At 39.8% G+C, this 72089-nt stretch overlaps 3 protein-coding genes and 1 long non-coding RNA gene across 8 annotated transcripts in view; 1 reads left to right on the top strand and 3 right to left on the bottom strand.

Moving 5' to 3' along the window:
- The first annotated feature begins 2922 nt into the window (after window positions 1-2922).
- On the top strand, window positions 2923-31476 carry dnaaf4 (dynein axonemal assembly factor 4). Of its 2 annotated transcripts, XM_080875158.1 has the most exons (9): window positions 2923-3167; window positions 15019-15166; window positions 17561-17691; window positions 17781-17997; window positions 18572-18717; window positions 21495-21604; window positions 22054-22207; window positions 29526-29631; window positions 29859-31474. In XM_080875158.1, exons 1-9 carry the CDS (start codon window positions 3045-3047, stop codon window positions 29981-29983), a joined length of 1260 nt encoding a protein of 419 aa, XP_080731284.1. In that variant the 5' UTR covers window positions 2923-3044; the 3' UTR covers window positions 29984-31474. The 2 variants fall into 2 exon arrangements, with proteins under 2 accessions (XP_080731284.1, XP_080731285.1); XM_080875159.1 differs by lacking the exons at window positions 17561-17691; window positions 17781-17997 and having other exon boundaries at window positions 29859-31476.
- Window positions 27369-29511, bottom strand: LOC308392218. The gene is made up of 2 exons (XR_013970781.1): window positions 27796-29511; window positions 27369-27552 (listed from the first exon to the last, which is right to left on the bottom strand). It is a non-coding gene; the product is annotated as an uncharacterized lncRNA (long non-coding RNA).
- Window positions 31477-31659: 183 nt separating the features above from the next.
- Window positions 31660-43920, bottom strand: LOC308387337 (homeobox protein DBX1-B-like). 3 transcript variants are annotated; one of them, XM_080867295.1, is made up of 5 exons: window positions 43405-43920; window positions 42779-42862; window positions 38033-38235; window positions 37399-37538; window positions 33354-37257 (listed from the first exon to the last, which is right to left on the bottom strand). In XM_080867295.1, the coding sequence occupies exons 1-5, from the start codon at window positions 43757-43759 to the stop codon at window positions 37227-37229; spliced, it is 813 nt and encodes a 270-aa protein (XP_080723421.1). In that variant the 5' UTR covers window positions 43760-43920; the 3' UTR covers window positions 33354-37226. The 3 variants fall into 3 exon arrangements, with proteins under 3 accessions (XP_080723420.1, XP_080723421.1, XP_080723422.1); XM_080867296.1 differs by having other exon boundaries at window positions 33376-33494; XM_080867294.1 differs by lacking the exon at window positions 37399-37538 and having other exon boundaries at window positions 31660-33494; window positions 43405-43917.
- Window positions 43921-69289: 25369 nt separating this feature from the next.
- ckap5 (cytoskeleton associated protein 5) overlaps window positions 69290-72089 on the bottom strand; it is a 43564-nt gene continuing 40764 nt past the window's right edge. For both annotated transcript variants that reach the window (XM_080875747.1, XM_080875748.1), the window contains exon 44: window positions 69290-71518. In XM_080875747.1, coding sequence (XP_080731873.1) covers window positions 71258-71518 — 261 coding nt within the window. In that variant the 3' untranslated portion in view covers window positions 69290-71257. The remainder of the gene's footprint in view (window positions 71519-72089) is intronic.

The following is a 72089-nucleotide window of genomic DNA, read 5'->3' on the forward strand; positions in this document are numbered from 1 at the left end:
TTCTCTTAAAATGTTTAAGAACCCACCAAAAACTTTAATCCTCCTTTAGTTATGCTGCATTAGGTCTAGGGTGCTGGGTCATTCCCGTAATGCATATTTTTTTTTTTTTCCACTTACCTTGTTTTTCAATCACTGTGTTTATACACAACTTTGCATTTAATTATTAGCTATTATTCAGTTCTGGATCTCTTCCACAACAGTTATAGTATTCTGTAAACATTATTAGCCTGATAAAAGCCCCTTTCTGATAAGCTAGACCACCCCTAGACCACCTTTTTACTGTCATACTTTTAGTTAACATATTTTGTTTTGCACTAAGCATATTTTATATGTCATTACGACATTGTGGAAATTGTAGGAACTATTGTACTGCATGTTGGTTCCCCTGGTGCCCCTGAGTGAGATGCACACCCATGTTGAAGTATGAGGATGGCGAGCTTAATGGCAACCCCAAGTTTGTACAACTCACATTAAAGCACAGGTGAAAGTGGTAGTTGAACTCGGACCTGCATGATTCCCGGCCCCCTGGTGGCAATATTGTGTCACTGCACCAAGGACCAGCCCGCTGCAAATAATAATGGACACACAGGTTCACCAGTTGTTTCTTCATAAAGATATCCTGAAGCCAATCGTTAAAGTTCTGTTTGGAAAAGTGACACAAGGAGAGAGAAACAATAAGAAACTGTGTGAAGCCTGACAACAACAGCACCAAACGGTAACAAGAAGGGAATTAATGCAATCAAGTTCATAATTCATTTCTAAAGTCAAGTTAAAAGGAGATTAAGAAATAAGTGCATAACATTTCAAGAAAAACAAATGTCACAAACAAATGAAACAGAAATTGAAGTTTCCAGTGCAGAACAAGTGGATGAAACCTGTTTAGAGCAAAGAGTGGAAGTAGAGAAGCTGTATATTTACATCCTCTTGCTCTGTTAGTGTCTCAGTTCATAGCCAGTTTAAAGCTAATAGAGTTATCTCTAATGCCTCCTCCACCAAAAGACAAGAAGCTGCAGCGCAGTATGAAGCCACAAAAGCTTTGCTTCAGATTAAGACTGAATAAGAGAAATACAGAGAAAGAGTACAATTGCGTGAAGAAGAAAAGAAACGCTTTACTGCAGGACAAGATGCTGCTGCAATGTCACAATGCCTCCTAGAGGAGAAGGAGGAAACTGAGGCATGTTAAAAGAGAAAAGAAGAAAGCAGCTGTGATAAAGAGACAACAAGAGGGAAGTGCTGCATTAAGAAAGTCATTTGAGGACTTGAAAAGAGAAATTGAAAGATGGAAAATCTGAAAGGATTCAAGGCAGCAAAAGCAAAACTACAAGTTTACGAGGAAGGTTACATTTCAGTGAAGCAAGAAAGAGTCACTCCTGCAACTGCCCCTGCAAATGTACAGGTAACAGAGTTCAACAATGCTACTAATCAACCCTCACAACAACAAACAGAGTTAAACATGACTCATTGGAGCGCAGGTGAGCTTGTAAAGGTTTTGGCAGAAGCAATGTCAGCTAATAGACTACCTATCCCAGAGCCCTCTGTATTTAGTGGGCATTCACTTAAGTCTAAGCATTGGAAAGCATCTTTTCAGACTCCAATGTTGTGAAGGAACATTTCCACTGCAGAAAAGATATTTGTCTTACAGAAGTATGTTGGCAGCTGTGTTAAAGAAGCCTTAGATGGGTATTTTCTGATTGGCTCTGAATATCCATATGAGGCAGCATGAACGTTATGGAGAGCCTTTTGTCAATAGCTAACGCCTTTAGGGACAATTTACACTCTTGGCCAAAGGTCACAGGAAAAGATGTATTGCATGTAATCCCATTACATCATACCAAGCCATAAGACAAAGTGACTTTAACAAATCAAACACAAAACCTCAACCTAGTATCTGTAAAATGCTCATTTCTGCCTCTAAGCATGGGTCAGTTGGTGAGGTATGTTTTATATGTTATATAGATAATTTTATGTCTCTATTTTACCCATTTTACTATTGTTGTTTTATGTTGTTAATTGTATGTTGTGTTTTAGCTCAATCAGTTTGTGATCAAGGTCATGCTTTAACAATATCATCCCCATGATCCTGATCACCAGTGACAAGGTAACTGAAACCAGATAATGTAATGATACCCTCGGTATGTTGAATTTGCTCTGTAGCATACGGCACTAGTCTTTACTCCAGCCACCTTCATTTGCTGTTTGCTACTGCTCTAGACAGCCTTCAGTGACTAACTTGAGTATTTAAGACTATCTTATTAGTTAGCCTAGGGAAACGTTTAGGTTGCATTGGGTCATTATCCATTTGCACCGTCAAGCACCATCTGAATAGTTTTGTAGCATTTAGCTGAATCTGAGAAGACAGGAGCTGATTAACAGTAACAACATTTGAAGTGAGTTATGAGAACCACTGAGTCTGGGTCTGGTAGCTTCTCCTCTTTGAAAGGAGATCTTAGAGTTAAGCTTCAGTGAAAAAACTTTCTATTAAATTAACCTCAAAGATGAGGTTGTTATGAAAGAGCATTAGGGCCACTGGCAAACAAAATTTGTGTGAGTCTTTTGTTTGGGGTTTTTGTTGTTGTTTGTTTGTTTGTTTTCCAGAATTCTAAGGGGGAAAAAGCCTGAATTCTCCGTGTCCAATCCAGTTGAAGAAACAGATTTTTTTTCAGGATTCTGGAAATACAACAACAACAAACAAATAGAAATGATTCCCCCACTTTTTTTGTCAGCACCTTTAATCCTCTTACGTAGGTTGAGTGCACTTCCTGTGAAAGGTTATGGATTTCGGCTTTGTGGATTTTTATAGAAGAATATATAAAAATGTTTAATGCATTGTGGTTATGCGTTACGAATTTCAGTTTAGGTTTTTCCGACAAACTCAAAGTCAGCATTTTGTTTATGGTTACCATAGTAACATGGCGAGGTGCGACGGGACTTCACGTCGGACACGTTTATGAAAGGAAATAGAGCGATTTTTTTTTAATCAAAGCACAACCTTCTGGCTCTTCTAAAATCAGGTGAATCAAACAGTGAGCTCAGTTGTCCCAAAAATGCCTCTGGTCGTGATGGACTACGTCTGGACCCAGACGGAGACGACGCTTTACATTAATGTGCCTCTAAAAGGAACGAATGCCGGGAAGGTAGACATTGTCTGTACGGACGATTACCTCAAGGTAAAGTTCTGAATAAAGGAGTTTTGTATTTTTACTGTTTGTGTATCAAATACTATATCTATGGGACTCGTCTCAGTCAGAGACTAAGCTAGACTGCATAGCATTTTTTTTCTGTGTCACACAGAATTGAGACATATTGAAACGATGTACGGCAGTTTGATCAAGTTTGTGAGCAGCAGCCAACTCAGCTGCCGTATATATTTTCGAGCGCTTTTATCAATGCTTTTGTTGCCATCTACGTGAAAAGGAAAAGAAGGAAAAGAAATATATAAATATAAATTGACATGACCATATTAAGCTTTCTGCATGAGTTTTTCCAAATGCATCATTAAAGCCCCCCCTCCCAACCGGATATTTTTCTACCGTCCCCCTCTGTCTGCATAAAAGCAGTGTCGGAACACACTGTACCATACCCTCGAGAAAAAGGCAAATAACAATGGAAGAGAGACAGACCATCATAACACTTAAAAATGTAGGTCTTTCCTATAGAGAAATTGCAAGAAAGTCAAAGTGTCACTGAGTACAGTTTCCTTCACCATCAAAAGGCATTTAAAAACTGGGGCACACTCTGATAGGAATAGGTCTGGCAGACCCAAAGCCACAACTGAACCAGAGGACAAGTTTCTGAGAGTTAACAGCTTGCGTGATAGGACAACAGCTTCAAGCACAGCTTAATAGTGGTTGTAGTAAACAAGTCTTAGTTTCAACTGAGAAGAGAAGAGTTCAAGCTGCAGGTTTGACGGACGAGTTGCAGCAAGAAAAAGCCATTGCTAAGACATCATAATAATTATATATATATATATATATATATATATACAGGGAGTACAGAATTATTAGGCAAATGAGTATTTTGTCCACATCATCCTCTTCATGCATGTTGTCTTACTCCAAGCTGTATAGGCTCGAAAGCCTACTACCAATTAAGCATATTAGGTGATGTGCATCTCTGTAATGAGAAGGGGTGTGGTCTAATGACATCAACACCCTATATCAGGTGTGCATAATTATTAGGCAACGTCCTTTCCTTTGGCAAAATGGGTCAAAAGAAGGACTTGACAGGCTCAGAAAAGTCAAAAATAGTGAGATATCTTGCAGAGGGATGCAGCAGTCTCAAAATTGCAAAGCTTCTGAAGCGTGATCATCGAACAATCAAACGTTTCATTCAAAATAGTCAACAGGGTCGCAAGAAGCGTGTGGAAAAACCAAGGCGCCAAATAACTGCCCATGAACTGAGAAAAGTCAAGCATGCAGCTGCCAAGATGCCACTTGCCACCAGTTTGGCCATATTTCAGAGCTGCAACATCACTGGAGTGCCCAAAAGCACAAGGTGTGCAATACTCAGAGACATGGCCAAGGTAAGAAAGGCTGAAAGACGACCACCACTGAACAAGACACACAAGCTGAATCGTCAAGACTGGGCCAAGAAATATCTCAAGACTGGTTTTTCTAAGGTTTTATGGACTGATGAAATGAGAGTGAGTCTTGATGGGCCAGATGGATGGGCCCGTGGCTGGATTGGTAAAGGGCAGAGAGCTCCAGTCCGACTCAGACGCCAGCAAGGTGGAGGTGGAGTACTGGTTTGGGCTGGTATCATCAAAGATGAGCTTGTGGGGCCTTTTCGGGTTGAGGATGGAGTCAAGCTCAACTCCCAGTCCTACTGCCAGTTTCTGGAAGACACCTTCTTCAAGCAGTGGTACAGGAAGAAGCCTGCATCCTTCAATAAAAACATGATTTTCATGCAGGACAATGCTCCATCACACGCGTCCAAGTACTCCACAGCGTGGCTGGCAAGAAAGGGTATAAAAGAAGAAAAACTAATGACATGGCCTCCTTGTTCACCTGATCTGAACCCCATTGAGAACCTGTGGGCCATCATCAAATGTGAGATTTACAAGGAGGGAAAACGGTACACCTCTCTGAACAGTGTCTGGGAGGCTGTGGTTGCTGCTGCACGCAATGTTGATGGTGAACAGATCAAAACACTGACAGAATCCATGGATGGCAGGCTTTTGAGTGTCCTTGCAAAGAAAGGTGGCTATATTGGTCGCTGATTTGTTGTTGTTTTGTTTTTGAATGTCAGAAATGTATATTTGTGAATGTGGAGATGTTATATTGGTTTTACTGGTAAAAATAAATAATTGAAATGGGTATATATTTGTTTTTTGTTAAGTTGCCTAATAATTATGCACAGTAATAGTCACCTGCACACACAGATATCCCCCTAAAATAGCTAAAACTAAAAACAAACTAAAAACTACTTCCAAAAACATTCAGCTTTGATATTAATGAGTTTTTTGGATTCATTGAGCACATGGTTGTTGTTCAATAATAAAATTATTCCTCAAAAATACAACTTGCCTAATAATTCTGCACTCCCTGTACAGTGGGGCAAAAAAGTATTTAGTCAGCCACCGATTGTGCAAGTTCCCCCACCTAAAATGATGACAGAGGTCAGTAATTTGCACCAGAGGTACACTTCAACTGTGAGAGACAGAATGTGAAAAAAAAATCCATGAATTCACATGGTAGGATTTGTAAAGAATTTATTCGTAAATCAGGGTGGAAAATAAGTATTTGGTCAATAACAAAAATACAACTCAATACTTTGTAACATAACCTTTGTTGGCAATAACAGAGGTCAAACGTTTACTATAGGTCTTTACCAGGTTTGCACACACAGTAGCTGGTATTTTGGCCCATTCCTCCTATCACTTCTACCTCTTCTTAAAGTCAATAAAGAGTTCTTTTACTGATGGCATGAAGTTGGCTTTAATGTTAGTTGTAAGATCTTGGGGTTGTTACAGCTACACCTTGATCACAAACTACGCCACCGTCGAACTAAAACATAACATAAAATCCAATGAGATAGTAAGACGAGTGAATTAAAGACATAAAATGATCTATATAACATACAAACATACCTCGCTGGCTGACCCATGCTTTGAGGCAGAAATGAGCACTTTACAGATACTTTTAAGAAACAACTTTCTCTGAATTAAATTGGCTTCTCTTGCTTCAACTTGCCATGCTCACACATCAACATGGGCGTGCATCTCCCTCAGGTGCACCAGTGGAACCAAAATGCAGTACAATAGTTCCTACATGAGAATTTTCACAATAAATGACCTAATGGCATATAAAATATGCATAGTGCAAAACAAAATACATTAACTGAAAGTAAGGCAGTAAAACTCCCACCAAATCACAAAACTATTGTGATTTCTACTTAAACATTATAATAGGAACATGTTTACAATTTAGCATTTATTCTGCTTCTAGCAATAACACAGTTTTGTGTACTGGCCTATCAAGGTACACTGGTTTGACAGTCCTTTTGCCATCCTTATCCAAGGTTGAATCACTGAGCAAAAGCTTAACCTTTCTAATTCTTCCATCTGCACTTGGATATATCTCTGTTACTCTTGCCAATTTCCACTTGTTCCTTGGAGAATTGTCCTCTTGGAGAATAACAATGTCATTCACCTTTGCATTCCTTTTATCTCTTTGCCAGATTTGTCTCTGTTGAAGATTGAGAAGGTATTCCTTTTTCCACCTAGTCCAGAATTCATTGGCCAAAAACTGAACTTGGCGCCATCTCCTTCTTAGGTACAGGTCCTGGCTCACAAATTCACCAGGAGGAGGTAGAATAACACTGGACTTCATCATGAGAATATGATTCGGTGTAAGAGGCTCCAAATTTGGATCATTTAGGTTCTCTACTGTTAATGGCCTGCTATTCACAATAGCCATGACTTCATAAAGAAATGTTCTGAGTGAGGAATTGTCAAGTCTCTTAGAAGTGTGATCCAAAATAGAAGTTAAAACACTTCTAATAGTTCTAATTTGCCTCTCCCAAACACCTCCCATGTGACTTGAAGAGGGGGTGTTCAGAACAAACTCACATCCATATTGTTTCAACTGTTCTTTGTCAAAATCCTTTAGTGCATTCAAAAACTCTCCCTTAGCACCAACAAAATTAGTACCTTGGTCACACCTAATTTGTCTTACATGTCCACGAATAGAAATAAAACAACGTAATGCATTCATAAAGGCATCAGTGGTAAGGTCATCCAGCATTTCAATATGTATTGCCCTAGAACACATACATGTAAAAAGAAGACCATACCTTTTAAGTTCTTTTCTACCCTCTTTTACATAAAAAGGTCCAAAACAGTCAATGCCACAGTAGGAGAATGGGGGTGTTGCTTCCATTCTATCCTCTGGCAGATCGGACATCCGTTGATCTTGAGTATGTCTCCTGTACTTTCTGCAGGTTGTGCACTTGTAGATGTGAGAAGCAACTGCATTGCTGCATCCTGTGATCCATAGTCCATTGGAGCGCAGCTCGTTGACAGTTATTCCTCTTCCTTGATGTTGCACCTTTTCGTGGTAGTGTTTAATAAGTAAAGACGACACATGACTTGATTTGGGAATAATGGCAGGATGTTTGATATATGGGTGCAGAGTTGCTCTTGTTAAACGTCCTCCCACCCTGAGCACTCCCTGCTCATCAACAAATGGACTTAGGCTGTACAGCTTGTGTGTCTTATCCTTCAGTTGAATGTCCTTTCCTCTAGTTAAGTCCTTGATTTCTTTGCTGAATGTGTTTTCTTGTGCAAGTTTTATTATGAACAGTTCTGCCCTTTGTCTGTCCTCAACACTTGTGTTTTCACCCTTTGTTTGGGTGAGTCCTTTAAAATCCTTCACAAATTTCTGTAGATGAGCAATAGCTTTAACTGCTCTTCTCCAGTCTGAGAATTTGGTGAGACGGTCTAGTATTGTTCTCCTTTCTTCTACTTTGGTGTTGAACACATGTACTGTTTTTAGCTCTGGATCATTGGGCTTGACTTCCGTAAACTTGCCATTTTCAACAGGTAGCTCGCTTTGCCACAAAAACTCTGGACCTTTAAACCAGTTAGAGTTGAGTAGCTGTTGGACACTGAGTCCTCTTGATGCATGGTCTGCAGGATTACTTTCAGATGGTACATGATGCCACTGTCGTGGGTCTGTGAGTGACCGTATCCTTTGAATCCTATTTGCCACAAACACGTGAAATCTCTTTGCATCATTATTCACGTATCCCAACACTACCTTGGAATCTGTCCAGAAGTGTTCTTCAAGATCACTTATCTCCAGTTCATTTCTTAACATTGCACTTGTTCTTGCGGCAACTACTGCAGCCGTTAATTCAAGTCTAGGGACAGTAGTGACCTTGGTTGGGGCTACACGTGCCTTTCCCAGGACTAGGGCACAATGAACATCACCCTTTGATGTTACTGTTCTTAAATAACTACACTCTCCGTAGCCTGTCACACTAGCGTCTGAAAAATGGTGTAATTCACACTGTGCAATGTCTGTGTTTGCAGGTAAGACATGTCTTTGAACTTTCACCTTTGACAGGGTTTGAAGATCTAGGAGCCAGGATTCCCACTGTGTGCTGAGATCATTTGAGAGTGGCTCGTCCCATCCAACTTTCTCTTGACATAACTGTTGCAGGATTTGCTTTCCTCTTAGGATGAACAGTGCCACAAATCCCAGTGGGTCGTACACTGATGCTATTGTGCGCAGAATTCCTCTTCTTGTCATTGGGTGCTCTTTTACAGTTATTCTGAACTGAAATTCATCAGCAGAAACGCACCACTGAACACCAAGAGCCCTTTCCATTAATGGCTCTCCAAGTGCCAAATCTAAATCCTTAATACTTTCTGCACACTCTTCTCTCGGCAATGACTTTATCACATTTTCACTGTTTGATATGAACTTGTGTAATCTTAGTTTACCTGTGCTACACAGTTCTCTTGCCTCTTGGACTAGTTTTATGGCTTCTGACTCTGACATAACACTAACAAGTCCATCATCTACATAAAAGTTCTTTTGAATGAACCTTACAGTGTTTGGAGTGAACTTTCCCTCACCTTGCGTGGCTAGATGTTTTAACCCAAAGTTGGCACAGCCAGGAGAAGAAGCAGCGCCAAAGAGATGAACCTTCATTCGAAAGACTGAGGGTGGAACGCTTAGGTCACCATGCTCCCACCACAGGAAGCGTAAGTAGTCCTGGTCTTGAGGTGTTACATGAAACTGGTGAAACATGCGTTCCACGTCACACATTACAGCAACGGAGCCCTTCCTGAACCTACAGAGCACTCCCACCAAAGTGTTTGTGAGGTCAGGCCCTGTAAGCAGGTGCATGTTCAGCGAAGTGTCTTGATATTGTGCAGAGCAGTCAAAGACTACACGTATCTTGCCGGGCTTCTGAGGGTGGTATACCCCATGGTGGGGGATATACCAAACAGGTGTATTACAGAGTTCTTTCTCCGGCACTTTCTCTGCGTCACCACATGCTATCATGTTCGCCATAAAATTTGCATAGTCTATGTAGTACCTTTGGTCCCTTTTGAATCTGCGTTCGAGACTACTTAAACGTTGCATTGCACTTGGCATGTTATTGGGAAGATCTGGCCTGTCGCCCTTGAAAGGCAGTGGCATTTCATAGTGTCCATCTAGCTTTTGCTTTATTCCTTCTTGTAGCTTTGTAATAAAGCGGACATCTTCTTGCGAAATGCTTGTCTCTTCCACTGCTCTCTCTGTAAAGTCTGATTCAAGTGCTTTGATTACATCTGGAAATGTTACTTCCTTTACTTGTGTCTTGCAGATGTAATGAACCTTATTCTTTAGTTTTGTGGGTGACTCAGTCTCTGGTATAACTTGTTTTACAATGATGCGGTGACTTACTCCAATTACATCATTACCTGTATCACATGAATCACAGTAGCTGATGATGCTCCAACCCAAATCTGTTCTCTGAGCGTATGGCTGGTTTTCTTCACCACATACGACCTCTCTGGGCATTAAGGCTTGTGTGCAGTTGTACCCTAAAAGGAGTCCTATATCACAGTCCAAAGGGGGTGCAATATGTTCAGTGAGATGCTCCAAATGTGACCATGCCCTTGCAGTGTCTGGAGTAGGAATATGACTACGATTAGCGGGTATAAAGTCTCGTGTGTAAACAACTGGTACAGTGAGTTTCTTCTTGGAAAACAGTCCTCTTATTTGCAGAGCTTCAAGTTTTGTGCATGGTACAGTAGTTTTCTTGGATGACATTGTAGATAGATTGAGCTTAACTTGAGTTTTGGTTGTGTCCAAGTTATTTGCTACTTCATTAAGAATAAATGAAGAATCACTCTGTGTGTCCAGCAGAGCGTAGATCAGTACTTCTTTACTTGGCTCATTTTGTGTGGATACGTAGACTGGGACTATTGCAGATGTCTGTGTGTTTTTACTTTCATGAGTCACTCTATTAGATGTTGTCTCATTGACTATGTCTTGTGACTGTGTTACCTGATGCTGGGTTTCCTTCAGTTCACTTACTTGTTGCTCTTTAGGTGGTTCTTTCCTTGCCTCTTGTCTTTGTCTTTCTTCATGCAGGCATGTAGGATGCCGTTTTGAGCATGTGTTGCATGTCATCTTGTTGCTGCAGTTCTTGGAGAGATGGCCACTATTTAAACAGCCAAAACATAATTTTTCACCTTGAATGAATTTGACTCTCTCAGCGACAGGTTTCTCAGTGAACTTACGACACTTGTGTAAGCCGTGTCCTGCTCTTTTACAAAACACACAAGAGACCATGCTTCTTTCAGTAGAGTTAGTTGTGAAGATTTTCACTGTATCTTGTCTCTTAGGAATGGGTGTAGGTTGAGGTTTTGTCTTTGGTTGGTCAAAGTCACTTTGTCTTATGGCTTGGTATGATGTAATGGGATTACATGCGATACTTGCCTCCATTGACAGGAATGTTACAAAGTAACTGAAACGTGGGAATCTTTTGTGCTCCAGCTGGTACTCTGTAGCCTTTCGGTTCCACCTGTTACTTAACCAATCTGGTAGTTTAGCAGCAAGTCTTTGATTCTCAATGCCATCATTGAGAATGTTCAGATTCTCATTATTAGTCATTGCAGATTGGCAGCTTTGTAAAAAGTCCACAAACTTTCTTAGCTCTGCACTATCCTTTCCTGTGACCTTTGGCCAGGTGTGTAACTTGTCTCTAAAGGCCTTAGCAATGACAAAAGGCTCTCCATAGCGTTCATTGAGCATATTCCATGCTGCCTCATATGAGTCTTCAGAGCCAATCAGAAAATAGCCATCTAAGGCTTCCTTAACACAGCCACCAACATACTTCTGTAGAAAAAATATCTTTTCGGCAGTGGGAATGTTCTTTCTCTCTATTAGAGTCTGAAAGGACGCCTTCCAATGCTTAAACTTAAGTGGATCCCCACTAAATACCGAGGGCTCTGGAATAGGCAGTCTATTAGCTGACATAGCTTCTGCCAAAACCTTTACAAGCTCACCTGTGCTCTCATAAGTGACATTTAACTCTCTTCGTGGTTGTAAGGGTTGATTAGCAGTATTCTTGGACTCTGTTACCTGTAAGTTTGCAGGGTTTAGAGTGACTCTTTCTTGCTTTACTGAAATGTAGTCTTCCTCATAAACTTGTAGTTTTGCCTGTGCTGCCTTGAGTCCTTTCAGATTTTCCAATCTTTCAATTTCTCTTCTTAAGTCCTCAACTGACTTCCTCCTTGCAGCACTTTCCTCTTGTTGTCTCTTTATCACGGCCGCTTTCTCCCTTTCTCTTTGTAACTTGCGCTCAGTTTCCTCCTTTTCCTCTAGGAGACGTTGTGACATTGCAGCAGCTGCTTGCTCTGCGGATATGCGTTTGTCTTCTTCTTCAAGCATTTGCATTCTTTCTCTGTACTTCTCTTGTTCTGTCATTATCTGAAGCACAGCCTTTGTGGCTTCATACTCTGCTGCAGCTTCTTGTCTTTTGGAGGAGGAACCATTAGAAAGAACTGTATTGGCTTTAAATGGACTATGAACTGAGACACTAACAGAGCTAGAGGATGTAAATATAGAGCCTGCATCAGGCCATACAATCTCCTCTTGAGTTTCTCCTTTAATGTGACATTTGATCTTTTGCAAAACTACTGTAGTCACTGATGTGCATTTGTCTAGCTTGGAACGCATATCATGAGGTGGTCCATCCATTGCTCTGTATTCATCATAAATATCATTAAGCTCGGCTGCTTCTCTTTGTACAACGTTCATGTGACCTTCAAGAATGTCAGGTGGATCTCCTTTTATAACAGATTTTTTTGCCACTTTGATTAATGCTTTCCATCTGTCATAAATACTGTCAAAGCGACGTTGCAACCCTTGTAACCTTTGATTATGGAATTCTTTTCCTTTTTCTGTGAGCATGCGAGACCTTTCACTTCTACGTTGCTCTATTTGCACTGTTTGCTCTAAAGAGGTTTCATCCACTTGCCTTGCAGCTTGTTCTGCACTGGGAGCTTCAATTTCTGTCTCATTTGTGTCTGACATTTTGTTTTTCTTGTAATGCACTTATTTGTTGATGCAAAATCTCCCTTTAACTTGACTTGAGTAATGAATTGTGAACTTGGGTGCATTAATTCCCTTCTTGCTAACTTGTGATGCTGTTGTTGTCAGGCTTAACACAGTTCCTTATTGTTTCTCCTTCCTTGTGTCATCTTTCCAAACATAAACTTTAATGTCTGGCTTCTGGACATCTTATGAAGAAGCAACTGTGAACTTGTGTGTCCATTAACATTTGCAGCAGCTTGGTCCTTGGTGCACTGGCACGATGTTGCCACCAGGGGGCCGGGAATCATGCAGGTCCGAGTTCGACTATCACTTCTACCTCTTCTTAAAGTCAATAAAGAGTTCTTTTACTGATGGCATGAAGTTGGCTTTAATGTTAGTTGTAAGATCTTGGGGTTGTTACAGCTTCACCTTGATCACAAACTACGCCACCGTCGAACTAAAACATAACATAAAATCCAATGAGATAGTAAGACGAGTGAATTAAAGACATAAAATGATCTATATAACATACAAACATACCTCGCTGGCTGACCCATGCTTTGAGGCAGAAATGAGCACTTTACAGATACTTTTAAGAAACAACTTTCTCTGAATTAAATTGGCTTCTCTTGCTTCAACTTGCCATGCTCACACATCAACATGGGCGTGCATCTCCCTCAGGTGCACCAGTGGAACCAAAATGCAGTACAATAGTTCCTACATGAGAATTTTCACAATAAATGACCTAATGGCATATAAAATATGCATAGTGCAAAACAAAATACATTAACTGAAAGTAAGGCAGTAAAACCTCCATGCAGATCTTCTCGAGAGCAGTGATGTTTTGGGGCTGTCGCCGAGCAACACGGACTTTCAACTCCCGCCACAGATTTTCTATGGGGTTGAGGTCTGGAGACTGGCTAGGCCACTCCAGGACTTTCAAATGCTTCTTACGGAGCCACTCCTTTGTTGCCCGGGCGGTGTGTTTTGGATCATTGTCATGTTGGAAGACCCAGCCTCGTTTCATCTTCAAAGTTCTCACTGATGGAAGGAGGTTTTGGCTCAAAATCTCACGATACATGGCCCCATTCATTCTGTCCTTAACACGGATCAGTCGTCCTGTCCCCTTGGCAGAAAAACAGCCCCATAGCATGATGTTTCCACCCCCATGCTTCACAGTAGGTATGGTGTTCTTGGGATGCAACTCAGTATTCTTCTTCCTCCAAACACGACGAGTTGAGTTTATACCAAAAAGTTCTACTTTGGTTTCATCTGACCACATGACATTCTCCCAATCCTCTGCTGTATCATCCATGTGCTCTCTGGCAAACTTCAGACGGGCCTGGACATGCACTGGCTTCAGCAGCGGAACACGTCTGGCACTGCGGGATTTGATTCCCTGCCGTTGTAGTGTGTTACTGATGGTGACCTTTGTTACTTTGGTCCCAGCTCTCTGCAGGTCATTCACCAGGTCCCCCCGTGTGGTTCTGGGATCTTTGCTCACCGTTCTCATGATCATTTTGACCCCACGGGATGAGATCTTGCGTGGAGCCCCAGATCGAGGGAGATTATCAGTGGTCTTGTATGTCTTCCATTTTCTGATGATTGCTCCCACAGTTGATTTTTTCACACCAAGCTGCTTGCCTATTGTAGATTCACTCTTCCCAGTCTGGTGCAGGTCTACAATACTTTTCCTGGTGTCCTTCGAAAGCTCTTTGGTCTTGGCCATGGCGGAGTTTGGAGTCTGACTGTTTGAGGCTGTGGACAGGTGTCTTTTATACAGATGATGAGTTCAAACAGGTGCCATTCATACAGGTAACGAGTGGGGGACAGAAAAGCGTCTTACAGAAGACGTTACAGGTCTGTGAGAGCCAGAGATTTTCCTTGTTTGAGGTGACCAAATACTCATTTTCCACCCTGATTTACGAATAAATTCTTTACAAATCCTACCATGCGGATTCATGGATTTTTTTTTCACATTCTGTCTCTCACAGTTGAAGTGTACCTCTGGTGCAAATTACTGACCTCTGTCATCATTTTAAGTGGGGGAACTTGCACAATCGGTGGCTGACTAAATACTTTTTTGCCCCACTGTATGTATGTGTGTGTGTATATATATATATATATATATATGTGTATATATATATATATATATATATATATATATGTATATATATATATATATATATATATATGTATATATATATATATATATATATATATATGTATATATATATATATATATATATATGTGTATATATATATATATATGTATATATATGTATGTATGTATGTATGTGTGTGTGTGTGTGTGTGTGTGTGTGTGTGTGTGTGTGTGTGTGTGTATGTATAAAAAAATATATATCTGTACATATAAATTCAAAATTCAATTCAAATTAATCGCTAAACAAGAACCAGAAGATGGTCTTACATTTCTCTTAACAACAATTCTTACAGTATAATATGTATTCATTCACAGGTGCATTTCCCGCCTTATCTGTTTGAAGCCTTCTTGTTTGAGCCTGTTGATGATGACAGAATCGCAGTAAGGGTTGCAAATGGATGTGCAGTCATCACTTTGCCAAAAAGGACCAACAAAGTGTGGAAGCATCTGATGATAAGTACGGGTAAGAGCTTCAACTTGTGGTCATTTCAGTAAACAACAAGGCTCTGGTCTTCTGAACCCATGATAATGTATCATAATACATTTGTACATGTGACAGTTCAAGAAGAGACAGAGTTGGTCATGCAGCAGTCCTGAAGTTTTTGATGTGGTAAGCTGGATGTTTTCCTGTGAACAGTGTCTCTTGAGGGCTTTTATCTGGCAATTACAAGCTTGTAAAATTATGTAAAATTGACTTGAAACACTTCCTGTATTAAGGCTAATTTACATCATGGAGCCCTGGTTTCATAAACTGACAAGGATATAAAACTTACTGTGTAGCTGGATTTAAAACATAAGTGCTGAAAGTTAAAGTTATCAAAACATGTTTAGCATGACATCATTGGATTCCCAATTATGCCTCGATAAGAAACATAGTTATGTTTGCAGTGTGAGGCACATGTAGTAACCTGATATGTTGTTAACTGTTTGAGTGTTCTTGGGATAGAGAGACTATTTTATTGCATAAAATAGCGCTGATCACATCAGCTGATTGCACCTCTCTGTACATCCAGCCACACAAGGAAAAAACAGTTTCTGACTCCAGCTTGTCCATCCAGCGAACCACCTGTCACCTGACTCAAACAGGCTCCCCTCCACACTGTTCTGATTCATAAAATGGTTTATAAAAACGAAAATTATGGCTAACAGGTGGATTTTTCTGTCTCAGTGCAGCTAGTCCAATGAAGAAACGCTTACTGCTTAAGAGACAGAGTGAAAGTGAACAGTATATTCTTGGTTTCTTAAGATAAACATTGTTGCAGCTCGGGGCAGTACAAAGGTGGCCCCCTAAGGCCCCCTAAGGGGTCACCTTTGTACTGCCTTCCCTTGTCTTCCCTTGAGTTATTGGTTCTGTTAAAATTAGCTAACATAAACTAATGTGAGTGTATTGACTGCAACCAACCAAGAAACCTGATGATGTCATGTTCTGTACTAGCACAAGATGGCAGTAAACATTTTTTAAGAACTTAAACTCTAAGCACGTATTTCTTAAATCTAGCTACACAGGCAGTGTTAAATCTATATCAGTTTTTGAGAGTGGGGTGTAAATTAGCCTTTATACATCTGACGTTGCTATCACTTGGTATAGCTACGTCTGTCATTACGGCCATCTTTCTCTGCTTGTCTATGTCTGGTTGGTTAGCCATCACCAGTTTGTGCATCTGTTATCTCATGAGACAACAAAGATCCATGAGTTGTGGCTTTCCTAGCGGCCTCTTCATGGTTCCCATTTATCTGCGGGATTCCCAGAATCCAACTATACTTCTAGCTGTACATCTGTCGGTGAGTCGATGTCTTTTTCACTCCTGGCATACAGCTTGATGCCATCCATGTAGGGGATATGGCTAACGACTGCTCCATTTCGTAGTCCATGATTGACAAAGTACAAACTGTTAATGTTGAAAACAACATGAAAACAATAGTAGTGTCCATAAAAACAATGACAAAAGCTATTATGGGTGGGGAAATGCATTACTGATTTGAGAGCTGCACTAAGAGTAGTGAGAATGTTTTTCTGCTGTGAAATCAAGAAAAACTGTGATACCAACTGGTAGGCTTATTTTTTCAAACAGTGCTTGTGCATTTTTGCAGGGGTTTTGTTAGGTAAGCCATGTCATTGTTTATCTCATTTTAAGACATGCTAAGTGCCATTTTCTATTATGTCCTGATATGTAAAACCTTAGAATTGAAAAAGAATGTAGCATCTTTTTAACATGACACACATAAATATGTGTCCGTTTATATTTGCACCAGAAAAAGAGCCACACACACTTCATTGGTTAACCAGCTGGTTGATTGGTTATAAGGTTCTTCTCCTCAGATATTTTATTTGCCAGATACTTTGGTAAATATCTCATCCCCGGGATGATCGTTCTTATAGATTAATAAAAAAAATAAAAATAAGAAATGCTAAAATTAATCACCAAATATACCAGGTAAGGTATAGGTGTGGGAGACACTGAACTAGTCACTGGAGCTCATATTAAGCTGCTATTTCTTTACCCTTAGACACTAGAGGGAGAGCATTATCCCGAGCTTTGTTTTGCTCTTCAAAATGCTTCAAATCACATCAGGAGTGTTTTAGAAGTTTGTTCCTTGTTTGTTCCTCTGCTGATGCTCTGTGCACAGCTTCTATCAAAATTGGAAATCACTGCATATTTTTCTACCCTTTCTGTGCCCTGCCTGTTCAGTATTCATAAACGTGTTGGGCACATGAAGTTACTTCAGCTTTAGTATTACTTCAGTTCAGTTGTTGATAGATATTCGCCCAGTTGCCCAACCAACTCTAGCAGGCTTTACTTGGGATTTTAATCTTAGTGAAATTACTCGATTAAATTAAGTTCATAATGTTTTTCAGATAATAAAGAAAAAATGGAGATCAGACAGAGGGCCCTGTTAAAATACCATGAAAAGCTTTCTTCAGAGTCTAGAAACAAGGCAGCAAAACAACAAGAAGAGAACAAATATGCTCTGGAGACAGTGATAAAGGTAATTTTCCACTCTGTTTAATCACCAAATTCTCCTGTTTGATCCTGAAAAGAGCCTCTAGTGTTTTGTTATATTTTCCTTGAGTTCAGCTTGAAAAAGAGGAACGAGACAGTATCCAGAAGATAAAGGACACAGAACAAGAGAAAACCACACAAGAGTTGGCTGCATGGCATTTCAGACAACAACAAAAAGCAGAGCAGGATGTCCAGCTAAAATTGCAAAATCAAAAAGCCAAAGCACGCCAACTAAGAACAGAGACAGAGAGGCAAAAATGTGGACCTCCCAACCAAGAAAAAAAGAAATTGGGTGAGTAAAAAAACCCCACAAATAAACAAAAAAGCAGGAAATGCAACTCTTGAGGTGACATAGGCAGCATTCACCTAGGATGTTTTGCAAGGACAGGAAAAACTATGCAAGCACATGGCGAGCCTGCAGTCCACGGAAAGGGCCTCCAACTGGGTTTGAACCCAGGACCCTCTTGCTCTGAATTAACATTGTTAACCTCAAGCCATCATTACACTTCTTTTAGGTAGCATGGTGTCATGGTTAGAGCTGTTGCCTCATAGCAAGAAGGTTCCTGGTTTGAGTCTCAGCTCCACACAGAAAGACTCCCAGAGTTTTTCTGTGTGGGGTTTGCATCTTATCCTGTGTCTGCCTTCCTCTGAGTACTTCAGCTTTACCACATAGTCCAAAAACATGTATATTAGGTTAATTGGTAATTATAAATTGGCCATGGATGTGAGGTAGGCAAAGTGCTTAAAGTGAAGCTTCATAGAATGACAAATGGTCCAATTTTGTCTTGCAGTCTACATTGTTTTTTCCTGGTGCTTAGATTTGGCGTTATACAGGCTGATATTAATGAACATACTCCTGCTTGCAGATCAAAGAAGCAACAGTAATGCAAAGAGCAAGAAAGCCCAACATGAACTCCCTCCTCCAAGACTCAGTGGAAACATTCAAGTTACATTCACCCCAAGAATCTTTCCAACAGCTCTCAGAGAGTCCAGACTTCCAGAGGAGGAGGAGGTGAGTTCCTGAATGCTGTGAAAACCAATACCACCACCAAAAAGAATTATGGAGTATGGAGTTTAAATAACCACTTTAAGAGAGTATTTGAACAACAATAACATGGACTGTGGCTCCAGTCTAAGAGTTAGGATTTTAATCACACTTAACATACATATGTACAGAGTGTAGCAAATAAATTATTGCATGATCATTTATATAATACAAAATGTGGTTGTTCATTCGGGTATTTGGATAACTGTACACTCCCTTGGTCCCCAAAGATAACATTAATCCACTGGGGGGGAAAAACTGAAATAGAAAAAAAATAATATGGAGTATTTTTGCATCTTAGCTGTACTGACTGTATGACAGATGGATGCCATGGCTTCACTACTTCCCACTGTGCACTTGTGAGGGCTACCATGTGGAATTTTTTAAAGCCAGAATCTGCCCAGTAGGACTGAGATGCTGCGTCACACTCCCATCCACTCACACGCTGGTGACTGCAAAAGTGCCCCCATGCACTTCACACATGGGGTCTTTTAATGCACTGCATTAAAGGTTTGTTGTTGGCTAGTTAGCCATGCTACACACCTTTGTTGCTGTCATTATGTTTGAATAATTCATCACTCCTTAGTTTTTTTTATCCTCGTTTTATAACTGGAGACGACATCAACTGCACACTCCACAGAGGCCCAGAGTTACTGTAAATATCTGAATAATCTGCAAATTAGATGTTGTCTTTTGTGATTTGAACATAAGACTGGGGATGACATAAACAAAGAGAGTCCACAATATTATCAGCAGCTAAATTCACCCTGGGGAAAAACAAGCTGCAGAAACCATTAGGACCAAAGCTGGTCTGGATTTCCTGGGTTAAGGCCAGCTTGGTCGTAGTAGTATGAAGCTTGCTAAACAACAAAACAAACACTCCAGTTTACAATTCTTAATGTGTCTTTCTTTATAAGTTATATAGATGATTAATCCCTTTTTGCCTTTAGCTTTCTCAGTAAAACACCTACAGCTTTCACTGACAGTACATCATTTGGTACCTTTAGCTTTTTTTGATCAGTTAATTTATGAGTTATGACAAATTTACTTCAAGATTAAATTAGCATATATAGTGTGATTTATCTGTTATCACTGGATGGTTCTGAGGTCTGAATCTGAGGGCAGATCATATTACCACAAAGAAAAAAGAATCATCACCAAATGTCAAATGTGCAGTTCAGTTTATCTCTCAAACCGAAATAAAGTGGATCTTCACTCTACCGACAGGTAATGTTTTCTTCACATTTCGTGAGTCTACAGTTCTGCTGACAGCTGACATGTAAAAAAAAATATAAATAAATATAAACAGCTGGTGCTGAAAAATTAATTAGTGGAGAAATTAAACATACAATTTGTTTTAACACACCAAATGTTTATATTTGGTTTCAGCACAGCATATTAGACTTTGTTATATTTTTCACACTTTTTTTTTCCAATTAATCTTGTGTCTTTTATTTAGTTAAAATCAGTTGTGTTATCAAGAAACAGAAGTTACAAACTGGAAGTGATATTACAGCCAGTCATTGTGAAGAATACAGTGGCAACATTTTCAGTCCTCTCAGTACTTCATCTTCTGTTAAAACTGTGTTAAACGTGCTATTTATGAGGGATTGAAGTATACAATATTTTGAAACATTCAAACATACAGTAGGTTTTTTTTCAGGTTAATTTGATTGATAAGGATAAGGATAAGCTTTATTTGATATGCATGGATTAGTAAACTAACACCAGCTTTCCCCAACAGCTGACTGTTCATTTTAGCACGATAGCTAAGGACTAATTACTGATTAGCTTACAAACACCTTTAGCTTAACAAAAAAGGGTGATGATGCCACACGTCTTTCTGACAGTTAGTGCAGTTTACTGCAGAACACCTCAGGCTGTCAGTGTAGAGCAGACAGTCGCTGTCAAAGATGCAGGACTTACAGGCAAACTAAACAGGAAGTACGAGAAACACACACACTGAGACACATAACAGAGCGAGGGACGAGAGACAGAGGGTGAGAGACGCACACAGAGTCACAACTGGTAAAACAGACAACTAGGCAAACAAACATGAAGACAAGACTGACTAAACTGGGAAACAGTTTATACATACGTCTCATCCTTTGTATTTCCATACTTTTCTTTTTCTATGTATGGAAATACAAAGGATGAAACTAAAAAGCACAAGAAAACTAAACAATACCAAATAAAGACTAAGAAACGTGGAACATTATAACGATAAACAAGGTCCAAAAAGTCCAATAACCAAAACACTGGGTGGTACCCTAACATTTGACTCTGTTGGAAAGTAAATACTGGACCACCTCTCAAAATTCAGGCTTTATCTGCAGTTTCCAAGCAGAGATGCGCAGGTTTCTTAGTGATTGCAAAGCAACTTGGTGAAGCAACTTTTGATTTAGTTTGACAGTTTGACCCCAGTGTTATCTGCTAACATGGAAGACATGGGGTTTATGATTAATACTGCAGTCAGGCACCAGGGGGCAATAGAGATGCTTTGGATTCATTTTGGGGGAGCTGTCAGGTTGTACATGTTTTCTACAGTCACTGCTATTTGATCACTTATGTAGATCTGGCTTTTGTTTGTAAAACAGATAACATTACTGCTGGCCCTGCTATTGAGAATAATTTCAAATACTGAAGATCACCCAGTAGGATGGAAGACACACCTTTGTCACTTTTTTATATGCTTTTTTTGTTTGTTTGTTTGTTTGTTTGTTTGTTTGTTTTTAACCAACTAGTGGCTGAGAAAACAAGCTGAAACCCGACGAAAAGTGAATGTGGATGTTGGTGAGCTAAAAGACCTGAAGGAAGAGGAGAGGAACCCTTACTGGTTAAAGGACAAAGGAGAGTGAGTGAAGTGTGTCAGCAAACAGAGTTTAGTTTAAAAAAACATTTAAATTATTTTTTTTATAATTTTTAGTAACTTTCAAGATTTTCTTTCCAATTTCAGTTCAGTTTAGTTTCCAGGGTGGATGTCCTTTTTTAGTCTGGTTATTATTAGTTTAGTGTTAGTTTGGGTTTTTTGATTTTGTTTTTTATTGATTGAAATATTTTCTAGGGGCAGAGTTTAACAAGCTCCAAAACATTTTTTTAACAGTTTGACTGTTAACTAACTGTTTTCCTTACCTGTACTTTCAAAGTGTCTCTAAGGAGGTTTACTTTTTTGTTATTTTTCTAAATACAAACTATTGTTATTTTTGGGGTAACTGAAATTTTTTTTTTCGTGCTTAATTTCACTGTTTAATTAATTGTATTTTCCTTGTTATCAGCTCTGTTTAACAGAACTTTATTTTTTAGCAAATGTTTTGCCACTGGGGACTTCCTGGGAGCAGTGAATGCCTATAGCTTGGCTATCAGGGTTATGGGGAAGATCCCTGCTTTGCATTCGAACAGGGCCGCATGCCATCTGAAGTTAAGAAATTTTCACAAGGCCATTGAAGACTCCTCTCAGGTATTTTTTCTTTTATAGCTTTTTTAATTTTTACTTTTACCTTTTTTAGTCTTTTTTGTGATAGACAGGCAGAAAGCTGGGAGTTGCATTAAATGGCCTCAGAGCAGATTTGAACTAGGATCACTGCATTATATCCTGTATTGCGAACAGTATTCGCTCATCAACCAATGTATATGAACTTACGTTTTAACATCCCAGTCTTAATCCATAGGGTTTGATATGATGATAAGGTCCCTTTGCTGATATAACAGCTTTAACTCTTCTGGGAAGGCTTTCCACAATGTTTAGGAGTGTGTTTATAGAAATTTTTGACCATTATTTCAAAAGTGCATTTATGCGTTCAGACATTAATTGGGAGTCAGCACAAGGATAAGTAGACCTGGGAAGAATTAGTCTCTGCACTAATTAATTACAAGGGTGTTCTGTACATTGAGATCTGGACTCGCTGCAGGCCTATAAAGTTCTTCCACACCAAACATCTTCATCCATGTCTTTAAGGACCTTGGTTTGTGTGCTGGTGTGCAGTTATGTTGGAACACTTGGGGACCATCCCCAAACTGTTCTCATGAAGTTGGGAGCATGAAATTGCCCAAAATGTCTTAGTATGCTGAAGCATTAAGAGTTTCAACACCTGAAAAATAACCCCACACCATAATCCCGCCTTCACCAAACTTTACACTTGCAGTCAGACAAGTACTGTTCTGCTGACACAAACCAAAACTCATCCATCGGATTGCCAGATGGAGAAGGGGTGTCTGTGGTTTAGGGGGTAAACCAGGCCATCTACTATTCAGAAGGACCTTGGCTGCCTCAGTCTACATGACAATTATCCTTGGACAAGATACTAACCGCAAGGTATTCTCTGAAGCATCCAATGGGGTCAGGGTGTAGGTAGGATCCGGACCCAAACACGGGACTCTTCTGAGAGAAAATAGTGAATTTATTTACAGTGAAAAACAACAGGTAAAATATATACAAGTCCCGGCAAGGTGATCTTCTTCAAAATCCCCACACAGTGCTTGTGTCCGTGAACAGTGAAATGGCAAACTCCCATGCAAATAAGATGGCGCCGGTGAGGTCGGCTGCCGTCACGACTGCTCCGACCACTTTTTCTTTGTCTTTGCTTTTTAAGTTAGTTTTCAGCGTTTCTAAATCGGCAAAATCATCACCATTGGGTACATTAGGTATGACAGTGACACTCTTGTTTCTATTGGTATACAATGTACTCACAATTCGAAGTTTTTAACTCCGGATCCGAGCTGGCCGAGTGAGATCTCGAGGGAGAACAAAGGGAAGCGGCGGCGGCCTAGAGGGAAGCAAGCCGGCGTCAGGAACAGGCTGAGAGCTCGTGCACACCGCACACCTCTGCCTAGCATCCTGCTCGCCAACGTCCAGTCACTGGAGAACAAGCTTGACGACCTCAGGGCCAGGATAAAGTTCCAGAGAGACATTCGGGACTGCAATCTCCTCTGCTTCACCGAGACATGGCTGAACCCAGCGGTGCCGGACCACGCCATCCAGCCGGCCGAGTTCTTCTCGGTTCACCGCATGGACAGGACACGGGACTCGGGGAAGTCAAGGGGAGGCGGCGTGTGTTTAATGGTGAACAACAACTGGTGCAACAGTGCGAACGTTGTTCCTCTCACACGCTCCTGCACACCAAATCTGGAACTACTGTCCATCATGTGTCGTCCTTTTTATCTACCTCGGGAATTTACATCGGTCATTGTAAGTGCCGTTTATATTCCACCACAAGCGGACACGGTCACCGCCTTATGCGAGCTGCATGAGGCACTCACACAGCACCAGACACAACACCGGGACGCTGCGCTTATTGTGACGGGGGACTTTAATAGCGCCAACCTCAAACGCGCAGCGCCGAACTTTTATCAACACATCACCTGCCCCACCAGGGGTGAAAGGACACTGGACCACTGCTACACTACGGTCAAGGACGGCTACAAGGCACAATCCCGCCCCCCGTTTGGCAAATCTGATCACGCCGCCATCTTCCTCATGCCAAAATACAAACAAAGGCTGAAACAGGAAGTTCCGGTTCAGAGGAAGGTCGCGCGCTGGACGGATCAATCGGTGGCCGCGTTACAGGACGCACTCGATGACGCAGACTGGGGCATGTTCAGAAACAGCTCCGACGATGACGTCAACATGTTTACGGAAGCGGTTGTGGGATTCATCGGGAAACTAGCGGATGATACCGTGGAGACAAAGACTATCACAACGTTTCCCAACCAGAAGCCGTGGGTGGATAAAACCATCCGCGACGCTCTGAGATCCCGCACCGCTGCCTACAACACGGGACTCATGACGGGGGACATGGACCCGTACAAAGCCGCGTCATATAACGTGCGGAGGGCGGTGAAAGAGGCGAAGCAGCGCTACGGGAGGAAACTAGAGTCACAACTCCAACAGAGTGACTCTAGGAGCCTGTAGCGGGGACTAAGGACAATAACGAACTATAAAGCACCAACAACCGGTATGACGAACACGGCCGTGACTCTGGCAGACGAGCTGAACACTTTCTATGCTCGCTTCGAGGCTGCAGCTAAGGTCTCCAACAATGCTAGTGTTAGCGGCGCTAACGGCTGCAGACAGGAAGATACTGCCAGCACCGGAAACGTGCTCGTCATCTCCGAGCATGAAGTAAGGAGAGCCTTCAAGAGAGTGAACACCAGGAAAGCAGCAGGACCAGACGGCATCCCAGGTCGTATCCTCAGAGACTGCGCATACCAGCTAGCTCCTGTGTTCACTGAGATATTCAACATCTCTTTATCTCAGTCGGTGATCCCCACATGCTTCAAAGAGTCCATCATTGTTCCTGTCCCGAAGAAACCCCACCCTGCTTCTCTCAATGACTATCGCCCTGTAGCCCTCACCTCAGTAGTGATGAAGTGCTTTGAACGCCTGGTCAGAGACTTCATCATTTCTTCACTACCAGACACACTGGACCCACTACAGTTCGCTTACCGTCCAAATCGTTCCACAGACGATGCCATCTCTCATCTCCTCCACACATCACTCACTCACTTGGACACTAGAAGGGGGAATTATGTTAAAATGCTCTTCATAGACTACAGCTCTGCATTTAACACCATAATTCCCTCCACACTCACCACCAAGCTGGAGCATCTGGGACTCAGCTCATCTATGTGTCAGTGGATCTCCAACTTCCTAACTGGCAGACCACAGGCAGTAAGGATGGGCGGACATGTCTCAGCCTCCACCACTCTCAGCACGAGCCCCCCAGGGGTGTGTTCTGAGCCCCTGCTGTACTCTTTGTACACATATGACTGTGTGGCCACTACCAGCTCCACCACCATCATCAAGTTTGCTGACGACACCGTCGTGGTGGGCCTGATCTCTGATAACAACGAGACGGCCTACCTGAAGGAGATTAGGAATCTGGAGAACTGGTGCCAGAGGAACAACCTCCTTCTAAACGTCAGTAAGACAAAGGAGCTGATAGTGGACTTCAGCACTAAGCAGGAGAGGAACTACCAGACCCCCGTCATCAACGAGTGCCCAGTGGAGAGAGTGGACAGCTTCAAATACCTCGGAGTTCACATCACGCAGGACCTGTCATGGTCCTGTCACATCAACACCGTGGTGAAAAAGGCCCGACAGCGTCTCTACCACCTCAGACGCTTGAGAGACTTCCAACTGCCCTCCAAGGTGCTCAGGAACTTTTACTCCTGCACCATAGAGAGCATCCTGGCGGGAAACATCTTAACCTGGTTCGGGAACAGCACCATGCAGGACAGACGAGCTCTAGAGAGGGTTGTGCGGTCAGCTGAGCGCACCATCCGCTCCGAGCTCCCTGACCTGCACTCAATCTACAGCAGGCGGTGCTGGACCAAGGCCAGGAAGATCGTGAAGGACCTCAGCCATCCCAACAACAGACTGTTCTCTCTGCTGAGGTCAGGAAAGCGATTCCGCTCCCTGAAGACCAACACAGAGAGACTGAGGAGGAGCTTCTTCCCGCAGGCGATACGGTCTCTCAATCACACCACCACACAGTACTGACCCACACATATGGTTCTTACACACACACTGGACTTTCTGGACTTTGGTTTTGCACAACACTGGTCACTATATTCTTCATTTCCGGTTAATACTTGTACAGCTGCTGTTATTGTGTATATATTTATTTATATTTATATTTCTTCATACATTCTTATATAGTTCTATATTGTGTATTTTGTTGTACAGTTATTTTATTTTCAACTTTAATTTATATATTTTATCTTATTCTTCCCAGTTAAATTTACCCTTCATTCTAATTTGTGTTGTACAGTTATTTCATTTTTAACCTTAATTTATATTTTATTCCTTCCTAGTTAAATTTACCCTTTTTAATTTTTCATATTTATTTCTTATCTTATTCATAGCCTTTTCCTTTTTTGTTTTCTTTAGGTCACGAGCAGTTGTCCAAGTATTTCACTACATATCGTACTGTGTATGACTGTGTACGTGACAAATAAAAAATTTGAATTTGAATTTGAATTTGAATCCGTGACTCTGCTCCTGTGAAAACACACTCTGCTCCCGATTCCTAGTGAAGATAAACACAGTGAGTTAGCTAGGCAATCCATCTCCAGAGCGAGGTTTTTCAAAAGCAAGTCCACGGCTGTACTGATGAGGTAAACTCAACGATCCAGCCACACTGTTAGGACGCTCTCAATCAGCTGCAGCTGGCGGCAGCTGATGAGCGACAGGTGTGGCTGCCTCCACAGCAGGAACACTTTTGGATCGAATGATCATTGGGGATCCTAAACTTCCGGGAGCACGAACGTCAACATAAACACACATAACGGGGAAACGGGGAAAAGGAGGGAGAACAAAAAACACCACAAACATGGACACAACGGGCAGGTCTGCCGGTGAGAACTGCCAGACCATGACAATTGGAGTATGAGTGTGAATGTGTGAATCTTAGATACAAAGCACTCAAGTAAAAAAATTTGCTTTTATGAATGGGTGAAAGAGGCATGTTGTGTAAAGCACTTTGAGTGCTCCAGTGGAACATATAAAAGACCAATCCACTGCTCTAATGGTAAATAAACAGACTCTGCAGAACTTCTTTTTTTTTTTTTTTTTTTTTTTTTAAATGACATCAGAAACAGCAGTATGCGACATTACGTGATGGCAGAGCTTCAGTTCATCCTTTGTCATTTTTTTTTTTTTTTTTTTTTTTTTTTTTTAATAAATAGGACAGGGGGAATGAATGAGAGAAAGAGGGGGAGAGAAAGAAAGAAAACCAAAGGGGAGAAGAGACGGTGAGAAGGGGGGGGAAGAGAGAGAGAAAAAAAAAAGAACTCCTGGGTCACCTGTATGGAGAAAAAAAAAAAAACAAACAAACAAAAAAAACAAACAGAGGAGACAGCAAACAACAAAGAGTAACATAATAATAGAGAAAACAAAGCACAATAAACTAGCTAGTCATAGATATCAATATTTACTAAATAATAAACGATATTGTGCAGCACGCAAGATAGACAGCGCACAGTGTGCTTTGAGGCAGCAGCCAAGAAAGCTTTAGTCCGCGTCTGTGAATACCCATGTGTGCATACCTGTGTGGATCAGCATGCTTGCATTCCAAAGGTTTCTCCATGTAATGATCTGCTAGGGAGTGTGGGGGGGCCACAGCCCCGTCCTCCAGGGTGTGAAGCGGGTATGGAGGAGATCAAAACTCCAGACATCCAGAGGCCCCCAGAACACAAGAGACCATGGAAGACCAACAGAGGGGCAGCCGCGCCACTGTTCCAGTAAGAGCTGAGGAGAGTCCCAGATGAGGGCTCGCCCAGCAGCCGCGGAGCAGAAGTCAGGGGGAGTTGCAGTGACGCGCTCGTGAGCTCCGCCGGCCCCCAGCTGTGCCTGAGTGACCCCACCTCCAAAGGGGCCTGAGCGAGCCCCAGGCCCCAGGCCCCGACAAGCGGCCGCCAAGGAGTGAGCCGGTGTGTACCCGGACGCCCACCCCCAGACACAAAGAACCACCAACACACCGACACCTGAGGGAGTCCGCCACCGGCAGGGGAAGTGGTGGTGGGTGGAGATAGGCCTCCAAACCTTGGAGGGCCTGAGGTGTCCCCAGAGAGGTGGCGTCTGATACCCAACCTGACATATAGACACAGACATACAGGCACACACAGACACAAACATCCATTCCCACCCTCATGCTCTCATATGCACTTACTCCACACTCAGCCAACGTGGAGACAGACATAAAGAGACGCTGTACACACAATCACACTCCCCAAGCGTACTCTACAAACCGGGTCTAGGTACCCTTTCCCCTGGAGGGGGGAATTGCACCCAGACCCAGGTGGTGTTACCCTTTTCCCTGCGGTGGGGAGAGGCAGACCACCCCGACTCCGCAGCAGCAGGGAGGCCCCACACCCCAGACCGCAGTCGGACGGCCAACTCCTCCTACTAGCCCTCCCGCTCCAGCAGGCCGCAGAGAATGGGGGTGGGAGAAGACTCCAAACCTCCCTCCACCCGCTCATTGTAGTGTTGATGCATATGTGTTCTAAGGTGCAATTAAAACCCAGGAGGGCATGGAGCTACCTGCCAAGGAGCAGCAGGTAAGCGCATAGTCCCTCCTGCTAGCCCTCAATGACTAAGTGTATTTAAAATTGAGAGGTGGGCAACGACGTCAGGGGTGAGGTGTACACCCTGATGGTGATTTGGACTCCGTGATTGTGCCCACCCCCAAGATCCTATATGTATGTGTAATGAGAGTGTGAATAATGTGAATGTCTAAGTTGTGGGATAAAATTGAGGCAGAGGCAGCCAGAAGGGGACAGGGGGGGGGGGGGGTAGCCTCCTCTGCACCCTGGTGACATACCCCCACTCCAAGGCCCTGCATGTGTGGGTGGTTGTCGAGGAGCGGGAAGAGGGAGGCAGCTGGAGATGGGGAGGGAAGGAAGGGAGGGGCAGGTAACCCCTCCCTGGGGCCAGCTCCCCCGCTGACCCCAGTAGGCACTCCCACCCTCCGCGACCCGCCAGGGAAGGGGGGCCCAGGCCCATCTGCAGAACTTCTGTGTATCGGCTGACCCTGCTCGGTTGATTTACGTGGTCTGCCACTTTGTGGCTGAAGTTGCTGTTGTTCCCAGTGGCTTCCACTTTGTTATAAAACCACAAACATTGACTTTAGCAGCGAGAAAATTTCACAACTGGATTTGTTGCACAGGTGGACTGACAGATGCTCTGGATGGTCCAACTCTGACAATGAATGGTCAAGATTTATTTACTTTCCAGAGGAATAGCATACAGTAAACATCTGCCCACTTTTTTACTGCAGGCACTTGATCTGCTGACTCCACCAGTCCCTGCCAATGCAGCTGCCAGAGTTCGAGCTTTTGTCCGTCGAGGATCTGCCTTCTGCGAGCTGCAGGCCTATCCAGAAGGTTTGTTGCTTTAAAATGTCAATAAGTTGATGTGTTGCACTCAGTGATTTGTTTCGGACTTTACTTAGAACTTGTTAGCCATGACTCAAGGCTTGAGTTGTAACTTGCATGACAGTAACTTTGTCCTACCTAAGGGCAAGGGTAAGGTCAAATATGTGGAGCGTGTTTTTTACAGTGACTCAAAAGGTGTCCAGGTCTCAACTGATCTACCTACAATTTAATTTCAGGGCTCCAAGACTTCCTTGCTGCTCTGAAGATTGACCCTAATAATGAAGCGCTGTTGGTGGATACACAGAGAATCAGAGACATCATTCAAGGATCTGCTGTCAATCCTCCCAGTGAGACAGAGTGACACACGACATTTGCTTTGTACGTTATGTTCATGAAATGTTTTACAGAGGGCTGGTTTCAGGTTCTTTATTAAATATTAAAAATTCTTGTATTTTATTTACAAAGGTCATACATTTTTATCCATCCTTAGCTTTTAAATGTATTCTGTACATCCTTTGTAAACAACATCCTTTGAAAAATACAGACTTTTGAATTGTATCATAGGTAAAGCCAGGCTACTTTTGTAGTGTCTAGTGTCTCATTAAGTAATACCATTCTTAGTTTTAAATGATTTTCATGATCAGTTAATTGTATATTATATAAAATGTTGGGGGAAAAAAGAAATCCATGTTGATGTCATATTGTGTCCAGTAAAGTCCAGCATATTCAGTTCACAAAAATCCATTTTTTTTGTTTTGTATATCCAATTCATGGTCACAGTGTCGCTGGAACTATTACAGTCATAGGGTAAGAGGCAGGTTACACCTTGGAGAGGTTGTTAGCTTGTTACAGGGTCAGAGTCACACATTACAAACAAACATTTATGCCACCAGCCAGTTTAGAAGCACCAGTTAAAAGGGAACAGTTAAACGTGAGCTTTTTAAAGGAATAGGTAAACTAAGGAATAGAGCAAGAGATAAATAATAATTAATAATTAAAGTGGTGTATAAACACACAGTAAGTGAAAAAGGTGACTGAAGAAGAAACAGTCACTACATCATGCACCAGCCAAGAGATATCTCTCCAGTGTGTCCAGGGTCTGCCCTGGAGGCTCCTTCTGGTAGGACATCCTCAGAACATCTCAGGCAGGAGGTACCCAGGAGGAATCCTTGTCAGTGTCACTTCTACTGGCTCATTTCGATGTGGAAGAATAGTGGTTCTACTCTGAGCCCCTCCAAAATGGCCAAGCTCCTCACTCTATCTCTAAGGGAGAGGCCAGCCTACCCTTCGAGTAAGCTCATTTCCACAGATTGTGCAGTCCCGATCAAAAGTTTAAGAACACTGGGAAAAATGGCAAAAAAATCATATTTTGCATAGTTGGATCTTAACAAGGTTCCAAGGAGAGCTTCAACATGCAACAAGAAGAAATCGAAGTGAGAGAAAACATTTTTTGAGCATACAATTTATTGAAAACAGCAAGGCCATGTCCACACTAATACGTTTATATTTGAAAAGACATCATTTTTCTCTCCTTTTTGGCCTTCCGTCCACACTGAGCTCTCCAAAGCGGATACATTTGAAAATGCCATTTTCACATCACAGTGTGGACTGCATAACCACAGGCTTCCGGAAACGATGACGCATTTTAGTCAAATGATGCAGTCATGTGACCAATTAAACTAAGACAGCGGAGGGCATTATACTGCATTTGTTTTGTTTGCTCTCAGATTTGACAGCACTAGACAAGATTAATATCAGTTTGTACATGCTCCAGATAGCTTTTCTTCAAATTCTTTAACTCTCACTCGCTTTTGCAACTTTGTACTTTTGTGTTACTCGCAGCGACAACTCCACCTCATTGTCAGACCATTTAAAAAACTCGGTGATTTTCTCAACATTTTAGCATGACCTTTCAAAGAGCCGGAAAGTAAATAAACAACAGACAGAAATGACGCAGGTCGAATTGTCCTTCGTTTCATGCATGCACAAAACAGGAATGTAAGCGTTTTCCGTCGTTTCGGTGTGGATAATAACTGTTCGGAAACGATTGAAAATGATAGTGTGGACGCGGAGCCTTTTTAGCCTTTTTCAAATTTATCCAGATTAGTGTACACGTAGCCTTAAACTGAAACAAGCTGTTGTACAGCTGATTAACAGTTTAGGACCACGCATCCAAAAAAAACCAGACTCCCCAGACTGCCGAAGCACCTTGCACAGAATACTCTGAGGGACACAGTCAAATGTCTTTTCCAAGTCCACAAAACGCATGTAGGGTGGTTGGGCAAACACCCGAGCTTCAGGAACTCATCCACTTACAGGCCCTGCAACCAAGGAGCTGTTTAGGTGCCTCCGCGACTTCACTCCTACCACCACCTAACAATGCCCTCAGTTGAAGCAACAGCAGCACTCCACCATGTTGGTAGAGCAGGACTTTCCTGAGTCACCTGATGGTTTGCCATAATTGCTTTGAGGCCTTACGAAAGTCTCAAAGCAATTACTTAGGCCATAGAAAAACTTTTCTCCCACACCCAAGTTTTTGCTTCTCTGATGGCTCCCTTCACCTCTGGTGTCCACCAGCTTGCACCAACCACGTGCTAGGAGTAATTTATGTTATACATGATTCCCTTAGTGAGTATCATTAGAAGATATAGCATGTATTTTCACTGCCATTCAAAATAAGCCTAACTTTACCCATCCATTAATCCAAATAACCATACTAATTATTAAACTGCATGAATGTCTTAAAGGCATAAAGAACAGATGACCTCTAATTTCATCCATCCATTCGCTTCCGCTTATCCTTTTCAGGGTCGCGGGGGGCGCTGGAGCCTATCCCAGCTGTCATAGGGCGAAAGGCGGGGTACACCCTGGACAGGTCGCCAGTCTGTCGCAGGGCTAACACATAGGGACAGACTCGCATTCACTCGCACATTCACACCTAGTGACAATTTGGATTAATCAATTAACCTATCCCCTCAATTAACCTATCCCCTATCCTCTAATTTCATGCTTCTAAATTCAGATAAAGCTGAGGATACTGTACTTGGCCCTAATAACCTTTAAAATATGGTATCTAACCAGATGCTTACTCTTTGCCTCGCCCTCCAGTAATGTTGGAGTCACATATTGATTGTTCGCTGTTGTGGTGTAATTTTCTGCTACCCTCCCTCTCCTTGGAATCAACCTACCTGCTTCTACAGTAGAATCATAGAGCAGATTGTTTTAAAAACCCTTTGGATTGTTTTTCCGACTTTCTTTGTGTTGTTGGCATTGTGTTCATAATTTGGTAAGGTAGACAGGACACCTGCATGACATTTTAGATGAGTTTTTTTTATTTTTCTATTTCTTTTGTGTGTGTGAGAGAATGCAACAAATACAAATACGAATGAAAGAACATTTTGTATATTTAAAGTAAAAAAAACCCTACAAATATTAAATCTAAAAGTGCTCAGTATACTTTAATTAGTGTGTGCAGATATGCTATAAAGGTAATATACACAACACTGTACAAAAAATAGAGGGCAAAATGGAGAGCTAATTCATTTACTTCCATCATCTTCTAGGAATACTCCATTAATCTGAATCTCTTATAAAACTGTGATTTCTTCACTGTCTGACTGTGACAGTTCTGATTGTTTGCCTGACTCTGATAGAGTCGAAGGGTTACGATGATGACAACAGAGATGCGACTCGTGGTTGTATGGTGCAATCCTGCTCAGCCTGTGGCTGTACGTGCTGCCCACATCAGTGAGATCTGGGTGGGGATTGGTTTTGGTGGGGAGGGTTTGCTGCCGACAGCCGCCCGTTGACAGCAGCTCCCTCTCCTTGGAGTTTCTCCATTTCATCCTGCGGTTTTGGAACCAGATTTTCACCTTCACATGACACAAAAAATAGGTTAACATCAAGTAGAAAATATCTCTGTGATTCAAGTTTGAACTACTAATGGTGGCCAGCTGGTAAGTTCCTGCTCTTTCAGTATTTAATGTATACTTTTTTTCATATGTAGCAGCAAACCAAAGAAAAGAACCAAACCATATTCCGTACTTCTCTTTTCTCTGATTTATTTCCCCTCACCCTCCTACAGGCCAGAAAGATAACAGACTCTCCCTGAGCAGATAATATTCTATGAGCAAATAGTTGGCAACAGTGGAGAGAACCTTTTTATTATTATTAACCTTTATTTAACCAGGAAAAGTCCCATTGAGATTAAAAACCTCTTTTGCAAGGGAGTCCTGGCCAAGAGGCGACAACACGTTGAAATTACAAAGTTACATACATATTATAAATAACAATTACATTTTAAAAACATTTTTCTCTGGCTCTCTCAATCTGGACTTAAAAGCATTTAATGAAATAAGATCTGCTATCTTCCAGTCTTTTTGCATCATGTTCCATGTGAAAGGGGCAGCATAAGTAAAAGCCCTCTTTCCCAGTTCAGTTCTGGCAAATGGAACATTGAGCAATAAAAGATCGCTTGAACGCAGGCTGTAAGAAACAGTACTTCTCCGTGTGAGCAGATCGCAAATGTAGGTGGGCATTTGTCCAAGCAGGGCCTTATAAATAAAGATGCACCAGTGAGCAAACCTCCTGGAGGACAACGAAGGCCATCCCACTCGAGCGTACAGATCACAACAATGGGTCAAGGCCCTACAGTTTGTAATAAACCGTAAGGAGGCATGATAAACTGAGTCAATCTTATGAAGACACTGGGCGGAAGCATTCATGTACAGCAGATCACCATAATCTAAAACAGATAAAAATGTAGCATTTACAAGACGCTTTTTTGTCTCAAAAGAAAAGCAAAATTTGTTTCGAAAGAAAAATCCCAATTTTAGTTTGAGTTTTTTCACAAGATTGTCTATGTGAGGTTTAAAGGTCAGAGAATCATCAATTAAAAAGCCAAGATATTTATACGTATGCACCACTTCTATGAGGTTTCCCTCAAGAGTGGACACCAAGGGGACAGTTTGAGGAAATCTCTTCATGTTTGAAAACAACATTAGCTTTGTCTTTTCAGCATTGAGAACCAATTTCAGCTCCAGAAGTGTGTGCTGAACCACATCAAAAGCTTTCTGCAACGATTCTATTGCCTGTACAGGCTCTTGGTAAATGCATTGAGGAAATCAATGACTGGTTGTGCCACAATTTTCTCCAGCTAAACAAAAACAAAACTGAGGTAATAGTCCTTGGCGCCAAAGAAAAACGATTACAGGTCACCAGAGAACTTCAATCTATACATCTAAAAACCACAAACCAGGCGAGAAATTTGGGTGTAGTGATGGATGCAGACCTAAACTTAGAAAAACACATTAAGACAATAACAAAGTCAGCTTACTATCACCTCAAGAATATTTCAAGGATAAAAGATCTGATGTCTCAACAGGACCTGGAAAAACTAGTCCATGCATTCATTTTTAGTAGGCTTGATTACTGTAACAGCATCTTTACAGGTCTACCTAAAAAATCAGTCAGACAACTACAGCTCATTCAGAACTCTGCTGCTCGAGTCCTCACTAAGACCAAAAAAGTGGACCACATCAGTCCAGCTCTGAGGTTCTTACACTGGCTGCCTGTCCGTCAGAGGATAGACTTTAAAGTTCTGATGCTGGTCTATAAAGCTCTGAATGGTTTAGGACCAAAATACATCAATGACCTCCTGACCCAGTATGAACCTTCCAGATCCCTCAGGTCATCTGGATCTGGTCTTTTATCAGTTCCCAGAGTCAGAACCAGACACGGAGAAGCTGCATTCAGCTTTTATGCTCCTTATATCTGGAACAAACTCCCAGAAAGCCTCAGATCAGCTGAAACACTCAGTTTATTTAAATCCAGGTTGAAGACTCACCTGTTCTCAGCTGCATTTGAATAAAGCACCAAATCCACACTTTAAGCTTAAATTTCAAAACTTACATTTAACTACTGATCTTATCTACTGTTCTGATTTTATCTGTTTTGATTTTATATAGTGTTTTGTTTGTTTGTTTGTTTGTTTGTTTGTTTGTTTGTTTGTTTGTTTGTTAATTAGTTAGTTAGGTTATTTGCTTGTTTTAATCAATTTTAAATCATGCTTTTTATTTGTTCTTGTTTCTAATGTCTCTGTAAAGCACTTTGAATCACCTTGTTGTTGAATTGTGCTATACAAATAAACTTGCCTTGCCTTGCCTTGCCTTTTCAAAGTTTGAGCCAAAGGAATAAATAACTGTGTCATCAGCATAAAAATGCATACTAGCATTGGACACATTTTGTCCCAAATCATTTATATACATGATGAACAGCAGAGGTCCTAAAATTGAACCCTGTGGCACCCCAGTGTGAATATTCAAAAGTTCTGAGCACAGATTTTCACATTTAATGCATTGAGTCCTGTCACTCAAATAATTAGTAAACCAGGAGACAACATGTCTAGACAGCCCCAAAGAAAGAAGCCTATGCTTTAAAATGGCGTGATCCACAGTGTCGAAAGCTTTTGACAGGTCAATAAAGAGAGAAGCACAGTGCTGTTTTTTATCAAGAGCAACAAGTATGTCATTTATCACTTTTGTGGCAGCCGTGACAGCACTATGCTGTTTTCTGAACCCAGATTGTAGTTTTGAAAGAACTTCATTAGAGTACAAGAACTCTTTTAATTGCTCACTGACGAGAGACTCAAGGACTTTTGCCAAAACACACAAGTTTGATATTGGCCTGTAATTAGTCAAAATGGCCGGGTCGCCTCCTTTTAATATTGGCGTAACAAAAGCAGACTTCCAAACAAGTGGAATTTCTTTATTTTGGATTGAAAGATTAAAAAGGATCGTAAGAGGTTGTGCAATGTAATCAGCTGCTATTTTCAGAAAATAGGGCTCTATTAAGTCTGGCCCTGGGGGTAAGTCTGGCCCTACACCACTTTAAAAGAAATTTAAATAAAGGAGAGACCGTAGGTTTTTTATTTATTATGTACTGTACATCCATCCATTTTCTACAACTTATCTGGGTTTGTGTTTGCAATCACCTTAAACAGAGAATCCTAAACTTCCATAACCCCAGTCACCTCTTCAAGTGGTTTCACAGCCAGTCTAGAAATACAATCTCTCCAGCGAGACCTGGATCTGCCTCAGGACCTCCTTTCCGTAGGGTATGGCTGAAACAGCTTACCTAGGAGGAGTCAAGGAATCATCCTTTTTGATGTGGAAGAGCAGCTGCTCTACTCTTCACCTTCTCTTAAGGGACAGCCCAGCCACCCTTTGTAGGAAACTACACTTGTATCCACAACCTCATTCTTTCTCTCCGAGTTCATGAGCTTATGATTACAGTTGAGGGTAGGAGCATAAACTGACTGGTAAATCAATGTAGAAGTCAGGGCATTCTGGACAAAACTCCAAAACACAAACTTTACAACCTGGTATATGCTGTACAGTGCAGCGAGGAATGCCCAGACCTCTACATTGAAGAAACAAAACAGCCACTTCACAAGCGCATGGCACAACATAGAAGAGCCACCTTTATGGGGTTTAAATCTGGGACTCTCCACCATTTGACCCTAGAACTGAAGAAGCTTCTCGGATGAGAGGTGAAAGGTCTTCAAGCAACTTAAAGAAGTCCAGACGCTTTTCTCTCCAAGCTCCTTAGACTACGATGACCTGGATGACTGAGAACCTTCACAGACACATTTTTTTCATTATTGTGATTATTATAATAATTATCCTATGAGTTTCATTTTGCATTATTCAGAAATATCAATATATACCATTGATCAATGGTCATAACAATTTGCATATTATTGATCAAGGAACTGACCTCACAGCCCATTGTTCGCCACTGGTGCTAGTTTCAGTCATTATGCAAATGCAGTGTTTAAAAGGTTGGGGAAACCTGCAGTCAGCTGAGACTGAAGAAGTCACTTGGATGAATGATGAAAGTTTCTCCCACTGAAAACGCTACGTCCAGATGAACAGAATCAACTTCTTGGGATAAGATTTATTGTTATACATGTTTTTATTTTATACAGTGTCAAATGAATAACTAAAAAAAACTACTAAAACTAGAACTTGAACCACTGTTCCCACATAAACATGTTTTAATAGCACAAATACCATTTACTGAAATTTGTAATCATCTCATAACCTTTATCACTATTCCAAAGAAAATAACTTTGGCATCTAGTCTAAGGAGCTTGGAAAGAAAAGCATCTGGACTTCTTTAAGTTTCTTGAAGATGCTCCGGATGTTTTTCTTTCCAAGCTCCTTAGACTACAATGCCCTGGATGACTGAGAACCTTTACAGACAACTTTTGCATGTCTTCCAAAAATATAATCAACCGAGTGTTAATTTTTTTTTTACTATTGTACAAGATTCCTCATGGCCATGACTGAATAAATAAATGTCAAATCACAGTGTTAGTAATGGTCCAAAACCATGATGTGGTGTGTACCTGGGTGTCTTTAAGATCCAGTTTACTGGCGAGCTTCTTCCTGTCTGGTTTGCTAATATATTTTTGCTTCTCGAAGGTTCTCTCCAAACCTTTTCTTTGGAGGTCTGAGAACACAGCCCGCCGCAGCATGCCCCTCCTGGGCTTCCCTCTGGGGCTTAGGGGCCATGAAAATGTTCCTGGGACAGGAACCACAGAGGCAGAGGCTAGATGGACAAAACATAAGAGAAACAGGAGATTTTAAGAGTCGGGCAATGATTGGGTAGTCTCGACATCTAAAAGAAAAAAAAATGCAACAAGAAAATGGGAGTGCAACAGGCTGTTTTACAGCTGATCAAAAGTTTAAGACCACATGCCTTTTTTTTGAGCACGTGGTCCTAAACTTTTCATCGGTGGTAAAACAGCATAGTTCAGTTTAAGGGTTGTTTTCAATAAATTGCATGCTCAAAAAAATGTTTTGTCTCACTCCAATTTCTTCTTGTTGCATGTCGAAGCTCAACTTGGAAACTTGTTAACGTCCAACCATGCAAAATATGATTTTTTGCCATTTTTCAAATGTTTTTAAACTTTTGACTGGGACTGCATAATGCACAGAGGCTCTTGACTTATAATAATGTTCTATGCAGTCCTGTGGAAAGTTATATATTTAAAATATATATATATTATACATTATATTTTCCTCTCTGATTACTCTGGTACAAAATGACCGAATTACTTTACCTTAAATTAACACACTCCCGGAAGAACACAGTAAGAGAATTCCAGATAAAACTTTTAAATTCAACATACAAATTAACCTTTGACCTGCCATCGGGTTTTATTACGTGCTGTCGGGGAAAATTTCAAGTCTTCTTCATGCAGATGACTAGTCTCAGGTCTGAGATCAGCAGCTTTCTTAAAACACCAAACTAAGTAATTACTTACGCTCCTATATAGTGACACAGTTACATGGATGATTAATCCCTTTGACTCTTTGTTTTTAATGTTATCAATAAAACAATTGCAGCTTTCACTGACAGCACGCAATGTGGTACTTTAGTCTTTACACTTTTTAAAAGTTAGAATACAAAGTGAACATATAGGAAGATTTGTCTGTTGTCACTGGGTGATGCTGAGGTCTGAATCTGAGGGTAGCTCCTCAGAGCACTGCACATGTAACGTTGTAAACAATACCTCATTAAGAATAATCCAAACGTGGTTTCAAATATTCAGGTAAAAAAAAACTCTTTAAAAAAATCTATAAATAAAACTACAGAATCTGTGCTGTAAAATTCATCAGAGGAAAAATTCAACATAGATTTTGACTACATAAATATTAGGCACTGCTATTTTAATCCAGCTTCTTTTACTTTGTATACATAAGCTGTGTTAGTGACAAACTGAGATATCAGAACCTGGAACTTATTTTACGGGCAGTTTGAGTGAACAATACTACAGAAACATTTTCAGTCCTCAGTTATTCATCTTCCGTTAAAACTATGTTAAATCCGCCGTTAATGGGGGTTGTTGAAGTGTAGGCTTTTTAAATGTGGTGTTACTGTGCTTACAGATGTGGAGAGTGAGAAAAGATGCTGCTGTTTGCACATATTTAATAATAACCTCTGCACAGGAGCTGAACAAGAGTCCAGCTTGTTGCTCTTACAGTATAATACTCATAAAAAAAACAGAGTAATGGTAATTAGTTAGTGACTGAATAGACCAGTGACATTTCTCTGTTTCTTATAAAGACCATTTCAATGTCTCATCTTCAGCTACTGGACTGAACCTACTTCAGTTCATTACAGTCAGAGCAGCAGAGCAAATGTCTGAACTACAGCACTGACTTTAACGAGCCTTCAAGTTCACGGTGGTTTCTTGTTTCAAGTCAAGGAGGTGATGTGAAAAGAGAAAACCATCTCCGAATTGAGGAGGGGCCTAAGGGTACATCTTTTGTCATTGTATTACAACTACCAACAAAATAAAATCAACTACTAACATTTAAAAATCAAGTGCCCTCATGCAGTTATGTGAATAAGAGCATGTAAAATCTCAGCTGGTGTCATAGCCTTTGGATGGGTCAGAACTCGTTACCCAGAAAAATTAGGTTTTGTAAACTGTAAAAGGGCATTTTTAAAATTAAATAATGATTGTCTACTAAATAATATATAATGAGTAGAATAATAGATAATGAGGAGAAAGAAGAAGAAAAACAAACCAAACAAAAACACACGAGACTTCAACTTTAGTATTGTGGTATAAAGGCACGTGTATTTGTGCTATCACCACTCCATGTGCTCCTCTGAAATTCAGATGGTTGGTACTAACAACCAATGCAACTTAGCTGGAAGACTTGTCGGCTTTATGACAAAGGAATGTTGTGTACCAGAACTGCAATTGTGTAACGGTGTACTGTTTTTATGTATTATGGTAAACTGACTGTTTATTATATAGCACTTTTCTACCTAAGCACTCAAAGCACTTGAGCACAAAATGCCTCGTTCACCCATTCATACCGGCAATTTTTCCCATGCTTAAGTGTTTTCTATCTAACATTCACACAGCCAGATGGAAGAATCAGAGAACAACTTCGGGTTAGTATCTTGCCCAAGGATATTTAGCATGCAAACTGGATCAGCCAGGGATCAAACCACCAACCTTTCGATTAGTAGATGACCTGCTCTACCTCCTGAGCTACAGCCAACCCGATCATTATGTAACTCAAGTTCATGCATGCATTTTGGGTTATTTAGACCAAAATACTCAATTTTGCTCTACAAGGGCCTGATATCCACTTACAAGGACATTATACTGACACTGTTCTATCAAAATTTTAAACAAATATCCTCATATGTGGCTCTTATTTGTCTTAAAAACCAAAATAAGGTGAAAAAAAATCTGGTAATTCTTTGTTTTTACAAATATATGCCCAAATATCAAAGAGAAATTAAAAATGCATGCAGTGGAAGAGTTCAGGTCTTAGGAGGTTAAGGCTTTTTGGACCATTAGACAGCTAACGTGTTGTAAAAAAAACCAACACAAACTCCCAAGTTTTCCAGATCTAAACTTGCCTTATAATGGATTTACACACTAAACATGTTGCATTTCTGTTTCATCCTAAAATTCATCCTAAAAAAAGTTCGACATTAACCGATGATGGTCCTGGTGCTGATGTTTTCAAACAAGAAAAGTAAAAAGCAGAGATTTTGCGTTCATCCTGTTCTACAATTCTCATGAGAAGGCAGCAGCAGTTGAAAATGTCATAGTTTGATGCAGGAGTTGAAGGTGTATCAAAGCCGCTTTCACACATATTTCAGGACGCCAATGGGGCAGTTTGAGCCTTTGTTGGCAGAGTTCAGACCACATCTGAGGAGGCAGAGAAATCATTTCGGAGACCCAGAGTATCATCTAGCAGTGTGTCTGAAGTAAAATAGTATTGGAAATGCCGCACATTTCCATTTCCATTTCCTTTTTTTTTTTTTGTCCAGTGAAATTACACAGTCGGTGTGAATGGCTGCATTAAAGGGTGTCTCCTTTTAAGTGTACTGCTGAAAAGGAATAAACTGACACATGTGGCTTTGAGGCAGTTTTATTAATTTGCAACCAGTTTGCTACATGTGTCAGTTGGTCTTTTTTAGCAAAACAATTAAAAGTAAATTCATCAGTCACTCAGTATCATCTGATATCATTGTAGTATCTGGATGCACATAACTAAGCTGGCTTGTTAGCTTGGGCAAAGAGTGTAACAGGGGAATGAGTGCTAGTGCAGCGCCACTGCATTGGTGTGTTATAGTAGAGAGAGATTTGATGAAGCTGTCAATAGACTAGTCAGTCTATGTTGCTACCCTAACTTAAGACCAGACACTGTGGGTAATAATTAAAATAATATGATTGTGTGTACATGCATCAGAGATTAGTTTCACATTTGGAGAAAAGGGTGAGGAACTTTGTCATTTGAAGGTCAGATCAGAGCCACTGTTTCTCTACACTGAAAGGAACCAGCTCTAATGATTGAGGCATCTGAATCTGGCCTACCTCTTTAATTTAATTAATACCATCTTTATTACTCAAAATAAATGAAAGAAGGGATACATTACATTAAATTAAACTGAATAAACAAAAGACACCAATTCTGTGTGAATAAAATCAATTACATATTATTAGCACAAATATTTGGTGCCATCATTTTAATTTAAAGCCTTCTTATTTTAGTTGGCTATAACTGATTGTATAAGATTATACTCCCAAATGTTACAGGGAAGAATTCTCCATGAATAACTGAGGTGTTCTAAAATCTTTCATCTCTGCATCACAGTATCTTGGAAAATGGATGTGATATTTCCATAGGTAAATATCAGCCTGATATCAGTTAGCTACAAAACTATATGTCAACATCTCTAATGTTAAATAATTTCTTTGGAGGCGCCGATGCCAAAGGATCATGAAATGCAAAAAACCCAGGCCCATTATTTTCCAGGCATTTCATTTCATTTAGTGTCTGTTTGTAGCCATATGATGTGCGTGTGAATATGGTAACAAAGTGAATGCATTTCTTTTCTCACTGAACAATCAAAACACTTTAAGTGGACATCAAGTATCCTTTAGTTAGAGCCCATCAGAAAGTAAATGTGATTATGAGTCAAGAGTCAAAGTCATGTTTTCTCCCTTATATCTTCAAATCACACACATTATATAGTAGTTTACAAGCGGCAAAAATCAAAATCAAAAATCCTTTGTTTAAAAAGACAACATAAACATTCCTAGTCCACCTACCTGTGAAATCAGAGGCTCTGATGTAAGGATAAAGGCTTCTGTCTAAAAAAGGCAGAGAGAGCGACTTTGTCTGAAGATTCTGGACTGGAAACAGAAAACAGATTCGCATCCACAGGCAGATTAGGATTTTAACATGAAAAGAGATATATATACACAGATGACTGTTAATAGCAGTGCCACTGAAAGGGCAGCTCAGATCTAACCTCATCAGACGACTGTATTGGACGATTGGTGTTCACGTGTCCATTGCTTAACTTTTATTAAATTGGTTAAAAGTTAAAAACTTAGCTTTTACTTTTGAATGAAGGCCTGAATTCGTCACCGCTACTTTCACCATTTTTTTTTTACTTTTAATTACGTGGTAGTGAAATACACTGCTAATTGTTTGTAGAAATTAAAAAAAAATCATAAGACAATAATAATAAACAATATTTTTATGCTAATTCATTCACTAACAGCACTTTCAAGTCTCCGATAAGTCAATACAGATCGCTCTCTCTGTGTGTGTGTGTGTGTGTGTGTGTGTGTGTGTGTGTGTGTGTGTGTGTGTGTGTGTGTGTGTGTGTAAATGTATGTTAAATTTATGGAGAGAGGGGCAGAGAAAGAGATCGGTATCAGAAACTCACGACTCCATGTAGAAGGTGCCAGGATCGTACCGACGCCGAACTTCAGGTAGTCCGGGCTGGCTGCGTACACAGATCCGGGGCTGCTGCGGCTGAGTTGACCGGATGTCTCCGTGCTTGGTTCTGTTGTACGTGGAAAGGACCTTGACCCCGCACTGAACGGCAGAATGTCTCCGGAACTAAGGGACGAGAAAGTTCGATGTATGTAGCCGACATGTTGGCTTATGTGATCTTCTACCAGAAAGCCGGTTCCTCTTCCCTGAGCCGCCGATTCGCTCAGTGACGCGGAGAGAGTAGCAGGGACACGCAGGAAACCCGGGTAAAGAGTAGGCGACAGAGCAGCGCAGGGAAACATCATAGTTGTCCGAACAAAATTCCTGTTGTCCAGCAGAGATTTCTTCAGGAGAAATAGGGAAGTCCAGCGACCTGCTCGGTGGCTCTTCGTCCTCGTAGGGTTTTATACCGATTCCACAAACAAAAACGCACACACTTGTGCACGAACGTGTGCGCGCGGACAAGTTCAACCCTCAGCCCATCTCTCTGCCTCATTGGAGAGTTTACACCCTTTATGGGAGTGCTCAAACACCCATAAATTTCATCACAGGACCTCTAAAAATAAAACTTTTCAAATGTTATATTCCAGTTTCTCTGCTGGAGCCAGTAGAGGTTACAACTCAAGTCCAGTGTTCTTGATGTCAGGGTATTACTAATGCACTCACGCCTGCGCCAACATCTACACAGTGGCTTGTAATTGATAAATAAGATGTCCCCACAAAAAAGGAGATGAAGAGGCATATCTGTTATTCAGTTTCGGGACACATTTTACCTGTAAGCATTAGCCAGGAAAAATGCAGATTGTTCTGTTAATGCAGGCCATTGCTGTGAAGTAACAAAAAAGAAAAAAGAAGAAAAAAGTGTTGGTTTGTTCTCTAAACAGCCTAAAAATGTTACCTTTTTGGACTAGATTGTTAGAGAATATTAGCTAATTTTACCTTTCTGAGCTGAATGTCTGCTGGTGTATGTTAGTTGCAAGCCAGGAGCTCATGTAACATCTCAGTTTCCTATTCTGGTCCAACAATCATGGTTGTTTGTTTACAGTACAGGAGCGCTATAGAGAGCAAATCAAAGGCATGTTACCGTCAATGGCCGACAGCAGACTATATTCAGTTAGAACATTGTTATAAAGTGATTATAAATCAACTTTTGTTGGGTTGTAAATTCTGTTTCACCATTACATTTACATTTTGGTGACAGCTATAATTAAAGTAAAATGAGCTGTGTTTATATTGTTAAGAGACAGAGAAAAATATCCTCTCATCTGCTTTGGTACAAATTGTTCTTTAACTTAGTTTGGAAAAAACAACATAATCAACATGATTGAGCCTTTTTTAAAGCCTCTTGCAGCTTTTGCATTTAGACTTATGATCCGAATGCACTGTTGTGCCAAACACGTTTTTCCAAGAAACACTCTATAAACTCTCCTTGCTTTTGTTTTTCTTTTATTTATCTATTTATGTATTATTTATGTTATTATTATTTACATTGATGCATGTGGAAAATAACAATGTCAGAGCTGAAAAAAGTCAGAAAGAAAAAAGAAAGTGGATGAAAAAAGAAGAAATACCATAAGAAAAAAAGCACAACGGGTCACCAACCTCTGACCCTGTGCGAAAAAACATAAAATAAACAAACAGCACCTGGAAGAGAAAAAAATGCAAATAAACAAATCAGCAGTCTTGTTGTGTTTTGTGTGTGTGTGTCATGAAATTTACTTGATAATGAGGTTAACAACATCTGACTACACTGTGACTTGATAAGCCAACAGGGCTACAGTGTTTCTTCAGAACCCCTAGCAACAATGAAATCCTAAAGCAAACAATTCAGTTCAGTTTTATTTATATACATTGTTGCATCAAGATACTTTATATTGCAAGGTAAGATAAGGATGAAGACAGGACAAAGACATGCTGTGGAAGACAAGAAAACACCGTCTCTCCACCTCGTTCCTCTGCTATCCTGGTTTGTGTGTGTGCATGTGTGTCTGTGTGTGCTAGTTTTTGTGCAGTGGCGGAACTTTTTGAAATTTTTGTTACATACACCTGCTGGCAATCACACACCTGCCTGCAATGACCCTGTCAAGAGCCATTATTTAAGGGAGTGGCTGAGCAGCAGACAAATTGGATTATGGAATGATTTACAAATTGTAAATACCAACTGAGCTGCACCATTTTGGAGAAGAATCACTGGCACTCAGGAGTAGGGACTGAATCAATTTTTAAGTATAGATGCATTTTGTCATAAAGGTCAGAATCTCAGTCTAAAGCTCACAAAACTATTTCAACAACCGCCAAAGAGCTAAAACAGCAAATGAGAGCAGGTAAACAGATTTCACGAAAAGCTCCTTAGACTAAGGACGACTGAGAACCTTCACAGACATAAAATAAACATCTTACTCTAAAATCCTCACTTACTATTGTCCAGCCCCATGAATTTCTATCAACCAGAAGACAGTGTACAAATGTTCTTGGCATATTGAATTCATACAATAAAATCAAAACTTGACCAAAGCACTTAGCTCATGTTACTGACAAATATGAGAAATTCTTGCCTCAGTGTCTCCATCACACTTGTGACACAGGGCACGCTCACTGAATGCTCATTTGTAGATTGGTCATGGGAGCTCAGACCAGCACATCACTGTGCTAACAGTCTTTCACATTATAAAAGCTTTCATTCTTCTATTCACAGCCCATTTTGCACTAATCATATTGGAGTCTCAACATTCTACAGCCCTTCAGCAGGAGGCTTAACACACCTGGTAGGTTGTTTAGAGGGGTGCTTGTAAATGCCTGAGATTAAAAGGGGTGAAAACACAAGCCAAGCTCTACTGGGGAAATGAGGAGGGGGATGAAAAAAGTAATCAGATTACAGTAACGCGTTACTGCCCATCTCTGCCAAAGACATCCTGGTAAAAAATAATTTGGACATCAGAAATCACAAGTAAACAGTTTAGTATACATTACAGATGAGTGGTGGTCAATTACTTTGATTCTGTGTGGTGAGAAATACAGTATTGTTTATTTGTTAAATCATAAAAAAATTATTTTGCTAAAACTTCAGACACTTTTGCAAGGCTCACAGCCAGAGCACTGTGTCGTGGTCCTGGGTCATTGCCCCAGCGTTTCTGTGTTTGGACTATTGGGGGGTTTTGATTCTGAGTCTGAGGTCTGAGTTCCAGTTTTGGGTTCTCTGCATAGTTCTAATGTCTTAGTGTTTTATCATTTGTTTTTTGTTGTTTGGCTTTTACTCTGTGCTTAGCATTTAAATTTCAGCCCTCCTTAGTTTTAGCTTTCTGGGTTCTGTTTTTGGTGTTAATTTGATGATATCCACTGTGCTTTCTTGTCAAGTTTTTTGTCTGTTAGCGATTCTGAGTTTAGTTACTTGCTGTTTGGAGACATGTTCCCGCTCCTGAAATTCAGATAATTTATCTCCAAGTCTTTAGACTGTAGGAGAAAGCTGGAGTACCCAAACATGCAAACTTTGCACTCCACACTGCCCCCGGCCAGATAGCTACTTTAGTCAGTATTTTCAAATAAATATAAATTTAACAAAGCAAATAAACAACTTTGATAAGAGTCATTAGATGATGGTTTCAAGATTGCTTTCCTAGATTGCTTTTGTTGCCTGCTGTGTAAACCAAAAAAGGGATTGCATTTGCCAAAAGGCAATCTTATTCTCACTCTCAAATGCTGCGGTTTTGTGGTGATTACCTGTGTTGCCTCACAGCAAGAAGGCCAACCAGCTGTGGGCTATATGTGTGGACATTGTTGGTTCTCACTGTGCCTGTGTGGGTTTCCTCTGGGTGTTCTGATTTCCTCCCACAGTCCCAAACACATTCATGTTAGATTAAGTGATTCTAAATCGGTCAGAGATGTGAGCTAGATAAAACACTTGAAGTCGGTTGGGTCACGTGACAGTAGTGTATAGCGGTGTATAGAATAAAGCAGTGTATGGTTAAAAATGTGACTGCTCAGGTGACCATGTGTTGCAGAAAAAAATGCAGTGGCTTGGGTTCGACTCCAATCTGAGACCCTCTGCTCTGCGTATTCTTTCTTCAAAGAGCCTTTATTCAATACGGATTTGTAGAGGTGAATAAGACAAGAAAAACACTATATAAATACAAATACATTACATTAGCCAAAACTTGATTGGTAACTAGAAGTCTGACTACAAGTTGACTATAAATGCAAACTAGAATGATCCCAGCACTATAGATCCTACCTCTTGTCTGCAGGTTTGCCATATTCATATGCAGATATCCATTTATAGAGATTATTATTATTGTTGCCATGGTGCCAGGTCTCTCTTGGAAATGAGATTTTTAATCTCAATGAGATTTTTTACCTGGATAAATAAAGGATTAATAAATTATTGTTAAGGAAACTTAACCCAAGCGTATTAGATGGATGTGGCCATAATATTTATGGAAAGACTGACAAATCTATGAATGTAAAGACTAAATGGAGGTCAGGGGATTTCTTGAAAATAAGAAGAGAAAGAAAAAATAAAATAAAATAAAATGCAGGGCGTCACAAATTTACATGAAGGCTAAAACACCAATAATTACACAACTTTGAATAAAATGTAACTGTACTTAATGCAGGATCAGTCAGAGGTAAAATTATATTTACAAGTGTACATGAGATATATGTACAATATAGCATGACGAGTGGGTACATCAACACTAACAAACATTTGGCTAGCATACCAAAAGGACAAAATTCTTACCAAAGATTTAGGAACCCTTCAGTTGTATAACTTATACAATAACTTTTCACAATTTACATGATTAGATGCTTTAAGAGGCGTCAATAAAACACATAAAAATTGTGGCATTGCGCCTGTTATACAAATCCCCAATCTCCTTCAAGGCAAAAATACACGTCTGCTTAGATTTAAAACTGAACTGGTTATCAGAGGTTAAGACAAAATGTTCTATTCTGTTTAAAATAGTCCTTTAAAAGACCTTTGACAAAATACTAGATAGTGTTATAGGCCAATAATTATCCCTGTTGTTTATTTTGCCAGTTTTTTCTTTTACCTTGGGCACTAACATAGGCGATAGAATTGAATCGGGCAGAATTCCATGTACTAAGAACCAGTAAAACAAAGTTTTCTACTGGCAAATTTTAAATGTTCAGCAGATATCTTATCCATCCCCAAGCCTTATTGCCTTTTAATGTTCTAATTGCATCATAAATTTCTTGTGAAGAGACTATAACATCTTCCTTATTATCAGTTTCACCCACTCAATGATCTTTGATTAGTGGTTGCTGATCAAAGGTCATGACAATTTGAATATTAATGATCAAGAAACTGACCTCAGAGCCCATTGTTCTTTCATTCATTCAGTCATTGTGCAAAGGTACTGTTTATAAGGTTGGGGAAGCCTGCAGTCAGTTGAGGCTGAAAAAGTCACTTGGATGAGTGATGAAACATTTCTCCCACTGAAGTCCAGATGAACAGAATCACATTTTTGGAATAAGTAAGGATTAAATGCAGAGTGGTAATCTCAGCACCCTGGACCTATTGCAGCATAACTAAGGGAGGATTCATTGCCACCTGGTCAAGCCCTAACTAGAGAGGCTGTCTGTCTCCTGAATCCAAACTGGAAGCTGGTCCCATAGAAGAGTGGCCTGAGACTTGAAGGCTCTGCCCCCATTCTACTTTTAAATACTCTAGAAGTGGGTGCTGGTTTAGTCAGTGGAATGAACGGGTGACCATACGCCGTACGGTGGTAGAGCACTAGCCCTGGGTTTGAGTCTGACCTGCCGCCCTTGGCTGCATGTCTTTCTCTCTTTCTCTCTGCTTTCCCATCCTTCTACACGGTTCCTATCAAATGGCAAAAAGTACTCTAGGAACCACATAATGAATTACTTTAAGTAATAATTAAATCTTGTGGTTTCCTCACAGCAAAGTAGGAGCAGTATTGCAAAGTAAATCAGTCTTTATAACCCATCTCCTCACAACTGCTCTTTATAAATTCTTTGATAATGCAGTACTAAATTGTCATCAGTTTTTAATCATCTCACAGCCCAAACCTGATTTCCTGCGAAATGTGCCCACTGATTGAACAGAAAGACAAACATTTTCCACATATACAACAGTTCCTGTCTTAGTGCTCTGTGCATATTTTTATAAATGGCTAATAACTTCTCCAGCTGGCTTGGCCCCTTTGAGTAGTTCACAGTGAATCCAGGCCTCTGGACAAGGTGCGTCCTTGTCCAGAGGCCTGGATTAAGCTAGGCTGAGGGGTTGAGTATAGACTTGAGGGCTATGACTCAGAGCTAGCTGCGGAGAAGAGAGCAAGGTCAGTGCTAGGCTTGAAGATGAATGCAGCTAGTCTTATTTCTTAGACATTCTGAATACAAGGACGCCAATGCAGCACTCCGTGGATAGCAGGTATTGAGGCGGGCCACGCTACATAATTGGATTGAATGCTGGCCATGGTATTTATGTCACTTCTTGTCTTGTCAATCTCATAACAGGCATGGCAATGGCGTGGGGATTTGAATGGAAAGAAAAGAACAAAGCATTATTTAATTCACATTTAATTCTCACTCATACAATTTTAAGAGCTGGTGTTATTTGCATAACAGGGGAAAAAGGACTCTGCCTTTTCAGTAGCTAGGCTAATATATGCATATGCTGAGGGACAAGCGTTCTCACATGGATCAGCACACAGAGAGATTGTGTTGCTCATGTATATTGCTTTTTATCTACAGATTACTACAGATCTAAAGAGCTCTACATTTTTGGTTTTCCACAGTGAACAAATACAAAACTATTTTGCCAAAGAAATTCTGTCTTAATAGAAAAAAAATCACTTTCAAATATTTAGCAACAGTTATTGAAATCATACAAAAAATAACATTTATAAAGGAAATTAAGATTAAATTTGTTTTGAAGATTAAAAGACTGAATGAAAACACAAGCACGCTTTTTCTGACATTAATTTTGTAACAAAAGGCCTGAAACAGTTAATATTTACAGTAAAATACTCACATTAAGAACAGATATAAAGCATTTATATGACAAATTTGCAGCAGTATGCAAAGAGTCTTCACAGAAACATTAACCAAGACCCAGAGACACCCATGAGAGACACAGGGATGTCTCTGGGTTAGGGATTCAAAACCACAACAGAAACAATATGAAGGACTCAAAAAAGAAAGACCTAAGAAAAAACTTGTCAGTGTCAGAAAATACACAGTACCTGTTATATTAATCAGGCACACCCCCTCTCTTTTGCTGTATCCCCACCCCTATGAAAAAAATTTGGAGGCACCCCACCAGACACTGCAGATTAGGACTTTAGATTTAGTCAGTGGGTCAGTATATATTTGCGCTTTATATTTAACCCTCTCGAGGCAGGCGTTGCCGATTTGCAACAGTTAAAAACTAACAACCTGATTACCCCACATACATATTTTATGAGTTTTCTTTACTCAGAAGTACCACTGCAGGTCTTGGTTGTGCATTAACATCAAAAAGTTTAATTTGAGCCTGAGAGGGTTAAATCTCGAGGCAGCAAAGGGCTGCAAGTCGGACTCAAACTCGGGCTGCTACCTTCTGGCCATGTGGCACATGTGTGCCTGCTCACCTGCTGAACTAAACTGGTGCCAACATAAACGCTTTAATAGACTTTACATTCATGACAAAAAAACTTCAAACTTTCAAACCACTTTGTTGTTACTGAAAAGAAAGGGAACACATCTGAGATTTCTTCTTTCCATGTATTTAACTTATATTATAAATGCAGATGAACAGGCTGTAAAAAGATGATAAAATTCTGATCATTATCCACAGTGTCACCTGGATAATTCGGATTATTTGAACACTTATTCAAGTAAAAATGACAGACACTACTATTAGCTATATAAAAGAAAGGAAAATCAACAGCTTCAAAACTACAGACTTCCACTGACACCCCAGTTTTAAGCGTCATAGACAGCGTACTTTTTTCTTAGTATGTCTTTTGTCTTTATGAGAAAACATTACACCGTCACATGAGATATTTGATGACACAGAACTTAATCTTTTCAGATGGAGCCTGGGAAAAAAACAAAATAAATTGACTGATTAATTTTGGACTAAACTATGGCAAGAGTTGTTTTTGGGGGTTTTTTTGTTTTTTTTTAAAGTTTAGTTACAGGTTTGTATGTTTTTTATGTTTTTAAACAGAAATCCCACCAAGAGTTTCCTTATCATCAAAAATAAATCTTTCATTTGTGAAAGGGGGATGTTTTAATAACTTTTGATAAGTGAAAAAATAAAGATTTCATTAAGTCCTTGGTTTCTTTCTGTCATTGGCTCATTATTGCAATAGTGTTCATAGCACCAACAAAACAGGCAGAATTTTATGCCCTTCTGTGAAGTGGCACAGATGATTTTACTAAATATATTAAAATTGCATTTCATTTGAAATATTTAGTAAAATCATCTGGGCATATCTCAGGATCTGCCATGTATTAAAATGGTATTTCATTTGAGGGGCAACACAGTGGTTCAACCTAACTACCCCACTGACTCCAAGCTCCTTTATCTCAGCCATATAATGTTTGTGTACTGTGTTAATGTGTTGTGTTAGAATAATCACCCAGTCGGTTATTCCAACAAACAGATTTTCCTTTGAATTTGTAGGCTTGGATTTTCTTGGAAATAACCTTACATTTACATCTAAATACAAAGTATTGTTGTGATAATTATAGTAAAACCTTCCAGAAAACAAGTTGAAAATCCAATAAAGTAATTACTTTTGTATTTTGAATACAGGTTACAAAGCAGAAGATCTCTTCTGAGCACTGAAAATCATCTCCTCAAGCCCCCATGGCTCTTTCTAAAATGTCCCATGCCCACCTCTTTCACTCAGAACTAATCCCACCTTTGATTTTAACTTCATGTTTCCCTTTTGATCTGGCCATCTGTCCAAGCCTAGAAGGACTGAGGTGGGGCTGACTGAGTGACTACTCAGCTTCCCACCTCTCTCTTTTTGTTCTGTGTTGTTGTTCAGCCCTTCTGCTCCCTACATGTACATGCACATCTTAGCATATGCACAATAACCTCATATTGTGTAGGCACATATATAGCCGCATGTGTGGTTTGATCTGGTGTCCTGGTGTACAAAGGGCAGGGAACAGCTAATCCAGTCATATCCGGCCTAGTCGGAGATCTGCTCACATAATGTGACTGGACTGGAGCTTAAAATGTCTGAATTTTCAAACATAGAGCACTGACAAATGAATGTGTAATGGACACTGAGAATACAGTTATGTTAAAAAATGCATAATTTAATATTTTTAACATTTCAAATATTAAAGTAATATACAATGCCAAATGATGTAAGAAGCTAAGATTTTATGGTATAATTCAAATATTTTAATTAGTTATAAATAATAAATAAACAACTGCTATTTGGAAGGTTCAATCCTGGCCTCCTCCAACTGAAGTGGCCCAGGTGAAAGACACTGAGCACAAATTACCCAATCAAGTTTTTAAATTAACCTAAGCCCACTAACTAAAAGTATTTTGACTGTGGGAGGGAGCCAGAGTACCGTGGGAGAACATGCAAACTCCACATAGAAAGGCCCCCGCCAGATGGTGGAGTCAAAACTCAGGAGGACCTTCTTGCTGTGAGACAACAGTGCTAACCACAGCACCACCGTGCTGCCAAGATTACACTGTCATTTACAAAAAATAATAACAGTTATTAAGTATATTAAGTCTATAATATAGACTGAAAGAACCACGTTTGCTGCAAACAAATCAGCAATGTGTTAGGAAAAGCACGGTAATGCAAGATTTCTATGAATGTGTGTGCAAACATCAAGTGATTTAAAACTGCAAGTGCTGCTAACCTACAGGCTCAGGGAGGAGCGGCCATCTGCTGCGATTGGTTGGGGTGAGAGAAGGAAGACAGGATAAAGACATGATGTGGAAGAGAGACAGAGGTTAATAACAGGTATGATTCAATGCAGAGAGGTCTGTTAACACATGGTGATTGAAAAAGGTGACTGAAAAGGAAAAGGAAAAACTCCAGTCCCCCAGCAGCCTACGTCTATTGCAGCATAACTAAGGGAGGATTCAGGGTCACCTTATCCAGCCCTGACTATATGATTTAACAAAAAGTAATCTTAAAAGTAGAGATAGTGTCTGTCTCCCGAATCCAAACTGGAAGCTGGTTCCACAGAAGAGGGGCCTGAAAACTGAAGGCTATGCCTGCCAGTCTACTTTTAAATACTCTAGGAACAACAAGTAGGCCTGCAGAGCGAGAGCGAAGTGCTCTAATAGGGTGATATGGCACTACAAGGTCATTAAGATAAGATGGGGCCTGATTATTTAAGACCTTGTATGTGAGGAGCAGGATTTTGAATTCAATTCTGGATTTAACAGGAAGCCAATGAAGGGAAGCCAATACAGGAGAAATATGCTCTCTCTTTCTAGTCCCTGTCAGGACTCTTGCTGCAGCATTTGGGATCAACTGAAGGGTTTTCAGGGAGTTTTTGGACATCCTGATAATAATGAATTACAGTCGTCCAGCCTGGAAGTAATAAATGCATGAACTAGTTTTTCAGCGTCGCTCTGAGACAGGATGTTTCTAATTTTAGAGATGTTGTGCACATGGAAAAAAAACAGTCTTACATATTTGTTTAATATGTGCGTTGAAGCACATGTCTTGGTCAAAAATGAAGGTTCCTCACAGTGTTACTGTAAGGATGTAATGCCATCCAGAGTAAGAATCTGGTTAGATACCATATTTCTAAGATTTTCTTGAACACAGGTTTGTTATATAAAATGTACGTTGAGTTGGTTCCTGGGAAAAAACAGGCTTAAAATTACTGACCAATTACAGTTTTTCTGTATTGCTAAAACAATTTGTGAAACATCCACCCATTTTCTCAAAACCTTAAACACGAATACAAAAATCTTAATGTACATTCAGAAAACCCCAGACTTTTCTTAAAATCAAACTATCAGTTATCCTGTGTTCAAAACCAAACAATGTGTTCACATCATACACACAGTAAGTGAAAATATATTCACCACAGAACATTTGTTAGACACTACATGAAATAATTGAAGACACAGCATTCAGAGCATGTAGTTAACAGGAAATAGTTTTTGTAAGTGTATTTAACAAAAAAAAAAAAAACATGATTAGAGTAATACGAAGAGCTGAATGTAGATAACAACAAAACAAAACAAAACCCAAATGCAAAGCACCACATCATCATGTCTTTGCACAAATGACACTCAGGACCTGTTCCCTGACCTGAAGGCACGAGTAACAAAGCCTTTCATCCACCAGAAAAATCCTTAACGTGCAGGCAGCAAGCCAAGGGGATACCAGGATACCGACCACGTCCCCAACAGGTTTATTGCCTAATTACTTGGTGTAATATGAATGGCCATAAGGGAGGTTTTTATCAGTTTTTATCAGAAAAGCTGTAAAACTTATGAAAATAAACCTATGAATGTGCTTGTGTGTGGTGATCAGCAGTTTAAACAAGTTAAGAATTATAAATGGCTTCAAGCGCACATTCAGGTCTGTCAGACTCATTTAGACACACTGAGCCATGCCTCTGTGCTACATGCACACATTTCTGCATCTCTGCCATTCAAGGACACTTTGCATATAGTTTATGTAATATTCAGTACAGAACTGTAACTTTACTCTTTTTCAAGAAAGCGATTTTTAATTCAGTGTTTTTATATGAGCCTTATTTTTAATGGATTTCCTACTACTAGGGAGAACACACATTAGGTTTAAGGCCTGGACTAGTCTGAAATCTTTTGTCACCCACAATGGAAAGTGACTGAAAATAAAAATAGGAATCACTTTATTCTGCTCCTAATTTTTAAATCCTGCACTCAGCTTTGCAGTCTCCAATATCACTGAAATGCAGTTATGGCCTGGACCACTACACTTGCTGTCTTGGAATGTCTGATTCCAGTCAGTCTTTGCATGTGATTGGCTGCATGGTGTGCCGATCAAAATAAAGTCCCACACCTGCCCTGGTCTCCCTTACTCAATTTTCCCCCAGGGTGAAGGTATCTGTTGATAATAATGTGGACTCTGGGTCCTGTTGTTAAATGAAAAGAACAAATTACACTTCTATGAAACCTTCTGCTGTTGTGTTTGAAACCTGTTGTTTTATTTAAAGTTTCCATATTACCAGGCAAGAGAGTGCTAAGTGTAATGGATCTTCAGTTTAAAATCATCTGCAGTCTAGTGTTAAAATCTTTATGGACAACATTTCATTTCCAGATAATAATGATATTTAAATTAGTGCTGTCAGCGTTAATCTCGTTAAAATGACATTAATGCCATAACCGCATTAACGCCGCAGATCTCCGTCAGCGAGTTAGCGCGCCATGTCAACTCGTTAACGCGGTTAGGTCATTAACGGGTTAGCGTCGTGCTAACTCGCTAATGGAGAGTTGCCGTGTTAATGTGGTTATGGCATTAATGTCATTTTAAAGAGATTAACGCTGACAGCACTTATTTAAAGTAACTTTGGATTTTTCAAGGACTCTGTGTCTCACCCCTTGTTCTCTCATTCTGCCTCGCGTCCCTCGCGTCCCTCACTCTCTCCTCCCTCTGTTCCCTGGCTGGGATTCATTATTTTGCGTCTCAGTGTCTGTGCGTTCCCCATGTTTCCTGTTTTACTTTGATAGTCTGCTGTCTGGTGTGCAGTATGTTCAGTTTTGCTTCCACCTGTCTCATCTGTTAGATTGTTGCCAGCTGTGTTCCCCAGCTGTTTCTTCTTTGCCCTGATTCCCTCTCATATTTTCTGTCTGCGTCTCTGTCCTATGATCTCTCTCATTCTCCGACTGTGTGTTCTGCCTGTTATTTTACTTTCTTTCACACTGGTCTTTGTATTATTACATCCAGCATCTTGATGCATGCTCAATCATCCAGGTAAGTAAATCCCAAAAAGTTGGTTCTGTTGTGCAATGACAGCTTACATGAAAAGGGAAAGACAGTCTCTGAATAGAGGAGGGAGCCTAAGGGTACACCTTTCGCCATCTTACAATGCTGTGATTGCAGCATTTCCCCAACTCTCTGTGAATGGTACTCATGGCCATCGATCAGTGAGCTTTGATCAGTGGTTGTTGATCAATGGTCATGACGATTTGCATATTAATGATCAAGGAACTGACCTCACAGCCCATTGTTCCTTCAGTGGGCTGGTTTCAGTCACTCTGAAAATGTACTGTTTATAAGATTGGGCAAACCTGCAGTCAGCTGAGACTGAAGAAGTCACTTGGGTGATGATGAAACATTTCTCCCACTGAAAACGCTACGTCCAGATGAACACAATAAACTTTTTTGAGTTAAGTTCTGCTATGAGTCTGCGTTCTGGGTCCTCCAATCCTGCCCACTTCATACAGTACATAACACTCAAGTCACTACTATGCAGACTCTGGCTCCAAAAGTGCAACATGGTAGCCCACACAAATGGAAAATTTTAATATTGTAAAAAAAAAAGTAAATTGTAATAGGAAGAACTGGAGTTACGCCGTCACTCTTTTATATTGTCATTTGCTCATTCTTGAGGCAATGCACAAGTTAGCATGTCCTATAAAAGGACAGACAGGAATATTATACAGGTCTCTACTTTAAAAAAAAAGAAGTCTTTACTGCCATCTCAATCCATCCTAGAAAAAAAGAGGCATTTTAAAATAGAAGAAAATGAATATTTTAAGGTGCTTTTTTTGCTCTGTCCTCTCAACACTCTCCCACTCTGCAGCTGCTCGCCTGACACAAACCCCTTATGGCCTTTTAACCAAGAGTTAATTAGTCTTTTCTTTATCAATGAATGGGTTAATTGATTAATGAGAAATGGTAATGGATTTATCTGTAAACAGCCTCTCATTTGCTTTCAGCACGCTCTTCTCTTGTTGAGGTTTCCCAACACGTTAAACTTCAAGCTAAACAAAGAAGAGGGTTGTGTAGAATTTCTTGGCCCATTCTAATTAAAACTCAAGAATCCGTTTCTTTTTATTATTATTCATCTCACATCTCACTTCATTGATATTAGCCCTCTTTCACGGATTACACTCCTTCACTTGAGCCACTTTTCCCTTCATCTGTTATGCTCAGTGGCAGATGGAGTGACCTTATCCCACATTCAGAGCTCCCTTATGTCCTGACTGCTCTCAGAATAAGAGGTATTAAACACAACAAGAGAGAAAGATAGGGCTCTAATTTCAATCCCCTCCTCCTCTGCGTTTTTACATCATTATGGTATTAGCTGTGAGTGAGCGACAGAGACACCAATAAAAGGACAGAAGAATGAATGTGGGACTTCAAAGTGCAGCAGCAGAGGCAGAACTCGAGAGGAATAATCGGTCAGCTCAGCGTGGCTTAGCAGGGATTCCACAACTTATAGGAAAAACTTCAAACTAAAGAGGCGACGTGAACAGAAAGGAAACATGAAATGAGATGGAGTTTTCACTGCCGTTGTTTAAATATTGTTGACTAAAATGAATTACTTTGAAACTTTTAAGGTATAAATAATGAAAGAAAAAATACTAATATTATAATATAATATAGTATTTTTGTGTGCATTATTTATACCTGTATTTTTGGGTCTGTTAGAGGAGTTTCTTAGGACATTAGTTAGATGGGGAGAAGAGAAACGGTAGCAAGTAGCCAGTTAAAACAGATATGGGCTAATATGAGAGAAATATGGTCTCTTTTTCTAGTCCCTGTCAGTACTGTAACTACAGAATTCTGGATCAACTGAAGTCTTTTTAAGGAACTTGTAGAACAGCCTGAAAAACAATGAAGGGCAGTAGTCTGGGTTTGGTGTAATTAACTAGTTTTTCAGACAGGATGTTTCTCATTTTAGAGATATTGTGCAAATGCAAGAAAGTAGTCCTACATTTTTTTTTCAACATTATGTTTATTAAAGTTTTACATATATACATATATAAAGTACATACACAAACAAATTTACACAATAAACGAAACACAAGGTACATTCAATGAAAGCACTTGAGTCCATGAGACCTCTGACAGATTTTAAAGAATAATTTTCAGATTGCAGCATATGGTTGTGGTCCTGTACCGGGAATAGCTAGGCTGTCCCTGTCTCACACAGTAAACCAGATAGATCTTTATTCCCAATATACTGGATGTAGCGCCCCCAAATTTTCTGGAAAATTTCTTGTTTATCTTTTAGAGTATATGTAATTTTCTCTAATGGTAAACATAAAGACAATTCTCTGAACCAATGTGAAATACTTGGTTTGCCAAGACTCCTCCACGTTAGAGCTATCACTCTCTTTGCTTGTAGTATTCCCATGTTTATGAAGATTTTTTCAAAATGATCTATGTTACACCCTACAGGATATAATCCCAGTAGGAAAAGTTTGGGATCCATCACAAGTTTAATTGACAAAATCTCCTTTATCATTGCTCCAACCTCTTCCCAAAACTCCTTTATTTTTGGACATGACCATAAACAGTGGAGCAATGTGCCCTTATCTTCTTCACATCTATTACAGATATCAGGAATCTGCATATTAAATTTGTTAAGTTTTTCTGGTGTTATGTACACTCTCATCAACCAATTAAATTGTAGCAATTTTAGACGTGTGTTCCCTGTCTGTGTTTGGGCTAGCTTACATGCTCTACTCCATTGTTCCACTGTCAAGTCCTCCTGTAAGTCATACCTCCAAGCTTCAAGCTTAGCAGCAGATGAATCAGGAGAGGATGTCATCATCAAGTTATATAATTCAGATATCATCCCTCTACCACTGGGGTTTTTGGTTAGGATTTTCTCTAATGTGGACAGCGGGGGAATATGTGTAAAATCATTATGATAAGACCTGATAAAACTCCTAAACTGTAGGTATTTGAAAAAGTGCTTTCGGGGAATATTAAATTTAGAGATTAGTTGTTCAAAACTTAAAAGTCTTCCATCACCCCCGAAAGCATCCTTCACCAGTCCCAGCCCCGAGTCTGCCCACATTTTAAAACCACCGCCCGCCCTACCCGGGGCAAAATAATTGTTGCCCCAAATCGGGCTAAAAACGGAGAGGGGAGATTTTACGTTTAAATATCTTTGAGTGACATGTAAGATATAAATCATGTTTTTAACTATAGGATTAAGCGTAATGTCTTTGAGTTTAGTAGTCCTACATTTAATATTTAATATTGAATATTGAAGGGCATATTCTGATCAGAAATAACTCAAAGATTCCTGACAGTCTTACTGGAGAGCAAAGTAATGCCATCTAGAGTAAGTATCTGGCTTGATTTTACGATAACCTCAGTTTTGTCTGACTTTAAAGGCAGAAAATGAGAGGTCATCCAGCTTTTTAACTCTTTAACCCCCTAGGACCTGGCGTCCACATACTGTATGTGGACATCAAATTTTGGGTTTCCTAGACCACAATACTAAATTTTGCTCTACCATGGCCTGATATCCTCTTCTCAGAAACTACATCAGGTAAAAAGATTTGTTTTTACATTCATCAGGTCCCAATCAGCCCAAATAGCAAAGAGAAATTAAAAATGAATGCCATGAAAGAGTTCAGGTCTTAGGAGGTTAAGACATGCCTGCAATTTAACTGTAGTTTAATTGGTGTTCATTGTTTAGTCTCATATATAAATAAAGCTGGGTATCATCTGTATATGAAAATGTATCCAGTCTTTTCTAATAAACTTGATGCATGCTCAATCATCATAAGTAAATCCCAAAAAGTTGATTGTGTTCATCTGGACGTAGCGTTTTCAGTGGGAGAAATGTTTCATTACTCATCCAAGTGACTTCTTCAGTCTCAGCTGACTGCAGGTTTCCTCAACATTATAAATAGATTAACTGCTGCCTAAGTGAAAACCCTTAGTGATCCCGTATGTGTTAGGAGTATCAGAACAGTTGAGACACATTTTTTCTAAGCACCGCATCTCTGTGGCCTTCAAACCCCAAAACACGCTGCGTCAAAAATTGGTCCCTCCTGAGGATCGGGTCCCCGATTCCCCTGCAGTTTGAATCACTACATATACTTCTTATATTCCAGACAACATTTTTTCCGATGGAGCCCACTCCCAGTCTGGCATTATTTATGTACTTTATATACAGTATATACAAGTGCAGTTCAGCCTCCATAGAAAACTGAGACTATAAAATATATGTTATGATATCTGATATGATATATGATATTTTGTCAAGTTAAAAAGTTGTCTTGTGAACATATATAACATTTATCCTGAGTTTAAACAGAGTGAATCAAATTGTAATAAGATATTTAACAAAACTCTTCTCCAACTGTGTGGAGAACAGATGATGAAGTCAAACTGGAGCTGGTTATGTAGGAGGGGCCTCTATCCATTTTTCTCTCTGTTTCTTAGGAAAATAGCACTTATGATTATGGAAAAAGAATGGGATAATTGAGAGAGGTAATAGAAGAAAGAAGGGATACAGCTTTTGATTGTGAAGTGAATGATGTGAATAATAATTTGAGGTGAAAGGAATTAATTGGGCATAAGGCCAAGTAGAGGAGGGTGGAGGGTTTTTCATGATCGTCACTCTATTTCAGGGATTAAAGAGGGTGGGAAGGCATGACACAAACATGCACTTATCAATATTATAGTCATATAGAAACAATCACATGCACTGACAAGTGATACACGTATTTTAAATTAAAGTGATCACAGGTATGAAATAACACATTTGGGGTCATTAACTGTAATTTATGCAAAATATATTGTAAATGCTCTTCAAAGACTTAGATGTGGTTGGTTAGGGTCCACCTTACAATAAAAAGTGCCATGAGGCACCTGTTGTTGTGATTTGGCGCTGTATAAATAAAATAAAATTGAATTGAACTGAATTGAGTTCCCTTGCTCTCCAAGAAGCACAATTAGAAAGACATTTAAACATGAAAAATCTCCAAGTTAGGAGATATGTTGACTCCATCAGCTTCATTACCTGCGTAATCCAATACCCACCTCCTGTTTTTGACCAGCCACAGCTTTCAGCTGCAGCCTCGCCACTGCTGCTTCCAGCACAAGCTGTCCAAACCCCGCAAAGTATTTACCAGACAGTTGGAAAAGGTTTTTGAAGGTTTAACTCAATGTGTTGTGGTGATTAGACAGCAGTATTGCACTTATGCCACTGACAGCTCAAGGATAGCCTTCATGGAGTTGTTACAGGATTACACACTGAGGTGGGTACATTTTGGCGAGGCATGCCAACAGGTGTTATAATAAAATTTTCCTTGTATAATAAAAGTATTATTTCAAAAACAATATTTGGAATGTGCACTTTCATACTATGAACATTTTCCAAATTACAGGTCACTGAAGGGTTGAAATTTCTTTTGTGTTTTTTAAACCATCTTATTTTTTCAAACATTTGGAGCTCTCATGTCTTGTGAGGTATAGGTGCTAGCCACATGAAATTATTAAGAACAGAAAAACCCCAAATAGGATCACAAAGGATCATTTTTGTTTGCCCGTTGTTACCCTACTATTACCCCTTTATTACCGAGGTGTAAAAGAATTATTATAATAAAATTATTTGTTTTAATCATGAAATAGTGTCTCAAAGGCTAAATTAAAAAGACTACTTTTTCAGAAGCAATTTTCAAAGCTGGATTAAAGCCAGTAAACAGTTAAGCTAGTGTCCTGCACAGTGTTATCCCTATGGCAATTTTATTTCTGCATTTTTCTTACGTGTTTGTTTGTTTTTAAATAGCAACTATAGATGATAATATATAATATAAAGTGTACACAAAGCTCATTATTTTCTAGGTGATCAGAAAATACTAAGGGGTCCCTCTTGTGGTACTGGGTGATATTTGCTTCAGCTTCACTGTTGCTGGATGGCTGCTCAATGAAAACCCAATTCCAAATTAATGGTCATGTTTCTGTTTTTCTGCCTCAACCATCACAATTTGATGAGCCATATTTGGGGGTAGCTTGGCCATCTAATTTGTAAAATTGATAAGGCTTATGTGTCTTGCTATAGAGAAGAGAATCTATTAGAGTTGTTCATAATAGTTTAAGTGTTCACACATAGTTAGATTGTAAACCAACATGCAGCAACACATAGTTGCTGTTTTGCTTGTGTGTGTTTATGGGAGTTATACATCTTTGCATTTTCTTTTTATTTGCTTTCTGCACAGCATTCCAACTTTTTTGGAAACTAGGTTGCAAAATACGGCACAAAGGTGTTACAGAGGGAGCAAACTACATACACAACGGACACAGAAACACACTCGTCCAATAGTTTTCAGCTCATTAGGAAAAGAGTAGCATGTCTAATCAGGTTTTGTATGGATGTTCCAGGGTTATTATGATTTACCTTGAGTGGTTATTCATCACATAGAAAGTGAGGAAAGAGGAAGATGATACTGGAAGGATGGATGACCGTCCACCACAACAGTGTCATTCATGTTGCATTTGCAGCATGTAGAAGAAGAAAAAAAAAAACTCAGTAAATTACAGGCAGACAGATTAATATTACCATGGCAAATTATACTCGATGGTTAAGATAAAGCCATTTTAACCATCATAAATGGAAAAACTAATATATGGAGTATATTTGATATATATAGGCCACCCCTAATGCAAAAACCACACAGAAAGGCCCTGACAAGATGGCACTAAACACACTAAACATTCCCTAAATTGAAAAACCTGGCTTCAGACCGAGGGAATATGACAGAACATTTTGTTGCCTTTAGCTTTTTATATTCCCCAAATTAGAATTATGATTTGCCTTATTGTGAGACACGTAGATATAAATATATAATAACTATTGTCAAAACAGTGATCAGTTGTTAGACTTAGCAAAGCCTAACTAAAGGCAGATGAAAAACACGTCACCAAGTTACGCTTGTTAATTAAAGTTGGTCACCAACTAAAACAAGGCATCATGAGGAGCACAATTACCAGTTTTCAGAGTGGCTTTCACTAGCTTTCAGACTTAATAGTAATTTATAAGTACAAATAAGCAGGTGTTTTGTTGTTTTAGAATTAATAAAAACATCTTCCATCCTCCCCCTGAAAGAGCTCGTTACTTTTTCCATGTGTTTATGTGTACACAAACACCAGTACAAACATAAATGGTGACACTGCTCTGTGTCTATCACATAAGTAAAAAGAAAAATCATTAGTAATATTAACTTTACAAGACTTTAATATATAGTTATTCAAGCCAATTCAATTCGCTTTAGTTCAATTCAGTTTAATTTATATAGCGCCAAATCACAACAGCAGTTGCCACATGGCCCTTTAGACTGTACCTACAACAATAAAAGGAAAACAGAGAAACCCCAACAATCAGATGACCCCTCGTATGAGCAACAGTAACAGCAAGAAACCTCTGGAAGAACCAGGCTGAGGGAGGGGCGGCCATTGCTGCATAAAATAATTATAAAAAATATTATTTAAAACAAATGGTACATTAACATTTAATTAAACTTCAGTAAAGATTGTTTTTCTTTCTGTTAACAACAATGAAATGATAAAATGTATATAAATTATTGCTAATATTATTTTTTATATTTATATGATTATTTAAATATATATTAAAAATATATATATTATTATTATTATATTATTTTGTGTGAAGTGTTTTGAGTGGTCAGTAAGGCTAAAAAGTTATCATCATTTTACTAAACCACATTTAATTTAGCTATGAATGTATTTAATTTAACAATGGTTGTTATTAAGCCTTCTAATGGACTGGCAGAATGCACCTGCCTTATGCTCTACGACCATTGTTGAAATGAAATTATTTGCTTTATATTAACTAAAATACCATATAACCATATAGTGTAGGATTAAGTTGACGGCCCTGGGAAAAAAAAAGGCATTAGACCATGTGTCCTTGGGGGGTAGAATGCTGTAGACCAGAGGTAGGCAACTCCAGGCCTCGAGTGCCGGTGTCCTGCAAGTTTTAGATGTGTCCTTGATCCAACGCAGCTGATTCAAATGGCTAAATTTTCTCCTCAACATGTCATGAAGTTCTCCAGAGGCCTGGTAATGAACTAATCATTTGGTTCAGGTGTGCTGACCCAGGGTGATATCTAAAACCTGCAGGACACAGGCACTCGAGGCCTGGAGTTGCTTATCCCTGCTGTAGACTCTCGCTCACGCTTGCCTGGGAAAAAGTAGATAACAGGGGACCATCTTCTAGTGGAAAGTTACTGAGATGCTGTTGTTCAAACTAGAATGAGAGAGCGTCTGTAATAAAACTGTTAGGGGTACACCACCATTTTGAGATCCGCGGCAATGTGTCATGCAGGACGCATCTCCCTTCTAGAAGTAATTGTTTAAGAGAGTAAAGCATGAAATCGTTTACTGAGCAGTGTTTTGTCTTCCATCAGATGCCTATGAGGAATCAAAAGAACTCGTTCAAGTGTTGATATTTAACAATTGGGGGCTCACTCCGGGATTCCAATAGGAAGCTAAGGAAGACAGATTGGGCGGTCTGGGGGCTTGATCAGCAAGGCGAACAGAGACCCGGGTCATTTTAAAATAAAGGTAAGCACCACCTGTTAAATCAAAGTGTGCATATTGGATATTATCTAAATTGTCTGTTCGCTAAGTTGATCGAATACTCAGTGTCAATTTGCTGCAGTAGACAAAGAGCCGGTGTGTGATCCGTCCCAGTGTGTTAGAGCAACGAAATTGTGGGTGTAATAAGTAAATAAGCCGAGTAAACTAATTGGCTGCTGTGGATAGCGACTGAAAAGTGTAAGAGTAATTATCCTTAGGCGTGATTGATCCACTTACTTTCATCTCAACAATTTCATCTCAACACCATAGATAGACTCCAGTCCCAGGATGACCCTGAACTGGATAACTGATTAATTTCAAATCACTTCACTTCAATTAGGATTTATTTGTATAGTACCAATTCACAACAGCAGTTTCCTCAAAGCACTTTATATGATAAGGTAAAGACTCTACAATATTAGAGACAAAACCCCAAAAATTAGAGATACAAGCACAAAACTCAAACTATGAGAGAAGAAAAAAATGGCATATAATAGTAGAGCACTGCTTGATTGTTGGAATCACTATAAGATCAGCGGGTGTTTATGTGAGCACTACTTCAGTCATAGTCAGAATTTCAGTCGTGCCAGTGAAGTTGGAAACAGTACTCCCTGAGGACTGCAGTCTCATTCAGCAAGATAATGCAAGCTGATGCACAAGTTCCTTCAAAACTTTCATCATCTGGTCTCTAATGTCTCCACATCTCTATGAACCCAAGAATTATTCCTTGTACTTACTAAAAATGTTGTCAAATTTCTGAACTTGGCGGTAAAACACCATCAGTGTGGGTTTTGTTGAAAAAACATGGCAGTAAAAATAGCTTGCTGCTTCCTGCTCTGGTTATCAACCAGATCATCCCTTCTAAGACTTTCCCAGTAGGCCTCAGTGTGTTGCTTCCCTTTGTTCCATCTTGAAGTAGTGCCATTAATCTTTTGCAATAACACTTGAGAGCGTTTATTTTTCTATGCAAGCTACGATTGTATTTGTCTTTTCAAGTGCTTGAAGAAGACATTCACCACATCAAACAATATAGCGCCACTACAAATCAAACCTTCTTCACAATGCCATTCTTTTGATGTTAAATTTCAGCTGCTTGTAGTCTTTGGGAAGCCTTTGGTACATCTGATTAGGAGATTAGAAAAAACCCTGAAAATTGGTCTGAGAAATATAAGAAAAGCAGCTTTGTGAGGTGTTTACAGATTTCAATTGTGGTTGCTAAGAGAGGGCAGGGTGTGTGGTCGAGCTCCTCAAGTGCTACTTTACAGCCTCGCTCACATGTTTGGCAGGATTGGAGCTCTGATCTGCTCACATCAGTGTACCAACAAATTCTTTTCCTTGGAGCCACATTTTAAATGTGAAATGAATCTGCTTTGAGCTGTGAATCTGCTATTAAAGGAACTCTGGAGGTTTGGATGGCTCAGATGATAACAGAGTTTCTGGATTACAATGCAACACCAAACGATTTTCCATAATTGTGTGAAAGCTCACAGCAGCAGAACTTTTCCCATGATCCAGCTGCACTCGGTCCTGCCCCACTGTGTGTAAAAAGTTACAAACAGCCCCCTTTTATTGTCCCAGCCAAAGAAAATCCTGTAACGTTGACTCAAAACAGATTCTTCCTCCATCATACAGAACTGTTGTTAAAAACTATAAAATGAATTGGAAGTTATGGATGAAATGAAATATTCAGTTACAGTGAACATTTGCATGTTCACTGTAACTGAATGTGTCAGTGGTTTCACGAATGGTCAAATGGTCCATCACAATGAATTTTGGGACGGCATTTTCTCCTCCCTTTTCATAAACGATGGTTCAGTGTATCCTATGCTAACGGAAGCAATAAAGGAAGCGTTGAAGTGCTTCCTTTTTGCCCTAAATATTTGGAGAACTGAACAACTCTTACCACCATGCAGATACAGTCGGGTCACATCTCTCAGTCAGGAATCTTCCGAAGCAAAATGAACTTTTGGAACGCTCCCAATGGGAGCAATCTTTGTGTTATTTTTACTGTCATATTACAAAAAATATAGTATATGATTTTGAACTAAATGGAACTTATTACCTGTTTAATGGTCACAGAACCTGTACAACTAATAACATCAATGTTGCCATCTGTTAGAGGAGTGCATACATTTTCTGATGCTGATAATATTACCACGCCTTACAGCGTTTTTTATTTTCAAGGTATCAATTTTTTGCAGTCACTTATGTAAAAATTACATTGTTTTACTTACAGTGTGGCATTACCGTAAAATTAATTAATTACAAGTAAAATACTAGTAAAGTACTTAAGTATAAAATAAGTATAAAACTGCTTATAGAATGGGTTTATGTGTTTTCTGTAAACAGCTGCCAGGTACCTGAATCAGAAATATAAACAAATCTTTATAAACAAAAAGTTTTAACTAATGCAAAACTTCTATTAAGCCTTACATTTTATTGCTATATTCCTGCTGTAGCTCACCAGCAGGAATACTGGAAACAAAGAAATTATGTTAACACCCCATACTGCAAACATAGCAGCTATTCTCTTAGTGATTAACTTAGTTTGAGGTAAAATATTTAATACAGTTTTCAGAAAAATGACTGTGAATAAATTGGATCACTTTGATTCAAAATACATAGGAGATCTTTTAAAATAGAAGAAACTATTGACCTGTTGTGATAAGACCAATCACTGTATAAAACATGGACGACCTAACAGCTCTCCTAAAATGAAGCAAAACCGTTTCTGTCGCGCCCAGGTGTCTGGCTGCAGTATAGGTCATAAACCCTGACTCCTCCATGTTAGTGAATGGGACTGGGGTCGCTAAAACAAGTTCTTTACAAATAATTTTTTTTGCAGATATGCTTTCTCCCATTATTAGTACTCATGCTGATTTGTGTTCAAGGGGTCTCCTTTCTCATAAGTTTGATTGTAATTACTACCATAATGCTGTAAAACCGGGATGCAACCTCATCATAACAGCTTTGACTGGCAACTGCAGACCGCCGTCCACATTTGAAAATTTACGCAATAATTTGCGCACCTACATCACTATGTACGGCTCATTGTGGGTTCGCTTTTCATGGTGCCTTTAGGTGCACCTCGTAAATTCTGCAATTTATACTCCCAAAGACACAAGGTTGTTTAATTTCCCTTGGTTGGGATAAGAAAAATACTGTATATCTGTAATCACTTTGTTGTTGATGCCAGGTTTCATATAATTCAGTGCTAAAATCACACTCATACAAATAATACACACAAAATACAAACTGATAAACGGTTATATTTACACATTTCAAAGAATATAACAACCAAGTTGTTATCAACCGTCATCAGATATCAACCCTATGGTTGTTCAAGCTGTCTTTGTGTGGATCATTGATCATTTTCAAGTTTTATGGTTGCAAAATTTTGACATTACATCCTAGAAATCACAAGAACTCCCACATTCACTGCTAAATCAGTACATACTTCATAATTCATTTAAAAAAATGAATTCACTGGTTTCATGCAAACACTGCCATATTCTTCTTAAAAATGTTTTTGTGTACATCTGTGATCATTTTCACATGATATGGCTGCAGAAGTGTGAAATTATTACATACAGAAATCAAAGTGTCATCCCATTCCGTGTAGGCAGGAGGGGGAAAAAAAAAAAAAAAAAAAAAAAAAAAAAAAATTCCCAGCACTGCCACTGGATACTTTTGGGATTATTTTACATCGTGTTTCACATCTTATTGAGGGGCAAATTAAAAGGTCAAAGGTCTCTCTCTCTCTCTCACTTTCAGTGCTGCTAAATTTGAATTTAATTCCTCATTACACTCGTTTTGTCCTGCTGTGTGTCTGTGTCCAGATCCTGGAATGTCTCAATCTTTGTGTTGACTGTCAGGTCTACTTTATTTATAGCTTGTGTTTACATTTCAGGTCTCCAAAAAAAGAAGTGAAGCTCATCATTGTAAAATCAGTTATTTGGTGGTCACTATATATCATATAGTACTTTAACCATTTTCCCCTCCCAAAGGGAGGGCATTAATATTTTATAGACCAAATAACAATGAATTTTGGAAAAACCCAGAAGAACCATTGATGAGTCTTTTCACTCCTACAAATACAGAAGTTCTAAAACAACAAATTTTCTCCTTTAAGGGCAGGAAAAAAAAAAAAAAAAAAATTCCACAACATATTATACAAGCATGGCTAAGGAATTACATACTTACTCAGCATCTGTTTTTGTATTTAATATTAACTACGGAACAGATGACTTAACAGCCTTAGTTATCTTCATTGGCCGAGGGCTGGAAATAAGATGTAATAAGCAGTTTAATTGATGTAAACTTTATTTACAGAATAACAAAAATCACAGGCTCATGCCATGCTCCTACAGCCTACAAACACAGAGTGCTTCCTTCTGCTGAACAACAGTTTGGACAATGCACTTTACAGTGGCAACCACGTTCACCCTGCAGTCTGGCTTCATGGCTGCGGTTTGTTAAGTGAAGGTTAATGGAGAGTTTTACATACATTATTTACAGCTGAGTGTAAACCCACAGCACAGCGCAACACAACTGCACACATGTAAGAAAAATTCTCAGCGGTCACTTCCTTCCTTCAACAAAATAAGCCTTTTTTGTTTTTTTAAACTGCACCATTAATTGTACACCAGCTCCAACCCATTTCAGGGGGAAAACAGTAGCTTCTAGACTCTGAAGCAAGACTACAAAAACAGATGGAGTTACTAAAACAATGGATCTGATTCATTTAGTTTACAAAACCACTAATAAGTGGACTGGAGGAGTCTACTTTAGAGATCCAGACAAAAGGAGACCGTTATGAGATCAGCCCGTCCTTCAGTGCAAGCTGATGAGAGTTTGAAACATTTTCCCACTGTTTTCTGATGGGTCAACCATTGCATACACTAAAATGAGAAAATAACCTGCAGATTAATAGAGAACATCTAGTAGTTAAAACCCTATACCGAAGTGTGGACCAGCCAATGTTTTTGGTTACACTTTTGCTCTTCCTGTGATAACAAAGCTCAAGAAAAAGCTACAAAACAAACCAGATACTTTCTGAAAGCCCATCATCTGAGTATCTGGTTAAAGAAGATGCAGATAATCCATCAGAATCTGAATAAATGCAACTCAACTTACAATATTTTCAAGTCTGAAATTGACAGAAAAAACAAAAAACAAACAAACTTTAGACACGTTAATTAAAGTAGGTGCTGGAGTTTTACAGTGTCACTTAGAGATGCCAACCATGGGCCAGAGGACAGAAAGCCTTTATTATTATTACTTTGACTTCATGCAGCTATACAGTTGAAATTTAGTTAATGACCGTTAATGTGAAACAATGGTTTTAAGTACATTAATTTTTTGAAGGTTATCCTTTCAGCTGAATATAACATTAATTCCTATTTATAATCAATATGACCTGGACTCATTACTGAAGCTAAACTCTTGAGCAGTGCAGCAGTAAATCAGCCTGTCCCAGCAAATTTCACTCTCCCAGTAATGACATCTCCTATTCAGAGGTGGAGAATGAAACCTGACAACTGGATTCACATCAGAATATAACATGTTACTAAGGCAGAAAAGGGGAAAAACTAAAGGCTTTTGCAAATAAAATTTAAGAGCATCTTCTCAGATTTCCTGCTGAGGTAAATTTAATTCAGTGTGTTGAACACATTCTTTAAAATCATACTGAACTGATGCAAAGCTGAAATCACAGAAACTATGTATGACCAATAGGGGGCACTCACCTCATGTCACGCACCTCATTTTGGGCGTCTACCTGAATATTGCTACTGTTGTGTCCTTGACATTTTCCCCTGCAGCCAACAGAAGTGTTGAACTGTTCAATATATACAAAACAAAAAAACGAGCAGACAAGTGGCTGAGGAAGCTTCATAATACAGAGTGTACATAGAGGGCAAAGACAGAACAAAGTACATGATCCTAATTCTCTAACAACTACAACACCACCGGTGCCCCTCCTCTCATATTGCTGAAGGGCTTCAGCTTTTCACTCTGATGAACAATAACTCACATTCTGATAACAGTAGCTGAAAACACCTGTATGGTTTCTACAGGGTGCGTTTTATTTCTAACAACATACAGGCACAGTGGGTGGAGTCAGGTTCAAATCTGAGGCGGGGTCCTGTGTCCTTCCCTTTCCCTCCAGCAGAACATCAATATAAAGACAGCATGAGTTAAAAAGGTGGATGGTCCATTTCTTACTAGAGGACTCCACAAGGTTAATGGATGAGATGATGTGGTGCTCCTGCTTCACTGCCGCTTACTCTTTATCCTCTCTAGGCGTTTCTTCAGGTCATCCAGGTTGGCAGCTGGTGAAGCTGAGCGGGTGTTGGTGTGTGTCGGGGAGTGAACGTTGTGCTCCTGCATGTACAGCTCCCGCGACTCTTTCAGCTGTGACAGCTTGCTTTGCAGCATATCGGTGGATGATGCCACTGACGGCTTTGAGGACAGCAGGGAGGAGATGGTGGGTCGCTGCTGAGCCTCGTCCTCACTTCCCCCAACACTCTGTTGCTGGTGGAGGGAGACAGAGGGCGAAAAGACACGTTAGCTTAGGCTGCATACCACTACTAACAAACACTCATCCTGGAATTAGGGCTGTGCGATATGACCAAAATCTCATATTTAAGACATCTATCGTCCGATAACGATATAAATCACAAAAATGTGACATTTTCTGTAAATTCTGTGAATCTCGGGCAGCTCGACTTGCGTGAAGTGTTTCCTGCTGCACGTTGTATAGCTGGAGTCGAGTGTTTTAACCGATACATTTTTAGACAAGTTGTTACGGCCGCCGTTTTCTTTGTGAGTATTTATTACACGGCGTGCTGCGGGGAAAAGCCTGTTCTAACGTTTGAGTCTAAGGTTTATTTTTTAGCACCTGGCGGCTCTTTTTTAATTCTCATCCGTAAACAGTCTGCATGCTCTTTCACGTGATTCAGTTTATTTTGAAAAGTCTCAACAGGATCTTGAGCTTTATTGTGAAAGGTTTATGTGGAAAATAAACAAGTGGACAAGCCATTGTTGTATCGTCGTTGCTAATGACAACGCATAAAAACAGGCGCTTGTCCGTCTGTACTTCTCT

Source organism: Rhamphochromis sp. 'chilingali' (genome assembly GCF_963969265.1).
Source record: "Rhamphochromis sp. 'chilingali' genome assembly, chromosome: 2".
Classification (NCBI taxonomy): Eukaryota; Metazoa; Chordata; class Actinopteri; order Cichliformes; family Cichlidae; genus Rhamphochromis; species Rhamphochromis sp. 'chilingali'.

Excerpts from the sequence above, each read along its gene's own strand:
- dnaaf4 (XM_080875158.1), top strand. The coding sequence starts at position 3,045 with ATGCCTCTGGTCGTGATGGACTACGTCTGGACCCAGACGGAGACGACG. Across the intron at positions 3,168-15,018 it reads GTACGGACGATTACCTCAAG|GTGCATTTCCCGCCTTATCT; the intron begins GTAAAGTTCTGA and ends ATTCATTCACAG. Across the intron at positions 17,998-18,571 it reads CCAAGAAAAAAAGAAATTGG|ATCAAAGAAGCAACAGTAAT; the intron begins GTGAGTAAAAAA and ends TCCTGCTTGCAG.
- LOC308387337 (XM_080867294.1), bottom strand. The coding sequence starts at position 43,759 with ATGATGTTTCCCTGCGCTGCTCTGTCGCCTACTCTTTACCCGGGTTTC. Across the intron at positions 38,236-42,778 it reads CAGAGCCTCTGATTTCACAG|CCTCTGCCTCTGTGGTTCCT; the intron begins GTAGGTGGACTA and ends TTGTCCATCTAG. Across the intron at positions 33,495-38,032 it reads TGGATCTTAAAGACACCCAG|GTGAAAATCTGGTTCCAAAA; the intron begins GTACACACCACA and ends TGTCATGTGAAG.